At 38.9% G+C, this 60,948-nt stretch overlaps 1 protein-coding gene across 1 annotated transcript; it reads left to right on the top strand.

Annotated features, from left to right (window-relative positions):
- The first annotated feature begins 13,793 nt into the window (after window positions 1–13,793).
- LOC106564555 (zinc finger protein 883-like) lies at window positions 13,794–30,353 on the top strand. Its single transcript, XM_014130689.2, has 2 exons — window positions 13,794–14,783; window positions 28,284–30,353. The coding sequence occupies exons 1-2, from the start codon at window positions 14,429–14,431 to the stop codon at window positions 29,765–29,767; spliced, it is 1,839 nt and encodes a 612-aa protein (XP_013986164.1). The 5' UTR covers window positions 13,794–14,428; the 3' UTR covers window positions 29,768–30,353.
- The last annotated feature ends 30,595 nt before the right edge of the window (window positions 30,354–60,948 follow it).

Below are 60,948 nucleotides of genomic sequence, written 5' to 3'. Positions count from 1 at the left end.
ATTATGAAAGGTTCTCAATTTTTTTTACTTGTAAAATAGGAACATAATTGGAAAATGCCATGGATACCCCCACTCTCAACTTAAACTGGTGACTGAACTAAGATTTGTTAAAGGCAATGGTATTGCTGTTGTGATTAGTTGTGTAGTTTTGGGTACCGGTAGTTAGGAGTACGGCAAACACCTTATTTCTTTGGTTCCTCAATATACATTTACCATATTACAATGTAGGCTATGTGTTACAGCACTACTTTTGGTGTCTCCCTCAGGAATTGCTCTTGAGAAAATTTCATGTAATTGTCCCCTCCAAAGTTGATATCAGATTTTCGACCCTGCAAACGCGATAATGTGTTTCAGCCTGGGGCTGCCTCGATATCATTCAGCTTTTTCCCGGGCTCTGAGAGCCTATGGGAGCCGTAGGAAGTGTCACGTTACAGCAAAGATCCTCAGTCTTCAATAAACAGAGACATGAAGAACAAGATCTTGTCAGAGAGGGCACTTCCTGTAAGGAATCTTCTCAGGTTTTTGCCTGCCACATGAGTTCTGTTATACTCACAGACACCATTCAAACAGTTTTAGAAACTTTAGGGTGTTTTCTATCCAAAGCCAATAATTATATGCATATTCTAGTTACTGGGCAGGAGTAGTAACCAGATTAAATCGGGTACATTTTTTATCCGGCCGTGTCAATACTGCCCCCTAGCCCTAACAGGTTAAGTAGGAGTTTTTCTTCCTGGGTTTTGTGGGTGATCATATTTTTTGAGTAGTGTTTGTTTCTCCTCTGCGTCACGGTTTGTTGTTTTGTCTATTCAGTTATTTGATGTATTGCAAAGTTTCACAGAGTAAATAAAATGTGGAACTACACACACGCTGCACATGCAACCTTCGTTCTTCTCTGGAAGCAAATGAAGGAGATGACAAAGGGAACAGCTGTAAAACATAACTTTGTGAACGGGTTCAAGTCCGGGCTCTGGCTGGGCCACTAAAGGACATTCAGAGAGTTGTCCCGAAGCCACTCCTGCATTGTCTTGGCTGTGTGCTTCGGGTCGTTGTCCTGCTGGAAGATTAACCTTTGCCCCCAGTCTGAGGTCCTGAGTGCTCTGGAGTAGGTTTTCATCAAGGATCTCTCTGTACTTTGCTTCGTTCATCTTTCCCTCGATCCTGACTAGTCTCCCAGTCCCTGCCGCTGAAAAACATCCCCACAGCATGATGCTGCCACCACCATGCTTCACCATAGGGATGGTGCCAGGTTTCCTCCAGATGTGAAGCATGGCATTCAGACCAAAGAGTTCAATCTTGGTTTCATCAGACCAGAGAATTTTGTTTCTCATAGTCAGAGTCCTTTGGGTACCTTTTGGCAAACTCCAAGCGGGCTGTCATGTGCATTTTACTGAGGAGTGGCTTCTGTCTGGCCACTCTACCAAAAACCCTGATTGGTGGAGTGCTGCAGAGATGGTTGTCCTTCTGGAAGGTTCTCCCGTATCCACAGAGGTAGCTAACCTAGGTAGCTAGCTAGCTAGATTACATTCAATTTGGCTCCTTTGTGGCTAGTTAACTCTCTCTCACTAACGTTAGCTAGCTAGCTAGCTGTTTTAGATGCTAACCAGACGGGCCATTTTTCTTTTCTAGCTAACCTAGGTAGCTAGCTAGCTAGCTGTTTCTACCCTCCGAAAACAGACGTTTGTTTCTCCTGTATAAAAATGGCCGTCATGTCGAACTCAGGGGGGGGTTCCCATCTTCTTTAAAGCCATGTCAGATGGCAGTGTATTAATCTGGTGCTACACAGACACAGATACAGACACAATCAGTCTGTTGATTTTAGATGGAAATCAAGGTTTCTTTCTACTGAATAATCAGATGTGATTAAATCAACGTTTTTATTGGTCACATGCGTAGGATACAGGATGTCGCCTAAACGTTGTAGTGAAATGTTTAGTCGTGGGCTCTTCTTAACAGTGCAGTACACATCCACTATTACATAAGGTGGTAATGTCTGTTAATGATAATGTAATAACAATGTCCCAGTGATGTGTAAACCTGTCTGTTAATGGTAATGTAATGACAATGTCCCAGTGATGTGTAAACATGTCTGTTAATGATAATGTAATAACAATGTCCCAGGGATGTGTGTACCTGTCTGTTAATGATAATGTAATAACAATGTCCCCAGTGATGTGTAAACCTGTCTGTTAATGATAATGTAATAACAATGTCCCAGTGATGTGTAAACCTGTCTGTTAATGTTAATGTAATAACAATGTCCCAGTGATGTGTAAACCTGTCTGTTAATGATAATGTAATAACAATGTCCCAGGGGATGTGTGTTAATGATAATGTAATAACAATGTCCCAGTGATGTGTAAACCTGTCTGTTAATGTTAATGTAATAACAATGTCCCAGTGATGTGTAAACCTGTCTGTTAATGATAATGTAATAACAATGTCCCAGGGATGTGTGTACCTGTCTGTTAATGATAATGTAATAACAATGTCCCCAGTGATGTGTAAACCTGTCTGTTAATGATAATGTAATAACAATGTCCCAGTGATGTGTAAACCTGTCTGTTAATGATACTGTAATAACAATATCCCAGTGATGATGCAATCTCCATTGCCCTCTACACTGCCCTTTCCCACCTGGACAAAAGGAATACCTATGTCAGAATGCTATTCATTGACTACAGCTCAGCGTTCAACACCATAGTGCCCTCAAAGCTCATCACTAAGCTAAGGACCCTGGGACTAAACACCTCCCTCTGCAACTGGATCCTGGACTTCCTGACGGGCCGCCCCCAGGTGGTAAGGGTAGGTAACAACACATCTGCCACACTGATCCTCAACACGGGGGGCCCCTCAGAGGTGCTTGCTCAGTCCCCTCCTGTACTCCCTGTTCACTCAATCATCTCCTTTGTCTTGTTCACGTTGAGGGAGAGGTTGTTGTCCTGGCACCACACGGCCAGGTCTCTGACCTTCTCCCTATAGGCTGTCTCGTCGTTGTCGGTGATCAGGCCTACCACTGTTGTGTAATCGGTCATGTCTGGCCAGTCATGCCTGGCCGTGTGGTGCCAGGACAACAACCTCTCCCTCAACGTGATCATGACAAAGGAGATGATTGTGGACTACAGGAAAAAGGAGGACCGAGCACGCCCCCATTCTCATCGACGGGGCTGCAGTGGAGCAGGTTGAGAGCTTCAAGTTCCTTGGTGTCCACATCACCAACATACTAAAATGGTTCAAGCACACCAAGACAGTCGTGAAGAGGGCACAACAAAACCTATTCCCCCCCTCAGAAGACTGAAAAGATTTGGCATTGTAGCGGTGGATGGTCCTTAAAGTGGGGTTTACAGTTATCTGTATCAAGGCCATCAGACTGTTAAATAGCCATCACTAGCCTTCTACCACTTTAATAATGGAACACTGGTCACTTTAATAATGGAACACTGGTCACTTTAATAATGGAACACTGGTCACTTTAATAATGTTTACATCGTCCTAATATTTATACATTTCTTAATTACATTATTTTACTTTTAGATGTGTCTATTTTTGTGAATTGTTAGATACTACTGCACTGTTGGAGCTAGGAACACAAGCATTTAGTTAGATATTACTGTTGGAGCTAGGAACACAAGCATTTAGTTAGATATTACTGTTGGAGCTAGGAACACAAGCATTTAGTTAGATATTACTGTTGGAGCTGGGAACACAAGCATTTAGTTAGATATTACTGCACTGTTGGAGCTAGGAACACAAGCATTTAGTTATATATTACTGTTGGAGATAGGAACACAAGCATTTAGTTAGATATTACTGTACTGTTGGAGCTGGGAACACAAGCATTTAGTTAGATATGACTGCACTGTTGGAGCTGGGAACACAAGCATTTAGTTAGATATTACTGTTGGAGCTGGGAACACAAGCATTTAGTTAGATACTACTACACTGTTGGAGCTTGGAACACAAGCATTTAGTTAGATATTACTGTACTGTTGGAGCTAGGAACACAAGCATTTAGTTAGATATTACTGCACTGTTGGAGCTAGGAACACAAGCATTTAGTTAGATATTACTGTTGGAGCTGGGAACACAAGCATTTAGTTAGATATTACTGCACTGTTGGAGCTAGGAACACAAGCATTTAGTTATATATTACTGTTGGAGATAGGAACACAAGCATTTAGTTAGATATTACTGTACTGTTGGAGCTGGGAACACAAGCATTTAGTTAGATATGACTGCACTGTTGGAGCTGGGAACACAAGCATTTAGTTAGATATTACTGTTGGAGCTGGGAACACAAGCATTTAGTTAGATACTACTACACTGTTGGAGCTTGGAACACAAGCATTTAGTTAGATATTACTGTACTGTTGGAGCTAGGAACACAAGCATTTAGTTAGATATTACTGCACTGTTGGAGCTAGGAACACAAGCATTTAGTTAGATATTACTGTTGGAGCTGGGAACACAAGCATTTAGTTAGATATTACTGCACTGTTGGAGCTAGGAACACAAGCATTTAGTTAGATATTACTGTTGGAGATAGGAACACAAGCATTTAGTTAGATATTACTGTACTGTTGGAGCTGGGAACACAAGCATTTAGTTACATATGACTGCACTGTTGGAGCTGGGAACACAAGCATTTAGTTAGATATTACTGTTGGAGCTGGGAACACAAGCATTTAGTTAGATACTACTACACTGTTGGAGCTTGGAACACAAGCATTTAGTTAGATATTACTGTACTGTTGGAGCTAGGAACACAAGCATTTAGTTAGATATTACTGCACTGTTGGAGCTAGGAACACAAGCATTTAGTTAGATATTACTGTTGGAGCTGGGAACACAAGCATTTAGTTAGATATTACTGCACTGTTGGAGCTAGGAACACAAGCATTTAGTTAGATATTACTGTTGGAGATAGGAACACAAGCATTTAGTTAGATATTACTGTACTGTTGGAGCTGGGAACACAAGCATTTAGTTAGATATGACTGCACTGTTGGAGCTGGGAACACAAGCATTTAGTTAGATATTACTGTTGGAGCTGGGAACACAAGCATTTAGTTAGATATTACTGCACTGTTGGAGCTAGGAACACAAGCATTTAGTTATATATTACTGTTGGAGATAGGAACACAAGCATTTAGTTAGATATTACCGTTGGAGCTGGGAACACAAGCATTTAGTTAGATACTACTACACTGTTGGAGCTTGGAACACAAGCATTTAGTTAGATATTACTGTACTGTTGGAGCTAGGAACACAAGCATTTAGTTAGATATTACTGCACTGTTGGAGCTAGGAACACAAGCATTTAGTTAGATATTACTGTTGGAGCTGGGAACACAAGAATTTACTTAGATATTACTGCACTGTTGGAGCTAGGAACACAAGCATTTAGTTATATATTACTGTTGGAGATAGGAACACAAGCATTTAGTTAGATATTACTGTACTGTTGGAGCTGGGAACACAAGTATTTAGTTAGATATGACTGCACTGTTGGAGCTGGGAACACAAGCATTTAGTTAGATATTACTGTTGGAGCTGGGAACACAAGCATTTAGTTAGATACTACTACACTGTTGGAGCTTGGAACACAAGCATTTAGTTAGATATTACTGTACTGTTGGAGCTAGGAACACAAGCATTTAGTTAGATATTACTGCACTGTTGGAGCTAGGAACACAAGCATTTAGTTAGATATTACTGTTGGAGCTGGGAACACAAGCATTTAGTTAGATATTACTGCACTGTTGGAGCTAGGAACACAAGCATTTAGCTATATATTACTGTTGGAGATAGGAAAACAAGCATTTAGTTAGATATTACTGTACTGTTGGAGCTGGGAACACAAGCATTTAGTTAGATATTACTGTTGGAGCTGGGAACACAAGCATTTAGTTAGATACTACTACACTGTTGGAGCTTGGAACACAAGCATTTAGTTAGATATTACTGTACTGTTGGAGCTAGGAACACAAGCATTTAGTTAGATATTACTGCACTGTTGGAGCTAGGAACACAAGCATTTAGTTAGATATTACTGTTGGAGCTGGGAACACAAGCATTTAGTTAGATATTACTGCACTGTTGGAGCTAGGAACACAAGCATTTAGTTATATATTACTGTTGGAGATAGGAACACAAGCATTTAGTTAGATATTACTGTACTGTTGGAGCTGGGAACACAAGCATTTAGTTAGATATGACTGCACTGTTGGAGCTGGGAAGACAAGCATTTAGTTAGATATTACTGTTGGAGCTGGGAACACAAGCATTTAGTTAGATACTACTACACTGTTGGAGCTTGGAACACAAGCATTTAGTTAGATATTACTGTACTGTTGGAGCTAGGAACACAAGCATTTAGTTAGATATTACTGCACTGTTGGAGCTAGAAACACAAGCATTTAGTTAGATATTACTGTTGGACCTGGGAACACAAGCATTTAGTTAGATATTACTGCACTGTTGGAGCTAGGAACACAAGCATTTAGTTATATATTACTGTTGGAGATAGGAACACAAGCATTTAGTTAGATATTACTGTACTGTTGGAGCTGGGAACACAAGCATTTAGTTAGATATGACTGCACTGTTGGAGCTGGGAACACAAGCATTTAGTTAGATATTACTGTTGGAGCTGGGAACACAAGCATTTAGTTAGATACTACTACACTGTTGGAGCTTGGAACACAAGCATTTAGTTAGATATTACTGTACTGTTGGAGCTAGGAACACAAGCATTTAGTTAGATATTACTGCACTGTTGGAGCTAGGAACACAAGCATTTAGTTAGATATTACTGTTGGAGCTGGGAACACAAGCATTTAGTTAGATATTACTGCACTGTTGGAGCTAGGAACACAAGCATTTAGTTATATATTACTGTTGGAGATAGGAACACAAGCATTTAGTTAGATATTACTGTACTGTTGGAGCTGGGAACACAAGCATTTAGTTAGATATTACTGTTGGAGCTGGGAACACAAGCATTTAGTTAGATACTACTACACTGTTGGAGCTTGGAACACAAGCATTTAGTTAGATATTACTGTACTGTTGGAGCTAGGAACACAAGCATTTAGTTAGATATTACTGCACTGTTGGAGCTAGGAACACAAGCATTTAGTTAGATATTACTGTACTGTTGGAGCTGGGAACACAAGCATTTAGTTAGATATTACTGCACTGTTGGAGATAGGAACATAAACATTTAGCTAGATATTACTGTTGGAGCTAGGAACACAAGCATTTAGTTAGATATTACTGTACTGTTGGAGCTATGAACACAAGCATTTAGTTAGATATTACTGCACTGTTGGAGCTAGGAACACAAGCATTTAGTTAGATACTACTGTACTATTGGAGCTAGGAACACAAGCATTTAGTTAGATATTACTGTACTGTTGGAGCTAGGAACACAAGCATTTAGTTAGATATTACTGTTGGAGCTGGGAACACAAGCATTTAGTTAGATATTACTGTTGGAGCTAGGAACACAAGCATTTAGTTAGATATTACTACACTGTTGGAGCTAGGAACACAAGCATTTAGTTAGATATTACTGTTGGAGATAGGAACACAAGCATTTAGTTAGATATTACTGTACTGTTGGAGCTAGGAACACAAGCATTTAGTTAGATATTACTGCACTGTTGGAGCTGGGAACACAGGCATTTAGTTAGATATTACTGTTGGAGCTTGGAACACAAGCATTTAGTTAGATATTACTATTGGAGATAGGAACACAAGCATTTAGTTAGATATTACTGTACTGTTGGAGCTAGGAACACAAGCATTTAGTTAGATATTACTGTTGGAGCTAGGAACACAAGCATTTAGTTAGATATTACTGTTGGAGCTAGGAACACAAGCATTTAGTTAGATATTACTACACTGTTGGAGCTAGGAACACAAGCATTTAGTTAGATATTACTGTTGGAGATAGGAACACAAGCATTTAGTTAGATATTACTGTACTGTTGGAGCTAGGAACACAAGCATTTAGTTAGATATTACTGCACTGTTGGAGCTGGGAACACAGGCATTTAGTTAGATATTACTGTTGGAGCTTGGAACACAAGCATTTAGTTAGATATTACTATTGGAGATAGGAACACAAGCATTTAGTTAGATATTACTGTACTGTTGGAGCTAGGAACACAAGCATTTAGTTAGATATTACTGTACTTTTGGAGCTAGGAACACAAGCATTTAGTTAGATATTACTGCACTGTTGGAGCTAGGAACACAAGCATTTAGTTAGATATTACTGCACTGTTGGAGATAGGAACACAAACATTTAGTTAGATATTACTGTTGGAGCTAGGAACACAAGCATTTAGTTAGATATTACTGTTGGAGCTGGGAACACAAGCATTTAGTTAGATATTACTGTACTGTTGGAGCTAGGAACACAAGCATTTAGTTAGATATTACTGTACTGTTGGAGATAGGAACACAAACATTTAGTTAGATATTACTGTTGGAGCTAGGAACACAAGCATTTAGTTAGATATTACTGTTGGAGCTAGGAACACAAGCATTTAGTTAGATATTACTGTACTGTTGGAGCTAGGAACACAAGCATTTAGTTAGATATTACTACACTGTTGGAGCTAGGAACACAAGCATTTAGTTAGATATTACTGTTGGAGATAGGAACACAAGCATTTAGTTAGATATTACTGTACTGTTGGAGCTAGGAACACAAGCATTTAGTTAGATATTACTGCACTGTTGAAGCTGGGAACACAGGCATTTAGTTAGATATTACTGTTGGAGCTTGGAACACAAGCATTTAGTTAGATATTACTATTGGAGATAGGAACACAAGCATTTAGTTAGATATTACTGTACTGTTGGAGCTAGGAACACAAGCATTTAGTTAGATATTACTGTACTTTTGGAGCTAGGAACACAAGCATTTAGTTAGATATTACTGCACTGTTGGAGCTAGGAACACAAGCATTTAGTTAGATATTACTGCACTGTTGGAGATAGGAACACAAACATTTAGTTAGATATTACTGTTGGAGCTAGGAACACAAGCATTTAGTTAGATATTACTGTTGGAGCTGGGAACACAAGCATTTAGTTAGATATTACTGTACTGTTGGAGCTAGGAACACAAGCATTTAGTTAGATATTACTGTACTGTTGGAGATAGGAACACAACCATTTAGTTAGATATTACTGTTGGAGCTAGGAACACAAGCATTTAGTTAGATATTACTGTTGGAGCTAGGAACACAAGCATTTAGTTAGATATTACTGTACTGTTGGAGCTGGGAACACAAGCATTTAGTTAGATATGACTGTTGGAGCTTGGAACACAAGCATTTAGTTAGATATTACTGTACTGTTGGAGCTAGGAACACAAGCATTTAGTTAGATATTACTGTACTGTTGGAGATAGGAACACAAACATTTAGTTAGATATTACTGTTGGAGCTTGGAACACAAGCATTTAGTTAGATATTACTGTACTGTTGGAGCTGGGAACACAAGCATTTAGTTAGATATTACTGCACTGTTGGAGATAGGAACACAAACATTTAGTTAGATATTACTGTTGGAGCTATGAACACAAGCATTTAGTTAGATATTACTGCACTGTTGGAGCTAGGAACACAAGCATTTAGTTAGATACTACTGTACTGTTGGAGCTAGGAACACAAGCATTTAGTTAGATATTACTGTACTGTTGGAGTTAGGAACACAAGCATTTAGTTAGATATTACTGTTGGAGCTAGGAACACAAGCATTTAGTTAGATATTACTGTTGGAGCTAGGAACACAAGCATTTAGTTAGATATTACTGTTTGAGCTAGCAAAACAAGCAATTAGTTAGATATTACTGTACTGTTGGAGCTAGGAACACAAGCATTTAGTTAGATATTACTGCACTGTTGGAGCTAGGAACACAAACATTTAGTTAGATATACTGTTGGAGCTAGGAACACAAGCATTTAGTTAGATATTACTGTTGGAGCTGGGAACACAAGCATTTAGTTAGATATTACTGTACTGTTGGAGCTAGGAACACAAGCATTTAGTTAGATATTACTGTACTGTTGGAGATAGGAACACAAACATTTAGTTAGATATTACTGTTGGAGCTAGGAACACAAGCATTTAGTTAGATATTACTGTTGGAGCTAGGAACACAAGCATTTAGTTAGATATTACTGTACTGTTGGAGCTGGGAACACAAGCATTTAGTTAGATATGACTGTTGGAGCTTGGAACACAAGCATTTAGTTAGATATTACTGTACTGTTGGAGCTAGGAACACAAGCATTTAGTTAGATATTACTGTACTGTTGGAGATAGGAACACAAACATTTAGTTAGATATTACTGTTGGAGCTTGGAACACAAGCATTTAGTTAGATATTACTGTACTGTTGGAGCTGGGAACACAAGCATTTAGTTAGATATTACTGCACTGTTGGAGATAGGAACACAAACATTTAGTTAGATATTACTGTTGGAGCTATGAACACAAGCATTTAGTTAGATATTACTGCACTGTTGGAGCTAGGAACACAAGCATTTAGTTAGATACTACTGTACTGTTGGAGCTAGGAACACAAGCATTTAGTTAGATATTACTGTACTGTTGGAGTTAGGAACACAAGCATTTAGTTAGATATTACTGTTGGAGCTAGGAACACAAGCATTTAGTTAGATATTACTGTTGGAGCTAGGAACACAAGCATTTAGTTAGATATTACTGTTTGAGCTAGCAAAACAAGCAATTAGTTAGATATTACTGTACTGTTGGAGCTAGGAACACAAGCATTTAGTTAGATATTACTGCACTGTTGGAGATAGGAACACAAACATTTAGTTAGATATACTGTTGGAGCTAGGAACACAAGCATTTAGTTAGATATTACTGTTGGAGCTGGGAACACAAGCATTTAGTTAGATATTACTGTACTGTTGGAGCTAGGAACACAAGCATTTAGTTAGATATTACTGTACTGTTGGAGATAGGAACACAAACATTTAGTTAGATATTACTGTTGGAGCTAGGAACACAAGCATTTAGTTAGATATTACTGTTGGAGCTAGGAACACAAGTATTTAGTTAGATATTACTGTACTGTTGGAGCTAGGAACACAAGCATTTAGTTAGATATTACTACACTGTTGGAGCTAGGAACACAAGCATTTAGTTAGATATTACTGTTGGAGATAGGAACACAAGCATTTAGTTAGATATTACTGTACTGTTGGAGCTAGGAACACAAGCATTTAGTTAGATATTACTGCACTGTTGGAGCTGGGAACACAGGCATTTAGTTAGATATTACTGTTGGAGCTTGGAACACAAGCATTTAGTTAGATATTACTATTGGAGATAGGAACACAAGCATTTAGTTAGATATTACTGTACTGTTGGAGCTAGGAACACAAGCATTTAGTTAGATATTACTGTACTTTTGGAGCTAGGAACACAAGCATTTAGTTAGATATTACTGCACTGTTGGAGCTAGGAACACAAGCATTTAGTTAGATATTACTGCACTGTTAGAGATAGGAACACAAACATTTAGTTAGATATTACTGTTGGAGCTAGGAACACAAGCATTTAGTTAGATATTACTGTTGGAGCTGGGAACACAAGCATTTAGTTAGATATTACTGTACTGTTGTAGCTAGGAACACAAGCATTTAGTTAGATATTACTGTACTGTTGGAGATAGGAACACAAACATTTAGTTAGATATTACTGTTGGAGCTAGGAACACAAGCATTTAGTTAGATATTACTGTTGGAGCTAGGAACACAAGCATTTAGTTAGATATTACTGTACTGTTGGAGCTGGGAACACAAGCATTTAGTTAGATATGACTGTTGGAGCTTGGAACACAAGCATTTAGTTAGATATTACTGTACTGTTGGAGCTAGGAACACAAGCATTTAGTTAGATATTACTGTACTGTTGGAGATAGGAACACAAACATTTAGTTAGATATTACTGTTGGAGCTTGGAACACAAGCATTTAGTTAGATATTACTGTACTGTTGGAGCTGGGAACACAAGCATTTAGTTAGATATTACTGCACTGTTGGAGATAGGAACACAAACATTTAGTTAGATATTACTGTTGGAGCTATGAACACAAGCATTTAGTTAGATATTACTGCACTGTTGGAGCTAGGAACACAAGCATTTAGTTAGATACTACTGTACTGTTGGAGCTAGGAACACAAGCATTTAGTTAGATATTACTGTACTGTTGGAGCTAGGAACACAAGCATTTAGTTAGATATTACTGTTGGAGCTAGGAACACAAGCATTTAGTTAGATATTACTGTTTGAGCTAGCAAAACAAGCAATTAGTTAGATATTACTGTACTGTTGGAGCTATGAACACAAGCATTTAGTTAGATATTACTGCACTGTTGGAGCTAGGAACACAAGCATTTAGTTAGATATTACTGTTGGAGATAGGAACACAAGCATTTAGTTAGATATTTACTGTACTGTTGGAGCTAGGAACACAAGCATTTAGTTAGATATTACTGCACTGTTGGAGCTGGGAACACAAGCATTTAGTTAGATACTACTGTACTGTTGGAGCTAGGAACACAAGCATTTAGTTAGATATTACTGTTGGAGCTAGGAACACAAGCATTTAGTTAGATATTACTGCACTGTTGGAGCTAGGAACACAAGCATTTAGTTAGATATTACTGTTGGAGATAGGAACACAAGCATTTAGTTAGATATTTACTGTACTGTTGGAGCTAGGAACACAAGCATTTAGTTAGATATTACTGCACTGTTGGAGCTGGGAACACAAGCATTTAGTTAGATACTACTGTACTGTTGGAGCTAGGAACACAAGCATTTAGTTAGATATTACTGTTGGAGCTAGGAACACAAGCATTTAGTTAGATATTACTGTTGGAGCTAGGAACACAAGCATTTAGTTAGATATTACTACACTGTTGGAGCTAGGAACACAAGCATTTAGTTAGATATTACTGTTGGAGATAGGAACACAAGCATTTAGTTAGATATTACTGTACTGTTGGAGCTAGGAACACAAGCTTTTAGTTAGATATTACTGTTGGAGCTAGGAACACAAGCATTTCAATACACCCGAAATAACATCTGCAAAAAATGTGTATGTGACCAATACAATTTCATTTGATCCTCTCCCCCTCTACATCATTACATTTCACAACATAATAATACATATTCAACCATTTCCTCTACCGTTCAGCCATTAATAATAATAATAATTAATAATGGAATTAAGAAGCCCAGTTGGTAGAGCATGGTGTTTGCAACGCCAGGGTTGTGGGTTCGATTCCCACGGGGGGCCAGCACAGAAAAAAATGTATGAAATGTATGAAATGAAATGAAATATATGCATTCACTACTGTAAGTCGCTCTGGATAAGAGCGTCTGCTAAATGACTAAAACATATTTTTTTTAAACAATCAAATGTCGGAGTGGCATCGAATAGAATACAGTGTGAATACTGACTTGCCTATTTAAATAAAGGTTAAATTATATATATATATAATTTAACCTTTATTTAACTAGGCAAGTCAGTATTCACACTGTATTCTATTCGATGCCACTCCGACATTTGATTGTTTAAAAAACATTTTTATATATATATATATATATATATACATATATATATATATTATATATGAGATAAGTAAAGCAATATGTAAACATTATTAAAGTGACCAGTAATTCCATATCTAGGTTGTATGACAGGGTCAGAGACCGTTTGGACTGGGAGAATGGGGATTGGGTGGGTGGTGATGGGAGTAGTTTAGTTTGTAAGGGAATTATTTTTATTGAGTTAGAAATGCAGGGTTAGATAAGAGAAGAATATAGCGGTATTGGTAGGTCGTAACCGGTCTCCCACTCCAGTACAGTAGGGGGCGGTGTTGGCACCTGTCGGTCGGTTAAATAGAAACTAAAAGAAGAAGAACAACAACAACAGCTGGTCAGCCATCGCGGTAGCTTGCTAGCCAACATAGCGGAAACGTTCAAGCTCTTAAGACGTTTTCTGAATATATCAGCCACTGTGTTTTGAACACATTTCTGTCGTTTAGCTAGTTACCCCATTTAATTTCCTATTTACGTTGTTATTGGTCAGCTAACTAGCTTGTTAAGTTAGCATTAGCCTAGATAGCTAACGTAGCTGGCTGGTTGAGTTAGCATTAGCCTAGCTAGCTAACGTAGCTGGCTGGTTGTTAAGTTAGCATTAGCCTAGCTAGCTAACGTAGCTGGCTGGTTGTTAAGTTAGCATTAGCGTAACTAGCTAACGTAGCTGGCTGGTTGTTAAGTTAGCATTAGCCTAGCTAGCTAACGTAGCTGGCTGGTTGAGTTAGCATTAGCCTAGCTAGCTAACTGTTAGCTAACATCCCCGACCATGAGGTCACCAAGCTACTCGCCTCCTGTTGAAGAAGAGGAGGAGGAGGAGGTCTGCTGGACGGAGGAAGAGGGTCTGTGGCTGAACGTTGTCGTGAAAGAGGAGGAAGAGGAGGAGGATGTCACAGTAAAACAAGAAGAAGAAGAGGAGGAAGGTGAGGCTGTTACAGTGAAAGAAGAGAAAGACGTTTCAGTGAAAGAAGAGGAAGACGAGTTCAGAGTGAAAGAGGAGGAGGATGTTACTGTAAAAGAAGAGGAGGAAGAGAAAGAGGAGGATGCAGTTTTTGAAGTGAAGAAGGAAGGAGAGATAACTGTCACATTGAAAGACGAGGAGACAGGCGATCTGATTAACACCAGTAAGTACTGTCTTAAGAACAGGCGCAGCTGTTCAACTGATGTGACAAAAGCTATGAAAAGTACCCAGATTTTTAATTGATAAGAAATAGTCGTTCATATCCACAAAATATGCTATCAAATCAAACTGTATTTGTCACACGCGCCGAATACAACAAGTGTAGACCTTACCATGAAAATGCTTACTCACAAGCCCTTAACCAACATTGAATTTTACCTTTATTAAACTAGGCAAGTTAGTGAAGAACACATCCTGAACAGGTAACCGAATTGTATACGAGATATATAGCCTTGCTACTCTTATTTTCAAATGTCTTTTACTGTTGTTTTATTTACACACGTTAAATCCAGTAAGTAAGCATTTCACTGTTGTATTCGGCACACGTGACAAAGAAACTTTGATTTGATTCTTATTTACAATGACAGCCTAGGAACAGTGGGTTAACTGCCTTGTTCAGGGGCAGAACGACAGATTTGTACCTTGTCGGCTCAGGGTTTCGATCCAGCAACCTTTTGTTTACTAGTCCAACGCTCTAACCACTAGGCTACCCTGCCACCCCAATACATTGCGGTTCAAAAAGAGTTAACAAAATATTTAGCAAATAAGCGAAAGTAAAAAGTAACACAATAAAATAACAATAACGAGGCTATATACAGGGGGTACCGAGTCAATGTGCTGGGGTATGCATAGATAATAAACAGCGAGTAGCAGCGGGGGGGGGGGGTCAATGTAAATAGTCCGGGTGGCCATTTGATTAATTGTTCAGCAGTCTTATGGCTTGGAGGTAGAAGCTGTTAATGAGTCTTTTGGACCTAGACTTGTCACTCCGGTACTGCTTGCCGTGCAATAGCAGAGAGAAATCAGTCTATGACTTGGGTGACTGGAGTCTCGGACAATTTTTGAGCCTTTTCTCTGACACCTCCTGGTATATTGTTCCATTTTACATAAAGTATAATCACTTATCTAGAAAAGGTAGTGAAAACATTTAAAAAAGGTTGTTTTATCTTGATGGTAACCTCAACACCAAAGTTTTTGTTGTTGTTGCAGCTTTGAAATTGTTCTCGTTTAGTGGGGACTATCACAACACTGTCAATAACAACTGATTGGCTGAGAATAAAACCTGTTATCGGTATGACAACCAGATGTTTTATTTGTTTAATTTGAACTCCAAAGAGGGAAATGGCCATAATGGATACGTGGGCTGCTTATTATTAAGTTACGCTGTGTAAACAGTTTTCACATTTATGAGTTAGAACAATAGAATGCTTCTAACAGAGAGTCACCTTGAATTGATTCAGAGCACCGAGTCATTTCTCTCATTAACCTGGCTCTTCAATAGAGTCACCTTGAATTGATTCAGAACACTAACATCAGTTCTCTCATTAACCTGGCTCTTCAATAAAGAGTCATTTTGAATTGATTCAGAGCACCAAGTCAGAGCTGTCATTAACCTGGCTCTTCAATAAAGAGTCACATTGAATTGATTCAGAACACCAAGTCAGAGCTGTCATTAACCTGGCTCTTCAATAAAGAGTCATTTTGAATTGATTCAGAACACTAACATCAATACTGTCATTAACCTGGCTCTTCAATAAAGAGTCACATTGAATTGATTCAGAACACCAAGTCAGAGCTGTCATTAACCTGGCTCTTCAATAAAGAGTCATTTTGAATTGATTCAGAACACCAACATCAGTACTGTCATTAACCTGGCTCTTCAATAAAGAGTCATTTTGAATTGATTCAGAACACCAAGTCAGAGCTGTCATTAACCTGGCTCTTCAATAAAGAGTCACATTGAATTGATTCAGAACACCAACATCAATAAAGAGTCATTTTGAATTGATTCAGATCACCAAAATCAATAAAGAGTCATTTTGAATTGATTCAGAACACCAACATCAATAAAGAGTCATTTTGAATTGATTCAGAACACTAACATCAATAAAGAGTCATTTTGAATTGTTTCAGAACACTAACATCAATACTGTCAGTAACCTGGCTCTTCAATAAAGAGTCATTTTGAATTGATTCAGAACACCAACATCAATACTGTCATTAACCTGGCTCTTCAATAAAGAATCATTTTGAATTGATTCAGAACACTAACATCAATACTGTCATTAACCTGACTCTTCAATAAAGAGTAATTTTGAATTGATTCAGAACACCAACATCAATAAAGAGTCATTTTGAATTGATTCAGAACACTAACATCAATACTGTCATTAACCTGGCTCTTCAATAAAGTCACTTTGAATTGATTCAGAACACCAAGTCAGAGCTGTCATTAACCTGGCTCTTCAATAAAGAGTCATTTTGAATTGATTCAGAACACCAAGTCAGTTCTCTCATAATAACCTGTTGGGGCTAGGGGGCAGTATTGACACGGCCGGATAAAAAACGTACCCGATTTAAATCTGGTTACCACTCCTACCCAGAAACTAGAATATGCATATAATTATTATATATGGATAGAAAACACCCTAAAGTTTCTAAAACTGTTTGAATGGTGTCTGTGAGTATAACAGAACTCAAATGGCAGGCCAAAACCTGAGAGATTCCTATACAGGAAGTGGCCTGTCTGACAATTTCTTGAACTTCTTTGCCATCTCTATCTTTTACTAAGGATCTCTGCTCTAACGTGACACTTCCCACGTCTTCCATAGGCTCTCAGAGCCCGGGAAAAACCAGAATGTCGTCATTCCAGTCCCCAGGCTGAAACACAGTATCGCTTTTCTCAAGTGGCCGATCAAGGGACTCTGGGCTTATGCGCGTGACACGACCGCTTCTCCTTGTGATTTTTTTCCTCTGTTTGACGAAAAGGAGATTCCCCTGTCGGAATATTATCGCTTTTCTACGAGAAAAATGGCGTAAAAATTGATTTTAAACGGCGGTTGACATGCTTCGAAGTACGGTAATGGAATATTTTGAATTTTATTGTCACGAATTGCGCCATGCGCGACACTTCTTTACCATTTCGGATAGTGTACCTGAACGCATACGAACAAAACGCCGCTATTCGGATATAACGATGGATTATTTCGGACCAAAACCAACATTTGTTGTTGAAGTAGCAGTCCTGGGAGTGCATTCTGACGAAGAACAGCAAAAGGTAATCAAACTTTTATAATAGTAAATCTGAGTATGGTGAGTGCTAGACTTGGCGGGTGTCTAAATTAGCGAGCCCGTGATGCCTGGGCTATGTACTTAGAATATTGCAAAATGTGCTTTCACCGAAAAAGCTATTTTAAAATCGGACATATCGAGTGCATAGAGGAGGTCTGTATCTATAATTCTTAAAATAATTGTTATGCTTTTTGTGAACGTTTATCGTGAGTAATTTAGTAAAATGTTAGCGAATTCCCGGAAGTTTGCGGGGGTATGCTAGTTCTGAACGTCACATGCTAATGTAAAAAGCTGGTTTTTGATATAAATATGAACTTGATTGAACAAAACATGCATGTATTGTATAACATAATGTCCTAGGGTTGTCATCTGATGAAGATCATCAAAGGTGAGTGCTGCATTTAGCTGTCTTCTGGTTTTTGGTGACATTATATGCTGGCTTGAAAAATGGGTGTGTGATTATTTCTGGCTTGGTACTCTGCTGACATAATCTAATGTTTTGCTTTCGTTGTAAAGCCTTTTTGAAATCGGACAGTGTGGTTAGATTAACGAGAGTCTTGTCTTTAAATAGCTGTAAAATAGTCATATGTTTGAGAAATTGAAGTAATAGGATTTTTAAGGTTTTGAAAATCGCGCCACAGGCTTAAAGTGGCTGTTGAGTAGGTGGGACGCAAGCATCCCACCTAGCCCATAGAGGTTAACCTGGCTCTTCAATAAAGAGTCACCTTGAATTGATTCAGAACACCAAGTCAGTTCTCTCATTAACCTGGCTCTTCAATAAAGAGTCACCTTGAATTGATTCAGAACACCAAGTCAGTTCTCTCATTAACCTGTTGGGGCTAGGGGGCAGTATTTGCACGGCCGGATAAAAAACGTAACCGATTTAAACTGGTTACTACTCTTGCCCAGAAACGAGAATATGCATATAATTAGTATATTTGGATAGAAAACACTCTAAAGTTTCTAAAACTGTTTGAATGGTGTCTGTGAGTATAACAGAACTCATATGGCAGGCCAAAACCTGAGAAGATTCCATACAGGAAGTGCCCTGTCTGACAATTTGTTCTCCTTCTAGGGCATCTCAATCAAAAATACAGCATCTCTGCTGTAACGTGACATTTTCTAAGGCTTCCATTGGCTCTCAGAAGGCGCCAGAAAGTGGAATGACGTCTCTCCAGTCTCTGGGCGAAAAACAGCAGGAGATTTTGTTACTGGTCAGGCTGAGAACAGTGACACTGGAGATGCGCGTTCATGTGAATTCTCCATGTTTTTCTTTCTCTCTTTGAAAGAATACAACGTCGCCCGGTTGGAATATTATCGCTATTTTACGAGAAAAATCGCATAAAAATTGATTTTAAACGGCGTTTGACATGCTTCGAAGTACGGTAATGGAATATTTTGACATGTTTTGTCATGAAATGTGCTCGCGCGTCACCCTTCAGATAGTTACCTGAACGCATGAACAAAATGGAGCTATTTCAATATAACTATGGATTATTTCGAACCAAAACAACATTTGTTGTTGAAGTAGAAGTCCTGGGAGTGCATTCTGACGAAGAACAGCAAAGGTAATCCAATTTTTCTTATAGTAAATCTGAGTTTGGTGAGGGCCAGACTTGGTGGGAGTCAAATTAGCTAGCCGTGATGGCCGGGCTATGTACTCAGAATATTGCAAAATGTGCTTTCGCCGAAAAAGCTATTTTAAAATCTGACACCGCGATTGCATAAAGGAGTTCTGTATCTATAATTCTTAAAATAATTGTTATGTATTTTGTGAACGTTAATCGTGAGTAATTAAGTAAATTCATTGGAAGTTTGCAGTGGGTATGCTAGTTCTGAACATCACATGCTAATGTAAAAAGCTGGTTTTTTATATAAATATGAACTTGATTGAACAAAACATGCATGTATTGTATAACATAATGTCCTAGGAGTGTCATCTGATGAAGATCATCAAAGGTTAGTGCTGCATTTAGCTGTGGTTTGGTTTTTGTGACATATAGGCTTGCTTTGAAAATGGCTGTGTGATTATTTTTGGCAGGGTACTCTCCTCACATAATCTAATGTTTTGCTTTCACTGTAAAGCCTTTTGAAATCGGACAGTGTGGTTAGATTAACGAGAGTCTTGTCTTTAAAATGGTGTAAAATAGTCATATGTTTGAGAAATTGAAGTTATAGCATTTGTGAGGTATTTGTATTTCGCGCCACGCAATTCCACTGGCTGTTGACTAGCAAGCGTCCCACCTTGCCAAGGGAGGTTAACCTGGCTCTTCAATAAAGAGTCACCTTGAATTGATTCAGAACACCAAGTCGGTTCTCTCATTAACCTGGCTCTTCAATAAAGAGTCACCTCGAATTGATTCAGAACACCAAGTCAGTTCTCTCATTAACCTGGCTCTTCAATAAAGAGTCATTTTGAATTGATTCAGAACACCAACATCAGTACTGTCATTAACCCGGTGGACCATTTCAGTTTGTCCGTGATGTGTACGCCGAGGAACTTAACTTTCCTCCACTACTGTCCCGTCGATGTGGATAGGGGGGTGCACCCTCTGCTGTTTCCTGAAGTCCACGATCATCCCCTTTGTTTTTTTGACGTTGAGTGTGAGGTTGTTTTCCTGACACCACACTCCGAGGGCCCTCACCTCCTCCCTGTAGGCCGTCTTGTCGTTGTCGGTAATCAAGCCTACCACTGTAGTGTCGTCTGCAAACTTGATGATTGAGTTGGAGGCGTGCATGGCCACGCAGTCATGGGTGAACAGGGAGTACAGGAGAGGGCTGAGAACACACCCTTGTGGGGACCCAGTGTTGAGGATCAGCAGGGTGGAATGTTGTTTCCTACCCTCACCACCTGGGGGCGGCCCATCAGGAAGTCCAGGACCCAGTTGCACAGGGCGGGGTTGAGACCCAGGGTCTCGAGCTTAATGACGAGTTTGGAGGGTACTATGGTGTTAAATGCTGAGCTGTAGTCGATGAACAGCATTCTTACATAGGTATTCCTCTTCTCCAGGTGGTATAGGGCAGTGCGATTGCGTCATCTGTGGACCTATTGGGGCGGTAAGCAAATTGGAGTGGGTCTAGGGTGTCAGGTAGGGTGGAGGTGATATGATACTTGACTAGTCTCTCAAAGCACTTCATGATGACGGAGGTGAGTGCTACTGGGCGATAGTCATTTAGCTCAGTTACCTTAGCTTTCTTGGGAACTGGAACAATGGTGGCCCTCTTGAAACATGTGGGAACAGCAGACTGGGATAAGGATTGATTGAGTATGTCCGTAAACACATCAGCCAGCTGGTCTGCGCATGCTCTGAGGACGCGGCTAGGGATGCCGTCTGGGCCGGCAGCCTTGCGAGGGTTAACACGTTTAAATGTTTTACTCACGTTGGCTGCTATGAAGGAGAGTCCGCAGGTTTTGATAGCGGTCGTGTCGTTGTTACTGTATTGACCTCAAAGCGAGCAAAGAAGTTGTTTAGTTTGTCTGGGAGCAGGACATCGTGGTCCGCGACGGGGCTGTTTTTTATTTTCTAGTCCGTGATTGACTGTAGACCCTGTCACATACCTCTCGTGTCTGAGCCGTTGAATTGCGACTCTACTTTGTCTCTATACTGACGCTTAGCTTGTTTGATTGCCTTGCAGAGGGAATAGCTACACTGTTTGTATTCGGTCATGTTTCCGGGCACCTTGCCCTGATTAAAAGCAGTGGTTCGCGCTTTCTGTTTTGCACAAATGCTGCCATCATTCGACGGTTTCTGGTTGGGGAATGTTTTAATAGTCACCGTGGGTACAACATCACCGATGCACTTGCTAATAAACTCGCTCACCGAATCAGCGTATACATCAATGTTGTTATTCGCTGCAATGCGGAACATATCCCAGTCCACGTGATTGAAGCAATCTTGAAGCGTAGAATCCGATTGGTCGGACCAGCGTTGAACAGACCTGAGCACTGGCGTTTCCTGTTTTAGTTTCTGTCTATAGGCTATGGTTGATTTACAGTAGGGTCTAGTCTGGTTGATTTACAGCAGGGTCTAGTCTGGTTGATTTACAGCAGGGTCTAGTCTGGTTGATTTACAGCAGGGTCTAGTCTGGTTGATTTACAGTAGAGTCTGGTTGATTTACTGCAGGGTCTGGTTGACTTACAGCAGGGTCTAGTTTGGTTGACTTACAGCAGGTTCTAGTCTGGTTGATTTACTGCAGGGTCTGGTTGACTTACAGCAGGGTCTAGTCTGGTTGATTTACAGTAGAGTCTGGTTGATTTACTGCAGGGTCTGGTTGACTTACAGCAGGGTCTAGTCTGGTTGACTTACAGCAGGGTCTAGTCTGGTTGATTTACTGCAGGGTCTGGTTGACTTACAGCAGGGTCTAGTCTGGTTGATTTACAGCAGGGTCTAGTCTGGTTGATTTACTGCAGGGTCTGGTTGACTTACAGCAGGGTCTAGTCTGGTTGACTTACAGCAGGGTCTAGTCTGGTTGATTTACAGCAGGGTCTAGTCTGGTTGATTTACAGCAGGGTCTAGTCTGGTTGATTTACAGCAGGGTCTAGTCTGGTTGGTTTACAGCAGGGTCTAGTCTGGTTGATTTACAGCAGGGTCTGGTTGACTTACAGCAGGGTCTAGTCTGGTTGATTTACAGCAGGGTCTAGTCTGGTTGATTTACAGCAGGGTCTGGTTGACTTACAGCAGGGTCTAGTCTGGTTGATTTACAGCAGGGTCTAGTCTGGTTGATTTACAGCAGGGTCTAGTCTGGTTGATTTACAGCAGGGTCTAGTCTGGTTGATTTACAGCAGGGTCTAGTCTGGTTGATTTACAGCAGGGTCTAGTCTGGTTGATTTTCAGCAGGGTCTAGTCTGGTTGATTTTACAGCAGGGTCTAGTCTGGTTGGTTTACAGCAGGGTCTAGTCTGGTTGATTTACAGCAGGGTCTGGTTGACTTACAGCAGGGTCTAGTCTGGTTGATTTACAGCAGGGTCTAGTCTGGTTGATTTACTGCAGGGTCTGGTTGACTTACAGCAGGGTCTAGTCTGGTTGACTTACAGCAGGGTCTAGTCTGGTTGATTTACTGCAGGGTCTGGTTGACTTACAGCAGGGTCTAGTCTGGTTGATTTACAGCAGGGTCTAGTCTGGTTGATTTACTGCAGGGTCTGGTTGACTTACAGCAGGGTCTAGTCTGGTTGACTTACAGCAGGGTCTAGTCTGGTTGATTTACAGCAGGGTCTAGTCTGGTTGATTTACAGCAGGGTCTAGTCTGGTTGATTTACAGCAGGGTATAGTCTGGTTGGTTTACAGCAGGGTCTGGTTGACTTACAGTAGGGTCTAGTCTGGTTGATTTACAGCAGGGTCTAGTCTGGTTGATTTACAGCAGGGTCTAGTCTGGTTGATTTACAGCAGGGTCTAGTCTGGTTGGTTTACAGCAGGGTCTAGTCTGGTTGATTTACAGCAGGGTCTGGTTGACTTACAGCAGGGTCTAGTCTGGTTGATTTACAGCAGGGTCTAGTCTGGTTGATTTACAGCAGGGTCTAGTCTGGTTGATTTACAGCAGGGTCTAGTCTGGTTGATTTTCAGCAGGGTCTAGTCTGGTTGATTTTACAGCAGGGTCTAGTCTGGTTGGTTTACAGCAGGGTCTAGTCTGGTTGATTTAGAGCAGGGTCTGGTTGACTTACAGCAGGGTCTAGTCTGGTTGAATTACAGCAGGGTCTAGTCTGGTTGATTTACAGCAGGGTCTAGTCTGGTTGATTGGGTCTGGTTGACTTACAGCAGGGTCTAGTCTGGTTGATTTACAGCAGGGTCTAGTCTGGTTGATTTACAGCAGGGTCTAGTCTGGTTGATTTACAGCAGGGTCTAGTCTGGTTGATTTACAGCAGGGTCTAGTCTGGTTGATTTTTCAGCAGGGTCTAGTCTGGTTGATTTTTTAGCAGGGTCTAGTCTGGTTGATTTACAGCAGAGTCTGGTTGATTTACAGCAGGGTCTAGTCTGGTTGATTTTTCAGCAGGGTCTAGTCTGGTTGATTTTTCGGCAGGGTCTAGTCTGGTTGATTTTTCAGCAGTGTCCGGTCTGGTTGATCTGTACTTCCACACATTGACTCGGTAACGTACACCCTGTATATAGCCTCGTTATTGTTAGGTTCTGATTGTGTACTTTTTATTTTATAGTTTAGTTTATTTAGCAAATATTTTCTTAACTCTTAACTTTCTTGAACTGCATTGTTGGTTAAGGGCTTGTAAGTAAGCATCTCAAGTTAAGGTCTACACCTGTTGTATTGTTAGGTGAAGTTATGCGTCCTACAGTAGGTCTATGTTGTTGTTAGGTGAAGTTATGGGTCCTACAGTAGGTCTATGTTATCACCTGGGACCATTCAACAGTCTAGATTTACCAGGGTGTTACTGCTGTTCACCACCTGGGACCATTCAACAGTCTAGATTTACCAGGTTATTACTGCTGTTCACCACCTGGGACCATTCAACAGTCTAGATTTACCAGGTTATTACTGCTGTTCACCACCTGGGACCATTCAACAGTCTAGATTTACCAGGTTATTACTGCTGGGACCATTCAACAGTCTAGATTTACCAGGTTATTACTGCTGTTCACCACCTGGGACCATTCAACAGTCTAGATTTACCAGGTTATTACTGCTGGGACCATTCAACAGTCTAGATTTACCAGGTTATTACTGCTGTTCACCACCTGGGACCATTCAACAGTCTAGATTTACCAGGTTATTACTGCTGCGACCATTCAACAGTCTAGATTTACCAGGGTATTACTGCTGTTCACCACCTGGGACCATTCAACAGTCTAGATTTACCAGGTTATTACTGCTGGGACCATTCAACAGTCTAGATTTACCAGGGTATTACTGCTGTTCACCACCTGGGACCATTCAATAGTCTAGATTTACCAGGTTATTACTGCTGGGACCATTCAACAGTCTAGATTTACCAGGGTATTACTGCTAAACAATAAACCGTTTTTGGGGTTGTCATAGACTTACAATTGTTGTTTTGATTATTTCTTGAACAGTCTCTAAGAGACTATTTGGTTGTAGCCTTCCCTGTAGCTCAGTTGGTAGAGCATGGTGTTTGCAACACCAGGGTTGTGGGTTCGATTCCCACGGGGGGCCAGCACAGAAAAAAATGTATGAAATTGTATGAAATGTATGCATTCACTACTGTAAGTCGCTCTGGATAAGAGCGTCTGCTAAATGACTAAAATGTAAAAAAAAGAAACATGTAAAAAATGTTGTGATAATTGCAAAATATGTATTTTGGATGCAGCAGTTGTTAGCTTAAATGCTAACGCTAGGCTGGTAGCAAAGCTGTTAGGTAGAATGCTAACGCTTATTGACATTGGCTGGTAGCAAAGCTGTTAGCTTGAATGCTAACGCTTATTGACATAGGCTGGTAGCAAAGCTGTTAGCTAGAATGCTAACGCTTATTGACATAGGCTGGTAGCAAAGCTGTTAGCTGGAATGCTAACGCTTATTGACTTAGGCTGGTAGCAAAGCTGTTAGCTGGAATGCTAACGCTTATTGACATAGGCTGGAAGCAAAGCTGTTAGCTAGAATGCTAACGCTTATTGACTTAGGCTGGTAGCAAAGCTGTTAGCTGGAATGCTAACGCTTATTGACATAGGCTGGAAGCAAAGCTGTTAGCTTGAATGCTGAAGCTTATTGACATAGGCTGGTAGCAAAGCTGTTAGCTAGAATGCTAACGCTTATTGACATAGGCTGGTAGCAAAGCTGTTAGCTAGAATGCTAGAATGCTAACGCTTATTGACATAGGCTGGTAGCAAAGCTGTTAGCTAGAATGCTAATGCTTATTACACTGAGAGTTTGTAAAAAATCAGAGCGCCACATTCAAAACCACAAATCTAATCATTTCAATTTCTCAAACATAGGACTATGTTACACCATTTTATAGATACACTTCTCCTGAATCAAACCACGTTGTCCGATTTCAAAAAGGCTTTACAGCGAAAGCAAAACATTACATTATATTAGGAGAGTACATCGACACAAATAACCACACAGCCATTTTCAAAGCAACTACATGCATCACAAAAACCCCCAAAACAGCTAAATGAAGCACTAACCTTTGACGATCGTCATCAGATGACACTCCTAGGACATCATGTTACACAATACATGCATTTTTTGTTCGATAAAGTTCATATTTATATATAAAAACAGCATTTTACATTGGCGCGTGACGTTCAGAAAATATTTTCCCTCAAATACTCCCGGTGAATCAGCACCACAATTTACAAAAATACTTGTCATAAACGTTGCTAAAATATTAAACTGTCATTCAAAGAATTATAGATGAACATCTCCTTTATGCTAACGCTGTGAAAGATTTCAAAAAAGCTTCATGAGGAAAGCACTCTTTGCAATAATCTGAGTACTGAGCTCAGAAAAATACACTAGGCAATACAGATATCTGCCATTTTGGGGTCATCTAAAATCATAAGTTGCATTAGAAATATTCCCTTACCTTTGATCTTCATCAGAAGGCACTTCCAGGAATCCCAGGTCCACAATAAATGTTGTTTTGTTCGATAAACTCCATAATTTATGTCCAAATAACTCCTTGTTGTTTGCGTGTTCAGTTCAGCTACTCCAAATGTAGGAAGCGCGCGGAAAATGTGACGATGAAAAGTAAAAAGAAGTTGTATTTACGTTCGTTCAAACATGTCAAACGTTGTAAAACATCAATCTTTAGGGCCTTTAGAACGTGAAGATTCAGTAATATTTCAACCGGACCATTCCTGTGTCTTGAAAAACATTTTGGAACAGAACTACCTCTCTCGTGAAGTGATGTCGTTCTCTGGGTGACAAACTTCCCAGGCTTCTCATTTGGTCTCTGTTCATCGTAGACGCCTCAAACAACTTTCTAAAGACTGTTGACATCTAGTGGAAGCCTTAGGAATGACTTGAAGAGAGCCCATGCATCCAGATTTCCACTTCCTGGTAGGATTTCTCTCAGGTTTTTGCTTGCCATATGAGTTCTGTTATACTCACAGACATCATTCAAACAGTTTTAGAAACTTCAGAGTGTTTTCTATCCAAATAATATGCATATCCTAGCTTCTGAGTTTGAGTAGGAGGCAGTTTAATATGGGCACATATTTTTTCAGAAATTGTCAATACTGCCCCCTATCCCCAAAGGGCTGTAAGAGGTTAAGACAGTTTTCAAATAACTTTGTAAAAGCATTTAACTTCTTGCGGATCATTGGGATGCTACCGTCCCACCTGGCCAACATCCGGTGAAATTACAGAGCGCCAAATTCAAATTCCATAAATCCTAATATTAAACATTCATGAAAATACAAGTGTCATACATCATTTAAAAGCTTAAGTTCTTGTTCATCCAGCCGTGTTGTCAGATTTCAAAAAGGCTTTACGGTGAAAGCACACCATGCGATTATCTGAGGACAGCGCCCCGCACACTAAAGCATTACATACATTTTCCAACCAAGCAAATGCGTCACGAAAGTCAGAAGTAGCGATATAATAAATCACTTACCTTTGAAGATCTTCATCTGGTTGCAATCACCACTGTCCCAGCTACATAACAAATGGTCCTTTTGTTCGATAAAGTCCTTCTTTATATCCCAAAAAAGCATGTTTCAATGGCGTGCTTGACTCAGTAATCCACCGGTTTCCCTCGTTCAAAATGCATACAAAATGAATCCCGTAAGTTACCAATAAACTTCTAAACAAGTCAAACAACATTCCTAATCAATCCTCAGGTACCCTAATATGTAAATATACGATAACATTTAAGATGGAGAATACCGGAGACCATTACCGGACATAAATAACGAAGTACGCGCACTCACCGGAACGTGCTACAAACACTACAGCCAAAATGGGAGCCACAAAAACTACAAATTCTAGCTCATTTTTCAAAAACAAGCCTAGAACTCTTTCTAAAGACTGTTGACATCTAGTGGAAGCCCTAGGAACTGCAATCTGGGAGGACTTCCTTTTATATTCCCATTCCCAGCCATTGTAATCAGAGGTGAGCTCAAAAAAAATTATTCTGGATGGATTTTCCTCTGGTTTTTGCCTGCCATATCAGTTCTGTTATACTCACAGACATTATTTTAACAGTTTTGAAAACTTTAGAGTGTTTTCTATCCGATACTATCAATTATATCCATATCCTAGCTTCTGGGCCTGAGTAACAGGCAGTTTACTTTGGGCACCTCATTTATCCAAACTTCCGAATACTGCCCCATAGCCCGAAGAAGTTAAACATTCATTACAGACTTAAATTGTACATCACGGGCATCACCTTTCAGCTAAAATAAACAGTGGATTTCTGCTGTTGTGGGCCTTTAACCATCGGTCTGACTTTGTTGTTCACACAGGAGAGAGACATGACTATAGTGGATCCTCTGGGGAGCCTCAACAACATCATGATGCTGACGAGGCAGAGCAGAGTCTCTCCACATCAGGACACCTCAAGAAACACCAGCAAAGACCCACAGGAAAGACACCTCACTGCTGCTCTGACTGTGGGAAGAGTTACTCAAGATCAGATTCACTGAAACTACACCAGAGAATTCACACAGGTGATAAATCTCATTGCTGCTCTGACTGTGGGAAGAGACTCACCTCTTCGGCAGATCTTAAAAGACACCAGAGAATCCATACAGGAGAGAAACCTTATAGCTGCTCTGACTGTGGGAAGAGCTTTAATGTTCCAAGCAGCCTGAAAACACACCAGAGAACACACACAGGAGAGAAACCTTATAGCTGTTGTCAATGTGGGAAGAGTTTTACTTCATCAAGCCGTCTGACTATACACCAGAGAACACACACAGGAGAGAATCCTTATATCTGTGATCAATGTGGGATGAATTTTACTACATCTAGACTGCTGACTTTGCACCAGAGAACACACACAGGAGATAAGCCTTATAGCTGTAATCAATGTGGGAAGAGTTTTGCTCACTCACGCAGCATGACAGCACACATGAGAATACACACTGGAGAGAAACCTCACTGTTGCTCTGACTGTGAGAAGAGATTCACCTCTTCAGCAGACCTTAAAATACATCAGAGAATCCATACAGGAGAGAAACCTTATAGCTGCTCTGACTGTGGGAAGAGCTTTTCAAAATCATCTACATTACAATCACACCAGAGAATTCACACTGGAGAGAAACCTTATAGCTGCTCTGACTGTGGGAAGACCTTTTCAAAATCATCTACATTACAATCACACCAGAGAATTCACACTGGAGAGAAACCTTATAGCTGTTATCAATGTGGGAAGAGTTTTACTGAATCTAGACGGCTAACTACACACCAGAGAACACACACAGGAGTGAAACCTTACCACTGCTCTGACTGTGGAAAGAGATTTGTTTCTTCAGGACATTTAAAATCACACCAGAGAACACACACAGGAGAGAAGCCTTATAGCTGTGATCAATGTGGGAAGAGTTTTACTCACTCAAGTAGCCTGACTATACACCAGAGAACACACACAGGAGAAAAACCTTATAGCTGTGATCAATGTGGGAAGAGTTTTGTTACATCTAGCCAGCTGACTATACACCAGAGAACACACACAGGAGAGAAATCTCATAGCTGTGATCAATGTGGGAAGTGCTTTGTTACATCTAGCCGTTTGACTATACACCAGAGAACACACACAGGAGAGAAACCTTACAGCTGTGATCAATGTGGGAAGAGTTTTGTTACATCTAGCAGTCTGACTATACACCAGAGAACACACACAGGAGAGAAACCTTACGGCTGTGATCAATGTGGGAAGCGTTTTACTACATCTAGCCATCTGACTACACACCAGAGAACACACACAGGAGAGAATCCTTATAGTTGAAATGAATGTGGGAAGAATTTTACTCAGCCAAACTGGCTGATATCACACCAGAGAACACACACAGGAAGTAAATATTGTAGTTGTGATCAATGTGGGAAGAGATACTCTGGTAAAAGATCTCTGATTAAACATCAGAAAATACATGAAGGAGTTGTTTCATGATATCAATCAAATAATGTAGAATGTTTTTAATATTGTAGAAGGCGTATTTTAATGATGTCACAATGTAGAATGTTTTAACATTGTAGAAGGCGTATTTTAATGATGTCACAATGTAGAATGTTGTAGAAGGTGTATTTTAATGATGTCACAATCTAGAATGTTTTAACGTTGTAGTAGGAGTATTTTAATTAATAATGTCACAATGTAAAATATATATACTGAGTGAGATATCCTTCCTAGTGCGCAATCCCACATTTCTGAAGAAGTGATTTCCGTTCACACCATTTCTAAGACTGAAGCACTTGTGTGTAGTAGTAAAACAGAGGCTGAAAATGTAGAGGGGGTTTGAGTCTCATCCCCCCCCCCCAAAGAATGGCTTGATGATGCTCTCAGTAGAAATGTACAGGGGGTTTTAGTCTCACCCCCCCCCAAACAATGGCTTGATGATGCTCTCAGTAGAAATGTACAGGGTGTTTAAGGCTCATCCTCCCCCCTCTAAAGAATGGCTTGATGATGCTCTCAGTAGAAATGTACAGGGGGTTTGAGGCCCCCCCCTAAAGAATGGCTTGATGATGCTCTCAGTAGAAATGTACAGGGTGTTTAAGGGTCATTCCCCCCCCCTAAAGAATGGCTTGATGATGAATTAATATTAGAGTGTTTTCTGTAATTGGTGTGTAGCCTCGTATTGGTGTTCCATACCTCCATCTAGTGATGTCTCTAGCTCTCTTCTCTCACCATCCTGTTTGTATTTATTCCCGAGGGAAAACGTTCCCATGTATAAGCAATCATTTATGATGTTTCTCTGTCTGCTTTTGTATATTTGGTATATATAATGTAGAGCATGCATTCTGTTGTACTAGGTACTGATTTATAGATGTTCTGATGGGTTTTCTTGCCCCGTCATGTGACATGTAATTACCATTTGAAATAGAAGCCTGGTGTCTATTCACACTGACGATGGCCTGAGATCATGTGACATGTAATTACCATTTGAAATAGAAGCCTGGTGCCTTTTCACACTGATGATGGCCTGAGATCATGTGACATGTAATTATCATTGAAATAGAAGCCTGGTGCCTATTCACACTGATCATGACCTGAGATCATGTGACATACAATTACCAGCGAAATAGAAGCCTGGTGCATATTCACGCTAATGATGACCTGAGATCATGTGACATGTAATTACCATTGAAATAGAAGCCTGGTGCCTATTCACACTGATCATGATCTGAGATCATGTGACATGCAATTACCAGTGAAATAGAAGCCTGGTGCCTATTCATAGTGATCATGGCCTGAGGACCCAACTGTTCTTTTCACCTTTTATTTAGGCACTTTCTTGTACTATTATATATTCTTTGGGCACCATGTAATTTCAATAAACATCTTTATTTGACCGTTTAGGATCTTTGTTTTGACAGGGTCTCTATCTCTTCCAACAATGTCAAATTAAAGAGTTACTATTTATGTGATTAATAAAAAGTGTTGCGCTACACTTACCGCGTTGACGACCCACTTGAAAAAAAATGCTACACTTCTACAAATTGTCCTCTAACCAGTGATGTACACATTATTCCCAGATGCTGTGTGGTTTTTGAGCTGTTAGTTTTAACAGGACGTGCAACCTCATCTCCCTCCTCTCGGCACAATTGATTTCAACGTGATATCGATGAGTTATGACAAATAAGTGTTGTGTTCCTTTGTTTAGCGACCCCTAAATATAAATACAGAGTTCCAGTATCAGAATGGGGGGGGTATAATAAACTGGCATTATAAATACAGAGTTCCAGTATCAGAATGGGGGGGGGTATAATAAACTGGTATTATAAATACAGAGTTCCAGTATCAGAATGGGGGGGTGTATAATAAACTGGTATTACAAATACAGAGTTCCAGTATCAGAATGGGGGGGGTATAATAAACTGGTATTATAAATACAGAGTTCCAGTATCAGAATGGGGGGGTATAATAAACTGGTATTATAAATACAGAGTTCCAGTATCAGAATGGGGGTGGGGGGTGTATAATAAACTGGTATTATAAATACAGAGTTCCAGTATCAGAATGGGGGGGTGTATAATAAACTGCTTTTATAAATACAGGGTTCCAGTATCAGAATGGGGGGGGGTATAATAAACTGGTATTATAAATACAGAGTACCAGTATCAGAATGGGGGGGTGTATAATAAACTGGTATTATAAATACAGAGTACCAGTATCAGAATGGGGGGGGGTGTATAATAAACTGGTATTATAAAAACAGAGTTCCAGTATCAGAATGGGGGGTGTATAATAAACTGGTATTATAAATACAGAGTTCCAGTATCAGAATGGGGGGTGTATAATAAACTGGTATTATAAATACAGGGTTCCAGTATCAGAATGGGGGGGGTATAATAAACTGGTATTATAAATACAGAGTTCCAGTATCAGAATGGGGGTGTATAATAAACTGGTATTATAAATACAGAGTTCAAGTATCAGAATGGGGGGTATAATAAACTGGTATTATAAATACAGGGTTCCAGTATCAGAATGGGGGGGGGGTGTATAATAAACTGGTATTATAAATACAGAGTTCCAGTATCAGAATGGGGGGGTATAATAAACTGGTATTATAAATACAGAGTTCCAGTATCAGAATGGGGGGGGGGGGTGTATAATAAACTGGTATTATAAATACAGAGTTCCAGTATCAGAATGGGGGGGTGTATAATGAACTGGTATTATAAATACAGAGTTCCAGTTTCAGAATGGGGGGGTATAATAAACTGGTATTATAAATACGGAGTTCCAGTATCAGAATGGGGGGGTATAATAAACTGGTATTATAAATACAGAGTTCCAGTATCAGAATGGGGGGGGGTGTTTAATAAACTGTTATTATAAATACAGAGTTCCAGTATCAGAATGGGGGGGGGGTGTATAATAAACTGGTATTATAAATACAGAGTTCCAGTATCAGAATGGGGGGTGTATAATAAACTGGTATTATAAATACAGAGTTCCAGTATCAGAATGGGGGGGGTGTATAATAAAATGGTATTATAAATACAGAGTTCCAGTATCAGAATGGGGGGGGGGGTGTATAATAAACTGGTATTATAAATACAGAGTTCCAGTATCAGAATGGGGGGAGTGTATAATAAACTGGTATTATAAATACAGAGTTCCAGTATCAGAATGGGGGGGGTGTATAATAAACTGGTATTATAAATACAGAGTTCCAGTATCAGAATGGGGGGGGTATAATAAACTGGTATTATAAAACAGGGTTCCAGTATCAGAATGGGGGGGGGGGTATAATAAACTGGTATTATAAATACAGAGTTCCAGTATCAGAATGGGGGGGGGGGGTGTATAATAAACTGGTATTATAAATACAGAGTTCCAGTATCAGAATGGGGGGGGGTATAATAAACTGGTATTATAAATACAGAGTTCCAGTATCAGAATGGGGGGGGTGTATAATAAACTGGTATTATAAATACAGAGTTCCAGTATCAGAATGGGGGGGTGTATAATAAACTGGTATTATAAATACAGGGTTCCAGTATCAGAATGGGGGGGGGGGTATAATAAACTGGTATTATAAATACAGAGTTCCAGTATCAGAATGGGGGGGGGGTGTATAATAAACTGGTATTATAAATACAGAGTTCCAGTATCAGAATGGGGGGGTGTATAATAAACTGGTATTATAAATACAGAGTTCCAGTATCAGAATGGGGGGGGGGTGTATAATAAACTGGTATTATAAATACAGAGTTCCAGTATCAGAATGGGGGGGGGGGTATAATAAACTGGTATTATAAATACAGAGTTCCAGTATCAGAATGGGGGGGGGGTGTATAATAAACTGGTATTATAAATACAGAGTTCCAGTATCAGAATGGGGGGGGGTGTATAATAAACTGGTATTATAAATACAGAGTTCCAGTATCAGAATGGGGGGGGTGTATAATAAACTGGTATTATAAATACAGAGTTCCAGTATCAGAATGGGGGGGGGGTGTATAATAAACTGGTATTATAAATACAGAGTTCCAGTATCAGAATGGGGGGGGTGTATAATAAACTGGTATTATAAATACAGAGTTCCAGTATCAGAATGGGGGGGGGTGTATAATAAACTGGTATTATAAATACAGAGCTCCAGTATCAGAATGGGGGGGGGTGTATAATAAACTGGTATTATAAATACAGAGTTCCAGTATCAGAATGGGGGGGGGGTGTATAATAAACTGGTATTATAAATACAGAGTTCCAGTATCAGAATGGGGGGGTGGTATAATAAACTGGTATTATAAATACAGAATTCCAGTATCAGAATGGGGGGGTGTATAATAAACGGGTATTATAAATACAGAGTTCCAGTATCAGAATGGGGGGGGGTGTATAATAAACTGGTATTATATATACAGGGTTCCAGTATCAGAATGGGGGGGGGTGTATAATAAACTGGTATTATAAATACAGAGTTCCAGTATCAGAATGGGGGGGGTGTATAATAAACTGGTATTATAAATACAGAGTTCCAGTATCAGAATGGGGGGGGTGTATAATAAACTGGTATTATAAATACAGAGTTCCAGTATCAGAATTGGGGGGTGTATAATAAACTGGTATTATAAATACAGAGTTCCAGTATCAGAATTGGGGGGGGGGGTATAATAAACTGGTATTATAAATACAGAGTTCCAGTATCAGAATGGGGGGGGTGTATAATAAACTGGTATTATAAATACAGAGTTCCAGTATCAGAATGGGGGGGGTGTATAATAAACTGGTATTATAAATACAGAGTTCCAGTATCAGAATGGGGGGGGGTATAATAAACTGGTATTATAAATACAGAGTTCCAGTATCAGAATGGGGGGGGGGTGTATAATAAACTGGTATTATAAATACAGAGTTCCAGTATCAGAATGGGGGGGTGTATAATAAACTGGTATTATAAATACAGGGTTCCAGTATCAGAATGGGGGGGGTGTATAATAAACTGGTATTATAAATACAGAGTTCCAGTATCAGAATGGGGGGGGGTGTATAATAAACTGGTATTATAAATACAGAGTTCCAGTATCAGAATGGGGGGGGTATAATAAACTGGTATTATAAATACAGAGTTCCAGTATCAGAATGGGGGGGGGTGTATAATAAACTGGTATTATAAATACAGAGTTCCAGTATCAGAATGGGGGGGTGTATAATAAACGGGTATTATAAATACAGGGTTCCAGTATCAGAATGGGGGGGGGGTGTATAATAAACTGGTATTATAAATACAGAGTTCCAGTATCAGAATGGGGGGGTGTATAATAAACTGGTATTATAAATACAGAGTTCCAGTATCAGAATGGGGGGGGGTGTATAATAAACTGGTATTATAAATACAGAGTTCCAGTATCAGAATGGGGGGGGGGTGTATAATAAACTGGTATTATAAATACAGAGTTCCAGTATCAGAATGGGGGGTGTATAATAAACTGGTATTATAAATACAGAGTTCCAGTATCAGAATGGGGGGGGGGTGTATAATAAACTGGTATTATAAATACAGAGTTCCAGTATCAGAATGGGGGGGGTATAATAAACTGGTATTATAAATACAGAGTTCCAGTATCAGAATGGGGGGGGTGTATAATAAACTGGTATTATAAATACAGAGTTCCAGTATCAGAATGGGGGGGGGTGTATAATAAACTGGTATTATAAATACAGAGTTCCAGTATCAGAATGGGGGGGGGGTGTATAATAAACTGGTATTATAAATACAGAGTTCCAGTATCAGAATGGGGGGGGTGTATAATAAACTGGTATTATAAATACAGAGTTCCAGTATCAGAATGGGGGGGGTGTATAATAAACTGGTATTATAAATACAGAGTTCCAGTATCAGAATTGGGGGGGGGTATAATAAACTGGTATTATAAATACAGAGTTCCAGTATCAGAATTGGGGGGGGTATAATAAACTGGTATTATAAATAAAGAGTTCCAGTATCAGAATGGGGGGGGTGTATAATAAACTGGTATTATAAATACAGAGTTCCAGTATCAGAATGGGGGGGGGTGTATAATAAACTGGTATTATAAATACAGAGTTCCAGTATCAGAATGGGGGAGAGGGGGGTATAATAAACAGGTATTATAAATACAGAGTTCCAGTATCAGAATGGGGGGGGGTATAATAAACTGGTATTATAAATACAGAGTTCCAGTATCAGAATGGGGGGGTGTATAATAAACTGGTATTATAAATACAGAGTTCCAGTATCAGAATGGGGGGGGGGTGTATAATAAACTGGTATTATAAATACAGAGTTCCAGTATCAGAATGGGGGGGGGTGTATAATAAACTGGTATTATAAATACAGAGTTCCAGTATCAGAATGGGGGGGTGTATAATAAACTGGTATTATAAATACAGAGTTCCAGTATCAGAATGGGGGGGGGTGTATAATAAACTGGTATTATAAATACAGAGTTCCAGTATCAGAATTGGGGGGTGTATAATAAACTGGTATTATAAATACAGGGTTCCAGTATCAGAATGGGGGGGGTGTATAATAAACTGGTATTATAAATACAGAGTTCCAGTATCAGAATGGGGGGGGGTGTATAATAAACTGGTATTATAAATACAGAGTTCCAGTATCAGAAATGGGGGGGGTGTATAATAAACTGGTATTATAAATACAGAGTTCCAGTATCAGAATGGGGGGGTGTATAATAAACTGGTATTATAAATACAGAGTTCCAGTATCAGAATGGGGGGGGGTATAATAAACTGGTATTATAAATACAGAGTTCCAGTATCAGAATGGGGGGGGTGTATAATAAACTGGTATTATAAATACAGAGTTCCAGTATCAGAATGGGGGGGGGGGTGTATAATAAACTGGTATTATAAATACAGAGTTCCAGTATCAGAATGGGGGGGGGTGTATAATAAACTGGTATTATAAATACAGAGTTCCAGTATCAGAATGGGGGGGTGTATAATAAACTGGTATTATAAATACAGAGTTCCAGTATCAGAATGGGGGGGTGTATAATAAACTGGTATTATAAATACAGAGTTCCAGTATCAGAATGGGGGGGGTGTATAATAAACTGGTATTATAAATACAGAGTTCCAGTATCAGAATGGGGGGGTGTATAATAAACTGGTATTATAAATACAGAGTTCCAGTATCAGAATTGGGGGGGGTGTATAATAAACTGGTATTATAAATAAAGAGTTCCAGTATCAGAATGGGGGGGGTGTATAATAAACTGGTATTATAAATACAGAGTTCCAGTATCAGAATGGGGGGGGGTGTATAATAAACTGGTATTATAAATACAGAGTTCCAGTATCAGAATGGGGGGGGGTGTATAATAAACTGGTATTATAAATACAGAGTTCCAGTATCAGAATGGGGGGGGGGTGTATAATAAACTGGTATTATAAATACAGAGTTCCAGTATCAGAATGGGGGGGGGGTGTATAATAAACTGGTATTATAAATACAGAGTTCCAGTATCAGAATGGGGGGGGGGTATAATAAACTGGTATTATAAATACAGAGTTCCAGTATCAGAATTGGGGGGGGGGTATAATAAACTGGTATTATAAATAAAGAGTTCCAGTATCAGAATGGGGGGGGTGTATAATAAACTGGTATTATAAATACAGAGTTCCAGTATCAGAATGGGGGGGGTGTATAATAAACTGGTATTATAAATACAGAGTTCCAGTATCAGAATGGGGGGGGGGGTATAATAAACTGGTATTATAAATACAGAGTTCCAGTATCAGAATGGGGGGGGGTATAATAAACTGGTATTATAAATACAGAGTTCCAGTATCAGAATGGGGGGGGTGTATAATAAACTGGTATTATAAATACAGAGTTCCAGTATCAGAATGGGGGGGGGGTGTATAATAAACTGTTATTATAAATACAGGGTTCCAGTATCAGAATGGGGGGGGTGTATAATAAACTGGTATTATAAATACAGAGTTCCAGTATCAGAATGGGGGGGTGTATAATAAACTGGTATTATAAATACAGGGTTCCAGTATCAGAATGGGGGGGTGTATAATAAACTGGTATTATAAATACAGAGTTCCAGTATCAGAATTGGGGGGGGGTATAATAAACTGGTATTATAAATAAAGAGTTCCAGTATCAGAATGGGGGGGGGGTGTATAATAAACTGGTATTATAAATACAGAGTTCCAGTATCAGAATGGGGGGGGGGTGTATAATAAACTGGTATTATAAATACAGGGTTCCAGTATCAGAATGGGGGGGGTGTATAATAAACTGGTATTATAAATACAGAGTTCCAGTATCAGAATGGGGGGGGTGTATAATAAACTGGTATTATAAATACAGAGTTCCAGTATCAGAATGGGGGGGTGTATAATAAACTGGTATTATAAATACAGAGTTCCAGTATCAGAATGGGGGGGTGGTATAATAAACTGGTATTATAAATACAGAGTTCCAGTATCAGAATGGGGGGTGTATAATAAACTGGTGTTATAAATACAGAGTTCCAGTATCAGAATGGGGGGGGGGTGTATAATAAACTGGTATTATAAATACAGGGTTCCAGTATCAGAATGGGGGGGGGGTGTATAATAAACTGGTATTATAAATACAGAGTTCCAGTATCAGAATGGGGGGGGTGTATAATAAACTGGTATTATAAATACAGAGTTCCAGTATCAGAATGGGGGGGGTGTATAATAAACTGGTATTATAAATACAGAGTTCCAGTATCAGAATTGGGGGGGGTGTATAATAAACTGGTATTATAAATACAGAGTTCCAGTATCAGAATTGGGGGGGGGGTATAATAAACTGGTATTATAAATAAAGGGTTCCAGTATCAGAATGGGGGGGGGTGTATAATAAACTGGTATTATAAATACAGAGTTCCAGTATCAGAATGGGGGGGTGTATAATAAACTGGTATTATAAATACAGAGTTCCAGTATCAGAATGGGGGGGTGTATAATAAACTGGTATTATAAATACAGAGTTCCAGTATCAGAATGGGGGGGGGTGTATAATAAACTGGTATTATAAATACAGGGTTCCAGTATCAGAATGGGGGGGGTGTATAATAAACTGGTATTATAAATACAGAGTTCCAGTATCAGAATGGGGGGGGGGTGTATAATAAACTGGTATTATAAATACAGAGTTCCAGTATCAGAATGGGGGGGGTGTATAATAAACTGGTATTATAAATACAGAGTTCCAGTATCAGAATGGGGGGGGGTGTATAATAAACTGGTATTATAAATACAGAGTTCCAGTATCAGAATGGGGGGGTGTATAATAAACTGGTATTATAAATACAGAGTTCCAGTATCAGAATGGGGGGGGTGTATAATAAACTGGTATTATAAATACAGAGTTCCAGTATCAGAATGGGGGGGGTGTATAATAAACTGGTATTATAAATACAGAGTTCCAGTATCAGAATGGGGGGGGGGTGTATAATAAACTGGTATTATAAATACAGAGTTCCAGTATCAGAATGGGGGGGGGTATAATAAACTGGTATTATAAATAAAGGGTTCCAGTATCAGAATGGGGGGGGGTATAATAAACTGGTATTATAAATACAGAGTTCCAGTATCAGAATGGGGGGGTGTATAATAAACTGGTATTATAAATACAGAGTTCCAGTATCAGAATGGGGGGGGTGTATAATAAACTGGTATTATAAATACAGAGTTCCAGTATCAGAATGGGGGGGGGTGTATAATAAACTGGTATTATAAATACAGAGTTCCAGTATCAGAATGGGGGGGGGGTGTATAATAAACTGGTATTATAAATACAGAGTTCCAGTATCAGAATGGGGGGGTGTATAATAAACTGGTATTATAAATAAAGAGTTCCAGTATCAGAATGGGGGGGGGTGTATAATAAACTGGTATTATAAATACAGAGTTCCAGTATCAGAATGGGGGGGGTGTATAATAAACTGGTATTATAAATACAGAGTTCCAGTATCAGAATGGGGGGGGGTATAATAAACAGGTATTATAAATACAGAGTTCCAGTATCAGAATGGGGGGGGGTATAATAAACTGGTATTATAAATACAGAGTTCCAGTATCAGAATGGGGGGGGTGTATAATAAACTGGTATTATAAATACAGAGTTCCAGTATCAGAATGGGGGGGGGGTGTATAATAAACTGGTATTATAAATACAGAGTTCCAGTATCAGAATGGGGGGGTGTATAATAAACTGGTATTATAAATACAGAGTTCCAGTATCAGAATGGGGGGGGGTGTATAATAAACTGGTATTATAAATACAGGGTTCCAGTATCAGAATGGGGGGGGGGTGTATAATAAACTGGTATTATAAATACAGAGTTCCAGTATCAGAATTGGGGGGGGGTATAATAAACTGGTATTATAAATAAAGGGTTCCAGTATCAGAATGGGGGGGGGGTGTATAATAAACTGGTATTATAAATACAGAGTTCCAGTATCAGAATGGGTGGGGGTGTATAATAAACTGGTATTATAAATACAGAGTTCCAGTATCAGAATGGGGGGGGGTATAATAAACTGGTATTATAAATACAGAGTTCCAGTATCAGAATGGGGGGGGTGGTATAATAAACTGGTATTATAAATACAGAGTTCCAGTATCAGAATGGGGGGGTGTATAATAAACTGGTATTATAAATACAGAGTTCCAGTATCAGAATGGGGGGGGGTGTATAATAAACTGGTATTATAAATACAGGGTTCCAGTATCAGAATGGGGGGGGGTGTATAATAAACTGGTATTATAAATACAGAGTTCCAGTATCAGAATGGGGGGGGGTGTATAATAAACTGGTATTATAAATACAGAGTTCCAGTATCAGAATGGGGGGGGTGTATAATAAACTGGTATTATAAATACAGAGTTCCAGTATCAGAATTGGGGGGGGGTATAATAAACTGGTATTATAAATACAGAGTTCCAGTATCAGAATTGGGGGGTGTATAATAAACTGGTATTATAAATAAAGGGTTCCAGTATCAGAATGGGGGGGGGGGTGTATAATAAACTGGTATTATAAATACAGAGTTCCAGTATCAGAATGGGGGGGGTGTATAATAAACGGGTATTATAAATACAGAGTTCCAGTATCAGAATGGGGGGGTGTATAATAAACTGGTATTATAAATACAGAGTTCCAGTATCAGAATGGGGGGGGTGTATAATAAACTGGTATTATAAATACAGAGTTCCAGTATCAGAATGGGGGGGGTGTATAATAAACTGGTATTATAAATACAGAGTTCCAGTATCAGAATGGGGGGGGGTGTATAATAAACTGGTATTATAAATACAGAGTTCCAGTATCAGAATGGGGGGGGGTGTATAATAAACTGGTATTATAAATACAGAGTTCCAGTATCAGAATGGGGGGGGGTATAATAAACTGGTATTATAAATACAGAGTTCCAGTATCAGAATGGGGGGGGGTGTATAATAAACTGGTATTATAAATACAGAGTTCCAGTATCAGAATGGGGGGGGTGTATAATAAACTGGTATTATAAATACAGAGTTCCAGTATCAGAATGGGGGGGGGTGTATAATAAACTGGTATTATAAATACAGAGTTCCAGTATCAGAATGGGGGGGGGGTGTATAATAAACTGGTATTATAAATACAGAGTTCCAGTATCAGAATTGGGGGGGGGGTATAATAAACTGGTATTATAAATAAAGGGTTCCAGTATCAGAATGGGGGGGGGTGTATAATAAACTGGTATTATAAATACAGAGTTCCAGTATCAGAATGGGGGGGGTGTATAATAAACTGGTATTATAAATACAGAGTTCCAGTATCAGAATTGGGGGGGTGTATAATAAACTGGTATTATAAATACAGAGTTCCAGTATCAGAATGGGGGGGGTGTATAATAAACTGGTATTATAAATACAGAGTTCCAGTATCAGAATGGGGGGGTATATAATAAACTGGTATTATAAATACAGAGTTCCAGTATCAATGGGGATGGGGGGGTATAATAAACTGGTATTATAAATACAGAGTTCCAGTATCAGAATGGGGGGGGTGTATAATAAACTGGTATTATAAATACAGAGTTCCAGTATCAGAATGGGGGGGGGGTGTATAATAAACTGGTATTATAAATACAGAGTTCCAGTATCAGAATGGGGGGGGGGTGTATAATAAACTGGTATTATAAATACAGAGTTCCAGTATCAGAATGGGGGGGTGTATAATAAACTGGTATTATAAATACAGAGTTCCAGTATCAGAATGGGGGGGGTGTATAATAAACTGGTATTATAAATACAGAGTTCCAGTATCAGAATGGGGGGGGTGTATAATAAACTGGTATTATAAATACAGAGTTCCAGTATCAGAATGGGGGGGGGGGTATAATAAACTGGTATTATAAATACAGAGTTCCAGTATCAGAATGGGGGGGGTGTATAATAAACTGGTATTATAAATACAGAGTTCCAGTATCAGAATGGGGGGGGGTATAATAAACTGGTATTATAAATACAGAGTTCCAGTATCAGAATGGGGGGGGTGTATAATAAACTGGTATTATAAATACAGAGTTCCAGTATCAGAATGGGGGGTGTATAATAAACTGGTATTATAAATACAGAGTTCCAGTATCAGAATGGGGGGGTGTATAATAAACTGGTATTATAAATACAGAGTTCCAGTATCAGAATGGGGGGGGGTGTATAATAAACTGGTATTATAAATACAGAGTTCCAGTATCAGAATGGGGGGGTGTATAATAAACTGGTATTATAAATACAGAGTTCCAGTATCAGAATGGGGGGGGGTGTATAATAAACTGGTATTATAAATACAGAGTTCCAGTATCAGAATGGGGGGGGTGTATAATAAACTGGTATTATAAATACAGAGTTCCAGTATCAGAATGGGGGGGTGTATAATAAACTGGTATTATAAATACAGAGTTCCAGTATCAGAATGGGGGGGGTGTATAATAAACTGGTATTATAAATACAGAGTTCCAGTATCAGAATGGGGGGGTGTATAATAAACTGGTATTATAAATACAGAGTTCTCAGTATCAGAATGGGGGGTATAATAAACTGGTATTATAAATACAGAGTTCCAGTATCAGAATGGGGGGGTGTATAATAAACTGGTATTATAAATACAGAGTTCCAGTATCAGAATGGGGGGGGTGTATAATAAACTGGTATTATAAATACAGAGTTCCAGTATCAGAATGGGGGGGGGGTGTATAATAAACTGGTATTATAAATACAGAGTTCCAGTATCAGAATGGGGGGGGGGTGTATAATAAACTGGTATTATAAATACAGAGTTCCAGTATCAGAATGGGGGGGGGTGTATAATAAACTGGTATTATAAATACAGAGTTCCAGTATCAGAATGGGGGGGGTGTATAATAAACTGGTATTATAAATACAGAGTTCCAGTATCAGAATGGGGGGGGGTATAATAAACTGGTATTATAAATACAGGGTTCCAGTATCAGAATGGGGGGGGGGTGTATAATAAACTGGTATTATAAATACAGAGTTCCAGTATCAGAATGGGGGGGGGTGTATAATAAACTGGTATTATAAATACAGGGTTCCAGTATCAGAATGGGGGGGGGTATAATAAACTGGTATTATAAATACAGAGTTCCAGTATCAGAATGGGGGGGGTGTATAATAAACTGGTATTATAAATACAGAGTTCCTAAGAATGGGGGGGTGTATAATAAACTGGTATTATAAATACAGAGTTCCAGTATCAGAATGGGGGGGGGGTGTATAATAAACTGGTATTATAAATACAGAGTTCCAGTATCAGAATGGGGGGGGGGTGTATAATAAACTGGTATTATAAATACAGAGTTCCAGTATCAGAATGGGGGGGGGGTGTATAATAAACTGGTATTATAAATACAGGGTTCCAGTATCAGAATGGGGGGGGGGTGTATAATAAACTGGTATTATAAATACAGAGTTCCAGTATCAGAATGGGGGGGGTGTATAATAAACTGGTATTATAAATACAGAGTTCCAGTATCAGAATGGGGGGGTATAATAAACTGGTATTATAAATACAGAGTTCCAGTATCAGAATGGGGGGGGGGTGTATAATAAACTGGTATTATAAATACAGAGTTCCAGTATCAGAATGGGGGGGGTGTATAATAAACTGGTATTATAAATACAGAGTTCCAGTATCAGAATGGGGGGGGTGTATAATAAACTGGTATTATAAATACAGAGTTCCAGTATCAGAATGGGGGGGTGTATAATAAACTGGTATTATAAATACAGAGTTCCAGTATCAGAATGGGGGGGGTGTATAATAAACTGGTATTATAAATACAGAGTTCCAGTATCAGAATGGGGGGGGTATAATAAACTGGTATTATAAATACAGGGTTCCAGTATCAGAATGGGGGGGGGTGTATAATAAACTGGTATTATAAATACAGAGTTCCAGTATCAGAATGGGGGGGTGTATAATAAACTGGTATTATAAATACAGAGTTCCAGTATCAGAATGGGGGGGGGTGTATAATAAACTGGTATTATAAATACAGAGTTCCAGTATCAGAATGGGGGGGGTATAATAAACTGGTATTATAAATACAGAGTTCCAGTATCAGAATGGGGGGGGGTGTATAATAAACTGGTATTATAAATACAGAGTTCCAGTATCAGAATGGGGGGGGGTGTATAATAAACTGGTATTATAAATACAGAGTTCCAGTATCAGAATGGGGGGGGGGGTATAATAAACTGGTATTATAAATACAGAGTTCCAGTATCAGAATGGGGGGGGGGTGTATAATAAACTGGTATTATAAATACAGAGTTCCAGTATCAGAATGGGGGGGGTATAATAAACTGGTATTATAAATACAGAGTTCCAGTATCAGAATGGGGGGGGGGTGTATAATAAACTGGTATTATAAATACAGAGTTCCAGTATCAGAATGGGGGGGGGGTGTATAATAAACTGGTATTATAAATACAGGGTTCCAGTATCAGAATGGGGGGGGGTGTATAATAAACTGGTATTATAAATACAGAGTTCCAGTATCAGAATGGGGGGGGGGTATAATAAACTGGTATTATAAATACAGAGTTCCAGTATCAGAATGGGGGGGTGTATAATAAACTGGTATTATAAATACAGAGTTCCAGTATCAGAATGGGGGGGGGTGTATAATAAACTGGTATTATAAATACAGAGTTCCAGTATCAGAATGGGGGGGGTGTATAATAAACTGGTATTATAAATACAGAGTTCCAGTATCAGAATGGGGGGGTGTATAATAAACTGGTATTATAAATACAGAGTTCCAGTATCAGAATGGGGGGGGTGTATAATAAACTGGTATTATAAATACAGAGTTCCAGTATCAGAATGGGGGGGGTGTATAATAAACTGGTATTATAAATACAGAGTTCCAGTATCAGAATGGGGGGGGTGTATAATAAACTGGTATTATAAATACAGAGTTCCAGTATCAGAATGGGGGGGGTGTATAATAAACTGGTATTATAAATACAGAGTTCCAGTATCAGAATGGGGGGGTGTATAATAAACTGGTATTATAAATACAGAGTTCCAGTATCAGAATGGGGGGGGGTGTATAATAAACTGGTATTATAAATACAGAGTTCCAGTATCAGAATGGGGGGGGTGTATAATAAACTGGTATTATAAATACAGAGTTCCAGTATCAGAATGGGGGGGGGGTGTATAATAAACTGGTATTATAAATACAGAGTTCCAGTATCAGAATGGGGGGGGTGTATAATAAACTGGTATTATAAATACAGAGTTCCAGTATCAGAATGGGGGGGTGTATAATAAACTGGTATTATAAATACAGAGTTCCAGTATCAGAATGGGGGGGGGGTGTATAATAAACTGGTATTATAAATACAGAGTTCCAGTATCAGAATGGGGGGGGGGTGTATAATAAACTGGTATTATAAATACAGAGTTCCAGTATCAGAATGGGGGGGGGTGTATAATAAACTGGTATTATAAATACAGAGTTCCAGTATCAGAATGGGGGGGGGGTGTATAATAAACTGGTATTATAAATACAGAGTTCCAGTATCAGAATGGGGGGGGGGTGTATAATAAACTGGTATTATAAATACAGAGTTCCAGTATCAGAATGGGGGGGTGTATAATAAACTGGTATTATAAATACAGAGTTCCAGTATCAGAATGGGGGGGGGGTGTATAATAAACTGGTATTATAAATACAGAGTTCCAGTATCAGAATGGGGGGGGTGTATAATAAACTGGTATTATAAATACAGAGTTCCAGTATCAGAATGGGGGGGGTGTATAATAAACTGGTATTATAAATACAGAGTTCCAGTATCAGAATGGGGGGGGTGTATAATAAACTGGTATTATAAATACAGAGTTCCAGTATCAGAATGGGGGGGGTGTATAATAAACTGGTATTATAAATACAGAGTTCCAGTATCAGAATGGGGGGGGTATAATAAACTGGTATTATAAATACAGAGTTCCAGTATCAGAATGGGGGGGGGTGTATAATAAACTGGTATTATAAATACAGAGTTCCAGTATCAGAATGGGGGGGGTGTATAATAAACTGGTATTATAAATACAGAGTTCCAGTATCAGAATGGGGGGGGGTGTATAATAAACTGGTATTATAAATACAGAGTTCCAGTATCAGAATGGGGGGGGGTGTATAATAAACTGGTATTATAAATACAGAGTTCCAGTATCAGAATGGGGGGGGGGTGTATAATAAACTGGTATTATAAATACAGAGTTCCAGTATCAGAATGGGGGGGGTGTATAATAAACTGGTATTATAAATACAGAGTTCCAGTATCAGAATGGGGGGGGTGTATAATAAACTGGTATTATAAATACAGAGTTCCAGTATCAGAATGGGGGGTGTATAATAAACTGGTATTATAAATACAGAGTTCCAGTATCAGAATGGGGGGGTGTATAATAAACTGGTATTATAAATACAGAGTTCCAGTATCAGAATGGGGGGGGTGTATAATAAACTGGTATTATAAATACAGAGTTCCAGTATCAGAATGGGGGGGGGGTGTATAATAAACTGGTATTATAAATACAGAGTTCCAGTATCAGAATGGGGGGGTGTATAATAAACTGGTATTATAAATACAGAGTTCCAGTATCAGAATGGGGGGGGGTGTATAATAAACTGGTATTATAAATACAGAGTTCCAGTATCAGAATGGGGGGGTGTATAATAAACTGGTATTATAAATACAGAGTTCCAGTATCAGAATGGGGGGGGTGTATAATAAACTGGTATTATAAATACAGAGTTCCAGTATCAGAATGGGGGGGGTGTATAATAAACTGGTATTATAAATACAGAGTTCCAGTATCAGAATGGGGGGGGGGGTATAATAAACTGGTATTATAAATACAGAGTTCCAGTATCAGAATGGGGGGGGTGTATAATAAACTGGTATTATAAATACAGAGTTCCAGTATCAGAATGGGGGGGGGGTGTATAATAAACTGGTATTATAAATACAGAGTTCCAGTATCAGAATGGGGGGGGTGTATAATAAACTGGTATTATAAATACAGAGTTCCAGTATCAGAATGGGGGGGGGGTGTATAATAAACTGGTATTATAAATACAGAGTTCCAGTATCAGAATGGGGGGGTGTATAATAAACTGGTATTATAAATACAGAGTTCCAGTATCAGAATGGGGGGGTGTATAATAAACTGGTATTATAAATACAGAGTTCCAGTATCAGAATGGGGGGGGGGTGTATAATAAACTGGTATTATAAATACAGAGTTCCAGTATCAGAATGGGGGGGTGTATAATAAACTGGTATTATAAATACAGAGTTCCAGTATCAGAATGGGGGGGGGTATAATAAACTGGTATTATAAATACAGAGTTCCAGTATCAGAATGGGGGGGTGTATAATAAACTGGTATTATAAATACAGAGTTCCAGTATCAGAATGGGGGGGTGTATAATAAACTGGTATTATAAATACAGAGTTCCAGTATCAGAATGGGGGGGTGTATAATAAACTGGTATTATAAATACAGAGTTCCAGTATCAGAATGGGGGGGGGTATAATAAACTGGTATTATAAATACAGAGTTCCAGTATCAGAATGGGGGGGGGGTGTATAATAAACTGGTATTATAAATACAGAGTTCCAGTATCAGAATGGGGGGGGGGTGTATAATAAACTGGTATTATAAATACAGAGTTCCAGTATCAGAATGGGGGGGGTGTATAATAAACGGGTATTATAAATACAGAGTTCCAGTATCAGAATGGGGGGGTGTATAATAAACTGGTATTATAAATACAGAGTTCCAGTATCAGAATGGGGGGGTGTATAATAAACTGGTATTATAAATACAGAGTTCCAGTATCAGAATGGGGGGGGGGTATAATAAACTGGTATTATAAATACAGAGTTCCAGTATCAGAATGGGGGGGGTGTATAATAAACTGGTATTATAAATACAGAGTTCCAGTATCAGAATGGGGGGGGGTATAATAAACTGGTATTATAAATACAGAGTTCCAGTATCAGAATGGGGGGGGGTGTATAATAAACTGGTATTATAAATACAGAGTTCCAGTATCAGAATGGGGGGGGGGTGTATAATAAACTGGTATTATAAATACAGAGTTCCAGTATCAGAATGGGGGGGTGTATAATAAACTGGTATTATAAATACAGAGTTCCAGTATCAGAATGGGGGGGGTATAATAAACTGGTATTATAAATACAGAGTTCCAGTATCAGAATGGGGGGGGGGGTGTATAATAAACTGGTATTATAAATACAGAGTTCCAGTATCAGAATGGGGGGGGGTATAATAAACTGGTATTATAAATACAGAGTTCCAGTATCAGAATGGGGGGGTGTATAATAAACTGGTATTATAAATACAGAGTTCCAGTATCAGAATGGGGGGGGGTGTATAATAAACTGGTATTATAAATACAGAGTTCCAGTATCAGAATGGGGGGGGTGTATAATAAACTGGTATTATAAATACAGAGTTCCAGTATCAGAATGGGGGGGGGGTGTATAATAAACTGGTATTATAAATACAGAGTTCCAGTATCAGAATGGGGGGGGTGTATAATAAACTGGTATTATAAATACAGAGTTCCAGTATCAGAATGGGGGGTGTATAATAAACTGGTATTATAAATACAGAGTTCCAGTATCAGAATGGGGGGGGGTATAATAAACTGGTATTATAAATACAGAGTTCCAGTATCAGAATGGGGGGGGGGGGTGTATAATAAACTGGTATTATAAATACAGAGTTCCAGTATCAGAATGGGGGGGTGTATAATAAACTGGTATTATAAATACAGAGTTCCAGTATCAGAATGGGGGGGGGGTGTATAATAAACTGGTATTATAAATACAGAGTTCCAGTATCAGAATGGGGGGGGGTGTATAATAAACTGGTATTATAAATACAGAGTTCCAGTATCAGAATGGGGGGGGGTATAATAAACTGGTATTATAAATACAGAGTTCCAGTATCAGAATGGGGGGGGGGTGTATAATAAACTGGTATTATAAATACAGAGTTCCAGTATCAGAATGGGGGGGGGGTGTATAATAAACTGGTATTATAAATACAGAGTTCCAGTATCAGAATGGGGGGGGGGTGTATAATAAACTGGTATTATAAATACAGAGTTCCAGTATCAGAATGGGGGGGGGGTGTATAATAAACTGGTATTATAAATACAGAGTTCCAGTATCAGAATGGGGGGGGTGTATAATAAACTGGTATTATAAATACAGAGTTCCAGTATCAGAATGGGGGGGGGTGTATAATAAACTGGTATTATAAATACAGAGTTCCAGTATCAGAATGGGGGGGGGGTGTATAATAAACTGGTATTATAAATACAGAGTTCCAGTATCAGAATGGGGGGGGGGTGTATAATAAACTGGTATTATAAATACAGAGTTCCAGTATCAGAATGGGGGGGGTGTATAATAAACTGGTATTATAAATACAGAGTTCCAGTATCAGAATGGGGGGGGGGTGTATAATAAACTGGTATTATAAATACAGAGTTCCAGTATCAGAATGGGGGGGGTGTATAATAAACTGGTATTATAAATACAGAGTTCCAGTATCAGAATGGGGGGGGGTGTATAATAAACTGGTATTATAAATACAGAGTTCCAGTATCAGAATGGGGGGGGGGTGTATAATAAACTGGTATTATAAATACAGAGTTCCAGTATCAGAATGGGGGGGTGTATAATAAACTGGTATTATAAATACAGAGTTCCAGTATCAGAATGGGGGGGGGGTGTATAATAAACTGGTATTATAAATACAGAGTTCCAGTATCAGAATGGGGGGGGTATAATAAACTGGTATTATAAATACAGAGTTCCAGTATCAGAATGGGGGGGGTGTATAATAAACTGGTATTATAAATACAGAGTTCCAGTATCAGAATGGGGGGGGGTGTATAATAAACTGGTATTATAAATACAGAGTTCCAGTATCAGAATGGGGGGGGTATAATAAACTGGTATTATAAATACAGAGTTCCAGTATCAGAATGGGGGGGGTGTATAATAAACTGGTATTATAAATACAGAGTTCCAGTATCAGAATGGGGGGGGTGTATAATAAACTGGTATTATAAATACAGAGTTCCAGTATCAGAATGGGGGGGGGTGTATAATAAACTGGTATTATAAATACAGAGTTCCAGTATCAGAATGGGGGGGGGGTGTATAATAAACTGGTATTATAAATACAGAGTTCCAGTATCAGAATGGGGGGGGGGTGTATAATAAACTGGTATTATAAATACAGAGTTCCAGTATCAGAATGGGGGGGTGTATAATAAACTGGTATTATAAATACAGAGTTCCAGTATCAGAATGGGGGGGTGTATAATAAACTGGTATTATAAATACAGAGTTCCAGTATCAGAATGGGGGGGGGGTGTATAATAAACTGGTATTATAAATACAGAGTTCCAGTATCAGAATGGGGGGGGTGTATAATAAACTGGTATTATAAATACAGAGTTCCAGTATCAGAATGGGGGGGGTGTATAATAAACTGGTATTATAAATACAGAGTTCCAGTATCAGAATGGGGGGGGTGTATAATAAACTGGTATTATAAATACAGAGTTCCAGTATCAGAATGGGGGGGGGGTGTATAATAAACTGGTATTATAAATACAGAGTTCCAGTATCAGAATGGGGGGTGTATAATAAACTGGTATTATAAATACAGAGTTCCAGTATCAGAATGGGGGGGTGTATAATAAACTGGTATTATAAATACAGAGTTCCAGTATCAGAATGGGGGGGGTGTATAATAAACTGGTATTATAAATACAGAGTTCCAGTATCAGAATGGGGGGGGGGTGTATAATAAACTGGTATTATAAATACAGAGTTCCAGTATCAGAATGGGGGGGGGGTGTATAATAAACTGGTATTATAAATACAGAGTTCCAGTATCAGAATGGGGGGGGTGTATAATAAACTGGTATTATAAATACAGAGTTCCAGTATCAGAATGGGGGGGGTGTATAATAAACTGGTATTATAAATACAGAGTTCCAGTATCAGAATGGGGGGGGTGTATAATAAACTGGTATTATAAATACAGAGTTCCAGTATCAGAATGGGGGGGGTGTATAATAAACTGGTATTATAAATACAGAGTTCCAGTATCAGAATGGGGGGGGTGTATAATAAACTGGTATTATAAATACAGAGTTCCAGTATCAGAATGGGGGGGTGTATAATAAACTGGTATTATAAATACAGAGTTCCAGTATCAGAATGGGGGGGTGTATAATAAACTGGTATTATAAATACAGAGTTCCAGTATCAGAATGGGGGGGGTGTATAATAAACTGGTATTATAAATACAGAGTTCCAGTATCAGAATGGGGGGGGGGTGTATAATAAACTGGTATTATAAATACAGAGTTCCAGTATCAGAATGGGGGGGGGTGTATAATAAACTGGTATTATAAATACAGAGTTCCAGTATCAGAATGGGGGGGGGGTATAATAAACTGGTATTATAAATACAGAGTTCCAGTATCAGAATGGGGGGGGGGTGTATAATAAACTGGTATTATAAATACAGAGTTCCAGTATCAGAATGGGGGGGGGTGTATAATAAACTGGTATTATAAATACAGAGTTCCAGTATCAGAATGGGGGGGGGTGTATAATAAACTGGTATTATAAATACAGAGTTCCAGTATCAGAATGGGGGGGGGGTGTATAATAAACTGGTATTATAAATACAGAGTTCCAGTATCAGAATGGGGGGGTGTATAATAAACTGGTATTATAAATACAGAGTTCCAGTATCAGAATGGGGGGGGTGTATAATAAACTGGTATTATAAATACAGAGTTCCAGTATCAGAATGGGGGGGGGGTGTATAATAAACTGGTATTATAAATACAGAGTTCCAGTATCAGAATGGGGGGGGTGTATAATAAACTGGTATTATAAATACAGAGTTCCAGTATCAGAATGGGGGGGGTGTATAATAAACTGGTATTATAAATACAGAGTTCCAGTATCAGAATGGGGGGGGGGTGTATAATAAACTGGTATTATAAATACAGAGTTCCAGTATCAGAATGGGGGGGGGGTATAATAAACTGGTATTATAAATACAGAGTTCCAGTATCAGAATGGGGGGGGTGTATAATAAACTGGTATTATAAATACAGAGTTCCAGTATCAGAATGGGGGGGTGTATAATAAACTGGTATTATAAATACAGAGTTCCAGTATCAGAATGGGGGGGGTGTATAATAAACTGGTATTATAAATACAGAGTTCCAGTATCAGAATGGGGGGGGTGTATAATAAACTGGTATTATAAATACAGAGTTCCAGTATCAGAATGGGGGGGGGTATAATAAACTGGTATTATAAATACAGAGTTCCAGTATCAGAATGGGGGGGGGTGTATAATAAACTGGTATTATAAATACAGAGTTCCAGTATCAGAATGGGGGGGGGTATAATAAACTGGTATTATAAATACAGAGTTCCAGTATCAGAATGGGGGGGGTGTATAATAAACTGGTATTATAAATACAGAGTTCCAGTATCAGAATGGGGGGGGTGTATAATAAACTGGTATTATAAATACAGAGTTCCAGTATCAGAATGGGGGGGGGTATAATAAACTGGTATTATAAATACAGAGTTCCAGTATCAGAATGGGGGGGTGTATAATAAACTGGTATTATAAATACAGAGTTCCAGTATCAGAATGGGGGGGGGGTGTATAATAAACTGGTATTATAAATACAGAGTTCCAGTATCAGAATGGGGGGGGGGTGTATAATAAACTGGTATTATAAATACAGAGTTCCAGTATCAGAATGGGGGGGTGTATAATAAACTGGTATTATAAATACAGAGTTCCAGTATCAGAATGGGGGGGGTGTATAATAAACTGGTATTATAAATACAGAGTTCCAGTATCAGAATGGGGGGGGGGTGTATAATAAACTGGTATTATAAATACAGAGTTCCAGTATCAGAATGGGGGGGGGTGTATAATAAACTGGTATTATAAATACAGAGTTCCAGTATCAGAATGGGGGGGGTATAATAAACTGGTATTATAAATACAGAGTTCCAGTATCAGAATGGGGGGGGTGTATAATAAACTGGTATTATAAATACAGAGTTCCAGTATCAGAATGGGGGGGGGGTGTATAATAAACTGGTATTATAAATACAGAGTTCCAGTATCAGAATGGGGGGGTGTATAATAAACTGGTATTATAAATACAGAGTTCCAGTATCAGAATGGGGGGGGGGTGTATAATAAACTGGTATTATAAATACAGAGTTCCAGTATCAGAATGGGGGGGGTGTATAATAAACTGGTATTATAAATACAGAGTTCCAGTATCAGAATGGGGGGGGGTGTATAATAAACTGGTATTATAAATACAGAGTTCCAGTATCAGAATGGGGGGGGGGTGTATAATAAACTGGTATTATAAATACAGAGTTCCAGTATCAGAATGGGGGGGGTGTATAATAAACTGGTATTATAAATACAGAGTTCCAGTATCAGAATGGGGGGGTGTATAATAAACTGGTATTATAAATACAGAGTTCCAGTATCAGAATGGGGGGGGTGTATAATAAACTGGTATTATAAATACAGAGTTCCAGTATCAGAATGGGGGGGGTGTATAATAAACTGGTATTATAAATACAGAGTTCCAGTATCAGAATGGGGGGGGTGTATAATAAACTGGTATTATAAATACAGAGTTCCAGTATCAGAATGGGGGGGTGTATAATAAACTGGTATTATAAATACAGAGTTCCAGTATCAGAATGGGGGGGGTGTATAATAAACTGGTATTATAAATACAGAGTTCCAGTATCAGAATGGGGGGGGGGTGTATAATAAACTGGTATTATAAATACAGAGTTCCAGTATCAGAATGGGGGGGGTGTATAATAAACTGGTATTATAAATACAGAGTTCCAGTATCAGAATGGGGGGGGTGTATAATAAACTGGTATTATAAATACAGAGTTCCAGTATCAGAATGGGGGGGGGGTGTATAATAAACTGGTATTATAAATACAGAGTTCCAGTATCAGAATGGGGGGGTGTATAATAAACTGGTATTATAAATACAGAGTTCCAGTATCAGAATGGGGGGGGTATAATAAACTGGTATTATAAATACAGAGTTCCAGTATCAGAATGGGGGGGGTGTATAATAAACTGGTATTATAAATACAGAGTTCCAGTATCAGAATGGGGGGGGGGTGTATAATAAACTGGTATTATAAATACAGAGTTCCAGTATCAGAATGGGGGGGGTGTATAATAAACTGGTATTATAAATACAGAGTTCCAGTATCAGAATGGGGGGGGTGTATAATAAACTGGTATTATAAATACAGAGTTCCAGTATCAGAATGGGGGGGTGTATAATAAACTGGTATTATAAATACAGAGTTCCAGTATCAGAATGGGGGGGGGGTGTATAATAAACTGGTATTATAAATACAGAGTTCCAGTATCAGAATGGGGGGGGTGTATAATAAACTGGTATTATAAATACAGAGTTCCAGTATCAGAATGGGGGGGGTGTATAATAAACTGGTATTATAAATACAGAGTTCCAGTATCAGAATGGGGGGGGTGTATAATAAACTGGTATTATAAATACAGAGTTCCAGTATCAGAATGGGGGGGGGGTGTATAATAAACTGGTATTATAAATACAGAGTTCCAGTATCAGAATGGGGGGGGTGTATAATAAACTGGTATTATAAATACAGAGTTCCAGTATCAGAATGGGGGGGGTGTATAATAAACTGGTATTATAAATACAGAGTTCCAGTATCAGAATGGGGGGGTGTATAATAAACTGGTATTATAAATACAGAGTTCCAGTATCAGAATGGGGGGGGGGGTATAATAAACTGGTATTATAAATACAGAGTTCCAGTATCAGAATGGGGGGGTGTATAATAAACTGGTATTATAAATACAGAGTTCCAGTATCAGAATGGGGGGGGGGTGTATAATAAACTGGTATTATAAATACAGAGTTCCAGTATCAGAATGGGGGGGGTGTATAATAAACTGGTATTATAAATACAGAGTTCCAGTATCAGAATGGGGGGGGTGTATAATAAACTGGTATTATAAATACAGAGTTCCAGTATCAGAATGGGGGGGGTGTATAATAAACTGGTATTATAAATACAGAGTTCCAGTATCAGAATGGGGGGGGGGTGTATAATAAACTGGTATTATAAATACAGAGTTCCAGTATCAGAATGGGGGGGTGTATAATAAACTGGTATTATAAATACAGAGTTCCAGTATCAGAATGGGGGGGGTGTATAATAAACTGGTATTATAAATACAGAGTTCCAGTATCAGAATGGGGGGGGTATAATAAACTGGTATTATAAATACAGAGTTCCAGTATCAGAATGGGGGGGGGGTGTATAATAAACTGGTATTATAAATACAGAGTTCCAGTATCAGAATGGGGGGGGGGGTATAATAAACTGGTATTATAAATACAGAGTTCCAGTATCAGAATGGGGGGGGGTGTATAATAAACTGGTATTATAAATACAGAGTTCCAGTATCAGAATGGGGGGGGGGTGTATAATAAACTGGTATTATAAATACAGAGTTCCAGTATCAGAATGGGGGGGGGGTGTATAATAAACTGGTATTATAAATACAGAGTTCCAGTATCAGAATGGGGGGGTGTATAATAAACTGGTATTATAAATACAGAGTTCCAGTATCAGAATGGGGGGTGTATAATAAACTGGTATTATAAATACAGAGTTCCAGTATCAGAATGGGGGGGGGGTGTATAATAAACTGGTATTATAAATACAGAGTTCCAGTATCAGAATGGGGGGGTGTATAATAAACTGGTATTATAAATACAGAGTTCCAGTATCAGAATGGGGGGGGGGGTATAATAAACTGGTATTATAAATACAGAGTTCCAGTATCAGAATGGGGGGGGGGTGTATAATAAACTGGTATTATAAATACAGAGTTCCAGTATCAGAATGGGGGGGGGGTGTATAATAAACTGGTATTATAAATACAGAGTTCCAGTATCAGAATGGGGGGGGGGTGTATAATAAACTGGTATTATAAATACAGAGTTCCAGTATCAGAATGGGGGGGGTGTATAATAAACTGGTATTATAAATACAGAGTTCCAGTATCAGAATGGGGGGGGGTGTATAATAAACTGGTATTATAAATACAGAGTTCCAGTATCAGAATGGGGGGGGGGTGTATAATAAACTGGTATTATAAATACAGAGTTCCAGTATCAGAATGGGGGGGTGTATAATAAACTGGTATTATAAATACAGAGTTCCAGTATCAGAATGGGGGGGTGTATAATAAACTGGTATTATAAATACAGAGTTCCAGTATCAGAATGGGGGGGGTGTATAATAAACTGGTATTATAAATACAGAGTTCCAGTATCAGAATGGGGGGGTGTATAATAAACTGGTATTATAAATACAGAGTTCCAGTATCAGAATGGGGGGGGGGTGTATAATAAACTGGTATTATAAATACAGAGTTCCAGTATCAGAATGGGGGGTGTATAATAAACTGGTATTATAAATACAGAGTTCCAGTATCAGAATGGGGGGGGGGTGTATAATAAACTGGTATTATAAATACAGAGTTCCAGTATCAGAATGGGGGGGGGGTGTATAATAAACTGGTATTATAAATACAGAGTTCCAGTATCAGAATGGGGGGGGTGTATAATAAACTGGTATTATAAATACAGAGTTCCAGTATCAGAATGGGGGGGGTGTATAATAAACTGGTATTATAAATACAGAGTTCCAGTATCAGAATGGGGGGGGGTATAATAAACTGGTATTATAAATACAGAGTTCCAGTATCAGAATGGGGGGGGGGTGTATAATAAACTGGTATTATAAATACAGAGTTCCAGTATCAGAATGGGGGGGGGGTGTATAATAAACTGGTATTATAAATACAGAGTTCCAGTATCAGAATGGGGGGGGGTATAATAAACTGGTATTATAAATACAGAGTTCCAGTATCAGAATGGGGGGGTGTATAATAAACTGGTATTATAAATACAGAGTTCCAGTATCAGAATGGGGGGGGGGTGTATAATAAACTGGTATTATAAATACAGAGTTCCAGTATCAGAATGGGGGGGGTGTATAATAAACTGGTATTATAAATACAGAGTTCCAGTATCAGAATGGGGGGGGGGTGTATAATAAACTGGTATTATAAATACAGAGTTCCAGTATCAGAATGGGGGGGGGGTGTATAATAAACTGGTATTATAAATACAGAGTTCCAGTATCAGAATGGGGGGGGTGTATAATAAACTGGTATTATAAATACAGAGTTCCAGTATCAGAATGGGGGGGGTGTATAATAAACTGGTATTATAAATACAGAGTTCCAGTATCAGAATGGGGGGGGGGTATAATAAACTGGTATTATAAATACAGAGTTCCAGTATCAGAATGGGGGGGTGTATAATAAACTGGTATTATAAATACAGAGTTCCAGTATCAGAATGGGGGGGGGGTGTATAATAAACTGGTATTATAAATACAGAGTTCCAGTATCAGAATGGGGGGGGGGTGTATAATAAACTGGTATTATAAATACAGAGTTCCAGTATCAGAATGGGGGGGGGGTGTATAATAAACTGGTATTATAAATACAGAGTTCCAGTATCAGAATGGGGGGGGTGTATAATAAACTGGTATTATAAATACAGAGTTCCAGTATCAGAATGGGGGGGGGGTGTATAATAAACTGGTATTATAAATACAGAGTTCCAGTATCAGAATGGGGGGGTGTATAATAAACTGGTATTATAAATACAGAGTTCCAGTATCAGAATGGGGGGGGGGTGTATAATAAACTGGTATTATAAATACAGAGTTCCAGTATCAGAATGGGGGGGGTGTATAATAAACTGGTATTATAAATACAGAGTTCCAGTATCAGAATGGGGGGGGTGTATAATAAACTGGTATTATAAATACAGAGTTCCAGTATCAGAATGGGGGGGGGGTGTATAATAAACTGGTATTATAAATACAGAGTTCCAGTATCAGAATGGGGGGGTGTATAATAAACTGGTATTATAAATACAGAGTTCCAGTATCAGAATGGGGGGGGGGGTATAATAAACTGGTATTATAAATACAGAGTTCCAGTATCAGAATGGGGGGGGGGTGTATAATAAACTGGTATTATAAATACAGAGTTCCAGTATCAGAATGGGGGGGTGTATAATAAACTGGTATTATAAATACAGAGTTCCAGTATCAGAATGGGGGGGGTGTATAATAAACTGGTATTATAAATACAGAGTTCCAGTATCAGAATGGGGGGGTGTATAATAAACTGGTATTATAAATACAGAGTTCCAGTATCAGAATGGGGGGGGTGTATAATAAACTGGTATTATAAATACAGAGTTCCAGTATCAGAATGGGGGGGTGTATAATAAACTGGTATTATAAATACAGAGTTCCAGTATCAGAATGGGGGGGGGGTGTATAATAAACTGGTATTATAAATACAGAGTTCCAGTATCAGAATGGGGGGTGTATAATAAACTGGTATTATAAATACAGAGTTCCAGTATCAGAATGGGGGGGGGGTGTATAATAAACTGGTATTATAAATACAGAGTTCCAGTATCAGAATGGGGGGGGTGTATAATAAACTGGTATTATAAATACAGAGTTCCAGTATCAGAATGGGGGGGGGTGTATAATAAACTGGTATTATAAATACAGAGTTCCAGTATCAGAATGGGGGGGGTGTATAATAAACTGGTATTATAAATACAGAGTTCCAGTATCAGAATGGGGGGGGGGTATAATAAACTGGTATTATAAATACAGAGTTCCAGTATCAGAATGGGGGGGGGGTGTATAATAAACTGGTATTATAAATACAGAGTTCCAGTATCAGAATGGGGGGGGGTGTATAATAAACTGGTATTATAAATACAGAGTTCCAGTATCAGAATGGGGGGGGTGTATAATAAACTGGTATTATAAATACAGAGTTCCAGTATCAGAATGGGGGGGGGGTGTATAATAAACTGGTATTATAAATACAGAGTTCCAGTATCAGAATGGGGGGGTGTATAATAAACTGGTATTATAAATACAGAGTTCCAGTATCAGAATGGGGGGGTGTATAATAAACTGGTATTATAAATACAGAGTTCCAGTATCAGAATGGGGGGGGTGTATAATAAACTGGTATTATAAATACAGAGTTCCAGTATCAGAATGGGGGGGGTGTATAATAAACTGGTATTATAAATACAGAGTTCCAGTATCAGAATGGGGGGGGGGTGTATAATAAACTGGTATTATAAATACAGAGTTCCAGTATCAGAATGGGGGGGGGGTATAATAAACTGGTATTATAAATACAGAGTTCCAGTATCAGAATGGGGGGGGGGTGTATAATAAACTGGTATTATAAATACAGAGTTCCAGTATCAGAATGGGGGGGGGGTGTATAATAAACTGGTATTATAAATACAGAGTTCCAGTATCAGAATGGGGGGGGTGTATAATAAACTGGTATTATAAATACAGAGTTCCAGTATCAGAATGGGGGGGGTGTATAATAAACTGGTATTATAAATACAGAGTTCCAGTATCAGAATGGGGGGGGGGTGTATAATAAACTGGTATTATAAATACAGAGTTCCAGTATCAGAATGGGGGGGGTGTATAATAAACTGGTATTATAAATACAGAGTTCCAGTATCAGAATGGGGGGGGGGTGTATAATAAACTGGTATTATAAATACAGAGTTCCAGTATCAGAATGGGGGGGGTGTATAATAAACTGGTATTATAAATACAGAGTTCCAGTATCAGAATGGGGGGGTGTATAATAAACTGGTATTATAAATACAGAGTTCCAGTATCAGAATGGGGGGGGTGTATAATAAACTGGTATTATAAATACAGAGTTCCAGTATCAGAATGGGGGGGGGGTGTATAATAAACTGGTATTATAAATACAGAGTTCCAGTATCAGAATGGGGGGGTGTATAATAAACTGGTATTATAAATACAGAGTTCCAGTATCAGAATGGGGGTGTATAATAAACTGGTATTATAAATACAGAGTTCCAGTATCAGAATGGGGGGGGGGTGTATAATAAACTGGTATTATAAATACAGAGTTCCAGTATCAGAATGGGGGGGGTGTATAATAAACTGGTATTATAAATACAGAGTTCCAGTATCAGAATGGGGGGGGGGTGTATAATAAACTGGTATTATAAATACAGAGTTCCAGTATCAGAATGGGGGG

This window comes from Salmo salar, chromosome ssa12 (assembly GCF_905237065.1).
Source record: "Salmo salar chromosome ssa12, Ssal_v3.1, whole genome shotgun sequence".
Classification (NCBI taxonomy): domain Eukaryota; kingdom Metazoa; phylum Chordata; class Actinopteri; order Salmoniformes; family Salmonidae; genus Salmo; species Salmo salar.
This window is presented reverse-complemented; position numbering and strand designations above follow the sequence as displayed.

Bases quoted from the DNA above. Each gene is read 5' to 3' on its own strand.
- LOC106564555 (XM_014130689.2), top strand. From the start codon at position 14,429: ATGAGGTCACCAAGCTACTCGCCTCCTGTTGAAGAAGAGGAGGAGGAG. The intron at 14,784-28,283 runs GTAAGTACTGTC...TTGTTCACACAG, and splicing joins AGGCGATCTGATTAACACCA to GAGAGAGACATGACTATAGT.